General features: G+C 45.9%; 1 protein-coding gene across 2 annotated transcripts; it reads right to left on the bottom strand.

Moving 5' to 3' along the window:
• Window positions 1-21,455: 21,455 nt before the first annotated feature.
• On the bottom strand, window positions 21,456-59,509 carry GABRQ (gamma-aminobutyric acid type A receptor subunit theta). 2 transcript variants are annotated; one of them, XM_036739983.1, is made up of 8 exons: window positions 59,446-59,509; window positions 53,368-53,484; window positions 39,476-39,696; window positions 31,619-31,701; window positions 30,103-30,240; window positions 27,161-27,313; window positions 25,937-26,190; window positions 21,456-25,493 (listed from the first exon to the last, which is right to left on the bottom strand). In XM_036739983.1, exons 1-8 carry the CDS (start codon window positions 59,491-59,493, stop codon window positions 25,128-25,130), a joined length of 1,380 nt encoding a protein of 459 aa, XP_036595878.1. In that variant the 5' UTR covers window positions 59,494-59,509; the 3' UTR covers window positions 21,456-25,127. The 2 variants fall into 2 exon arrangements, with proteins under 2 accessions (XP_036595878.1, XP_036595880.1); XM_036739985.1 differs by lacking the exon at window positions 53,368-53,484.
• Between the last annotated feature and the right edge of the window lie 12,124 nt (window positions 59,510-71,633).

Here is a 71,633-nt window from a genome sequence, read left to right on the forward strand (position 1 = left end):
TCATTTCTCCATTTTTCCTCATCCCTTCTTCTCTTCATTCTGTCCTTCATTCTATTCCTCACTTCCTTCCTATCCATTTCCCATTCCTTCCTTTTCAATCTCTATCCATCCTTCACTTCTTTCCTTTCTCCCTATCCCTCCCTCCCTTCTGTTCTTCCTCTCCATTCCTCCTTTCCTCCCTCTCCATATTTCCTCCCCTCTTTCCCTTCCTTCCATTTTCCTTTGCCCTCAAACCCTTCTTTCTCTTCCTGTCTCATGCCATCTCTTCATTACATTATCCCTCTCTTCCTTCTCTCTCCTCCATTCCTTCCTTTGTCCCTCTTTCAATCCCTTCTTTCCTCTGTCCTTTCCCCATCTTGTCCTTTTCTCTCCCCTCCATTCCTTCCTTCATCTCTCTCCATTTTTTTCCTTTGACCTTACCTCCCACTTCATCCATTCCTTCCTCCAGCTCTCTTTCCATAGCTTCTTCTTTTCTCCAACCCCATCTTTCTTTCCTTTCCTCCCTTCCTCTCTCTGTATCTCTTCTTTCCTTCCTTCCTTGCTCTCTACCTTTCTCTTCATCTTTTCCACCCTCCTCTCTCTATATCCCTCCCTTCTTCTCTACTTTTATGTGAATATACATTTTTATATACATATTATATATAGGCATATATGAATGGGATCTGTGATTTAATCGGTATAGGGCAATCCCAATGCAGGAGGCTCCCTCTACTGGTACAAGCTGGCACTTTCTCTACAATGTATAGTGCTAAAGAGTTGCTTATAAGTATAAAGTAATTTTGGATGGGGAAGAGCAGGAACACCTGAGTAGGGAGCAGAGGAGAAACCCAAAAGTCCTCCTATAGGAGGTGATGCCTCAACTATACTTCCTCTTACCTGGTGCTTGTGATGCTTTAAAAAGATGCGGCATTTAAAAGACATTATATAACCTGAAATGCCATGGAAGTGGATGCTTGGGATGGTGATAAAATTCTACAATGAGAACAGACTGTAGAACTCCAAGTCCTCTCCAATTTGGTGCTGATGATTCTAGAAGTCAAGAACTGCCCAATTCACCTATACATACCTACATATACCCCAGCCAAGTCAATCATCATAACGTGACCATGGCCCAAATTTGCCACCTTGGCTCAGGACTGGAGTTCTCCCTGGAATGCTCTCTGACTCGATCAGTCTCTGCCTGTGAAAAGCCTTCCTGTACTTGAAGGCCCAGTTCAAATGCACACCCTTTAAGAAGCCTTCCTTGTTTACCCTTAGTCAGAAGGGACTTCTCCCTCCTCTGAACTCCCATAACTCTTGTCTCATATGGTAGATATTATGCCCTGCAGCTAGGTGGCACAATGGATAGAATGCTAGGCTTGGAGTTAGAAAGATCTTAGTTCCAATCAGACCTCAGATGCTTACTAGCTGTGCAACCTTCGGCAAGTCACTTAACTGCTTTCTGTCTCAGTTTCCTCAACTTTAAGATGGATATGATAACAATACTTACCTCCCAGGGTTGTTGTGAGAATCAAACGAGATAATATTTGTAAAGCATTTAGTGCCTGGCACATAGTAGGTGTTTAATGAATATGTGTTTCCTGCTTGCCTTATAATGTAGTTATCTGTGCATATATATTATCCTCCCTTCTAGATTGTAAGCTGTTTAGGGGCATGGATCTGTGCCCTGGTTCTTTCTCTCCTCCAAAGATAGGGCATTTGAGGAGTGCAAAGTATGCTGATTTTAGAGTCAGAGAACCTGAATTTGAATCCTGGCTCTTCTATTTACTACCAGTGTGACCTTGGACAAATCTCTGGCCCTCAGTTTCCTCATTTGAAAAATGGAGGAGCTGGACAAGATGGTCTCTGGGGCCCTTCTAGTTCTAGATCTAGATCCTATAGGGGAAGGAAGGAGAAGGTACTGAGTATTTATATACCCATAGGGTCCTAACTCTATGGTCCTATGAATGTGCAAGGTAGAGAAATTAAAACAGGTCCAATGACTATTCATTTTTGTATTCCCTGTAGGCCAATTGAAGGCCACTTCTCTTGGTCTAAGAAACTCAGAGCCTAGGCAATTCTGTCTACTGCACTGGGTAGGCACCTCTTTCAAATCAGGCTTCCCTTGACATTAAAAGGAGAGAGTTATAGTCCATTGGGGCAGGCCTTTGTTGTGGACCCTGGGGAAACTGGATATTGGAACAGAGCAGCTGACTTCAGGCCAACTCAGAAGTTACCACCTCTAGATTATGCATTTACCCTCATGGTTGAGGATAGCTGGCTCTGTCCATGGTACTGTACTGCTCAACGATTTCATCAATGAGTTGCAAGAAAGCTTAGTTGGCATGCTTGCTTAATTTGCAAATCATATGAATCTGGGAGGGATAGCTAACATATTGGATGACAGACTCAGGATCCCAAAAGATCTTACCAGGCCAATTCTAACAAGATGAAGTTGAATTGGGATAAATATAAAGTCTTACATTTGGGTTAAAAAAGTAACCGTCTAAATACAGATTGGGAAAGACACAAGCTCTTAGACGTAGAACTAGAAGGTCCCTTAGAGTTATGGTTAGACAATAGCTTGTGTAAACCAGCCAGGGGATTTAAGAGGTTGCAAGCATAATAAGAGTACTATGTAGCAGCAAAAAAGTTCACTCATGTTGCATTAATAGATATATAGTTCTGTTGTCCTGTGCACTGATCAAACCCCATGTGATGTATCATGTTCAGTTCTGGGTTCTGCATTCCCCATGGAATATGGAAAACATCATGTTGAGGAAACTGAGGCAGTCAAAACATGAATCCAGGCCATGGTCAACACTTTGCACACAACACAGTGATGGCACAGGGTATCAGGGTGGCCACTCTTTTTTGGGGAGGATTTAACATTTTATTTTCCCCAATTATATGTAAAACAATTTTAACATTTGTTTTTTAAACTTTTAAGTTTCAAATTCTTTCCTTTCCTCTCGTACTTCCTCATTGAGAAAGCAAGAGATTTGATACAGGTTATGCATGTGCAGTCATGAAAAACATATTTTCATATTAGTCATGTTGTGAAAGAAAACACAGACCAAAAAACTCAAGAAAAATATGGTAAAAAAGTATGTTTCAATCTGCTTTCAGAATTGGTTCTTTCTCTGGAGGTAGATAACATTTTTCATCATAAGTCCTTCAGAATTGTCTTGGATCATTGTTTTGCTGAGAATAGCTAAGTCATTCACAGTTAATTATCATACAGTATTGCTGTTACTGTGTATGCTGTTCTCCTGGTTCTGCTCACTTCACTTTGCATCAGTTCATGTAAGTTTCCAGGTTTTTCTGAGATCATCCTGCTCATCATTTCTTATAGCACAGTAGTATTCCATCACATTCACATACCACAACTTGTTCAGCCATTCCCCAAATGATGGGCATCCCCTTGATCTCTAATTTTTTGAGGATGGCAACTCTCCACCACCACAGATGGGAGGTTGTGATACATTTATAACTCAGTGGGGAAGTAGTTATTAGGGAGTTGCTTAACTCAAGGATAGCTAAGGCAAAATGCCACATCCCCAATGTCTCCTGTCACTTCCTCAAATACAGTAATCTCAGCTCATAAGCACTGTTCACCATGACTGCAATGTCTGCTGCCTTTTTTGACACTGTGCTCCCTCTAGGCCAAGCTTTCTGACTCCCAAATAATTTCTGGTCTCTGCTTCCACCACTACTAAGATCCTTTCCTACTTCTTGTCTCTCCTAGATGCTCCTATGGAGAGGCTAGCAAATCAACTACTCCTTCAGTGGTGAGGTTGTACCCAGTACCCCTCTGATCCCCAGCCCTATGGTGCCTCAGTCTTTTGACACTGAGCAAGCTGCTGTTCTGAGGTGTAGGTTGATGATAATAATGTAGCCGGATACATTTGGATCTGTGATTGAATAGAGTAGGGGGCATAGTGTTGTGGGATTCCTCCATTTTCCCTTTCTTGGGATGAGTAATGCCCTTTTAGAATGTCTCCATGTCAGCATAAATGAGCAGTCTTATCCTACATAATGTCTTCCTTTACTTTAGTTCTTATCCAAGGACAACTGAAAGCCCCAAAGAGTGGCAGTATGGCTAGGACTAGACTTGGAGCCAGGAATGCATGGATACAAATACTTCCTTAGACACTTACTAGCTGTGTGACCCTCAGCAAGTCATATAACTGCTTTGTGCCTTAGTTTTCTTATCTGTTAAATGTGAGGGTTGGACTTGAAGGTTTCTAAGGTCTTTCCAGTTTTAAAATCTGTGGTCAATGGTTGAGAGTCTTCCTCGCCTCAGACCCTTGGGGCTGACAGCAATTTAGTAGAATGGAAAATATCTTCCTCTTCTTCTGATACAAAGCTAATGGTTCCAAAGCCAATGACTGACTGATTGTAAAGCTAGATCACTATGTATTTCCTGTATACCATAAGAACCTGTAGGAAATGGCTCAGGTTCAGAAGCCTGCTTGCCCTATGAAGACACTTCTCTATATGGTAATTGATGCTTTCCTCTGTCTTGGGTTGTAACTATGAACCAGAGTAGTCTTTCATTGACTTCTGTTCTAAATTGTAAATAATGGGCTTTCTTTCCTGACCATGATTTCATTGGAGAGATGTGAAGGAGTGCCAAAAGCTCTTCCAAAATGTTCCTTCCACAGGCCTGTCCCAGGACTTGAAATTCTCACCATTTGAGTTCATTTGAGTGAGGGTGTTTTGCCTCCACAACCTAGTTCCTGGCTAAAATGCAAATATGTTATATGGGAGGGATAAAAGCAGCTATTCATCTGTATCCACTAAACATGAGAACAGAGAATGGCTTATCAGATTAGCTACCTGTCACTCAGAAGAGAGCGGTGTGGGTGACAACTTGGAACTCTTCCTTGCCTGGGTATAAAAGCAGGAGGTGGAGATTCACCAAAAGAGGTGGATCCTAAGAGACAGAGGTATACAAGGAGGAGGGTCCCTGCAGGGCTATACCTTGCAGGTGGTGGCCCAGTCTGGTGTGTTTGTGTGTGTGTGTGTGTGTGTGTGTGTGTGTGTGTGTGTGTGTGTGCGCGCGTGCACACGCATGTGTATGACAAAGTTATACACTGGTAAGACATGAATGGATGTTGTAAGGAATCTTGTCCAACTGCAATTATATTCCAGGGGGGTAGTGAGTGGAGGTGGGTGGGCTAACACATGACTCTCATGATGACCAGGGCATCAGGAAGCACATTTCCACATTTTCACATTTCCACATATTCTTTGCTTTTACTTTTTCCTTTCTTCACTCTTTTCTGAACTATAACAAGAAATTGGTGCAAAAAGTTCAGAATACTCTTCTGAGGACTGCGGTGACCAGCAACATGGACTATTAGTACCTGAAAGATCTCTTTTGCTGACTCATCTTTACAAATGAGAATTCTCTAAGGAGAAGGAGGAGGAGGAGGAGGAGGAGGAGGAGAAGGAGGAGGGTGTATCCTGAGAGAGCAGGCTGATTTTCTGTGAATAGCACAGCACATGTACACCAAGACTATATCCTGTCTTTTCCCAGTGGAGGTCAGGCAGATGCTTTCAGCCACATGGCAAGGCTGCTCTGCCTTAGGGCTGTCCAGCCTGCCCACACCCAGGGTCATCATTCATCTACACTCTAGAGGTCAGGTGATCCGTGCTGCTGTGGCTCCCAACCTCCTTACAAAGGGACAATGGTTTGTTGGTTTTGCAAAGAACTGTTGGGGAGGCAAGGTCAGCACCTTGGACAGAGCACCTCAGTAGCTGATGGCCAGGGCTCAGAAATCCTATGACTCTCCAAAACTCAAAAATAAAACACTCCCCTGTCTTCCCCAAACTCCAGCACTCCTTATCTTCAGTCATTCATCTCCACTGGCCTCTTAGACACCTCAAAGTGGATGTTCCATGGGTATCTCAAACTCAACATGTCCAAAACAGATTTCATGAACTTTTTCCCTAAATTCTCCTCTCCTAACTCCACATTGTGTAGGGCACCATCCTTCTCTCACTCAGGTTTGCAGTCATCCTGGACTTCTTATTCTCCATCATCTTATTTTTTATCATCTCCCTCTCCCACTTATCTAATCAGCTGCCCAATCTTGTTGTTTCTATCTCCTCAACTATCTTTTGCATCGGTCCACTTATCACTACTCACATAGCCCCCACCTTAGCTCAGGCCCTCATCATTACTCCTGGATTATTGCAATAGCCTTCCAATTGGTCTCTTTGCCTCCAGTATCTACCCACTCCATATGTCCTCTACTCAGCTGCCAAAGTGACTTTCGTAAAGCGCAGGGCTAAACATGTTACTCCACTACTCAATAAACTGCACTGGCTCCCTATTATCTCCAGGATCCAATATAAAGGCCTCTGTTTGGCTTCTAAAACCCTCCTACTTTTCTAATCTGAGACATTCTTCTCCTTCTCACCCTCCATAGTCCAGCTAAACAGAGCTTGTTGCTGTTTCTCACACAAGACACTCCATCCCTTTTCTTCATACCTTTGCATTGATTGTCTCACATGTCTGGAATGTGCTCCCTTCTCACCTCTACCTCTTCAAATCCCTTATTTCCTTCATACAATTACTCAAATGCCATTTTCTATACAAAGCCTTTGCTGACCTTTTCAGCTGCTATGTCCTCTCCACCAAAGATTTATATTATTTTTACTTCACACATTACTTATCATGTATATGTTGTCTCCCAGACAGCATGTAAGCTCCTTGAGGGTGTGGACTATTTCATTTCTGTCTTTGTATCCCAATCATGTAGCATGGTGCTTGGTGAATATATGGTAGGCACTTAAGAAATACTTATTGGTTGATGAGGCCAGAGCTGGATGGATGATTAGAGGACATCTGACAATTTGGTAGGGGTAGAAAGAGAACTGGATTTGGATTTAGGGGACTTGGGTTCAAATCCTCACTTTGCCACTCACTGTGTGACCTTGGGCAAGTCACTTCCCCCCTCTCTGGACCTGAGGCTCCTCGTCTATAAAATAAGGGGCTGAAGCTGATGATCCCTAAGGTTTCTTCCAGCTCCTGATGCTATGATCTGGTCTGACCCCTTCATCACTGGCACAGCTGAAAAGCTTGGGACTTGGAACTAGGGCAGACATGGCTTCTGACCTGCACCCTGACACTGATTAGTTGTGTGGCCAAGGGAATTTCACTGCTCTAAGCCTTAGATTCTTCATTAGCCCCCACCTCACAGGGTAATGAGGAGCTGAAGAGATGTTTGCAAAGTGCTTCACCATCTTTAAAGTGATTTTGAAATATCAGCTATTATTATCATACAGGGGGATAAAAGTGAGGCCCAGATAGGTCATACAAGTTAAGGCAGAACCAGGATTAGAAGCCAGGTCTGTTCTGCAATCTAAGGCCACCCCCTCTGCAGATTCTCTCTTCCACCCCCCAAGCTTTTGTCACTCTCTAAGCCCTACCACTGTCACCATCACTTACCTCAGTAAAATGAATCCTTTGATTAAATACTTTAGAGGAAAAGCCATGTCCAACCAGGTAATGCATTTCCCAGAGGCTTTGTTGCTAGCAAGTGCAAACTGAATCAATTACATTAGCTGGCTACCCATTCATCTCCATTAGAGGCTAGCAGCAGCCTAATGGATTGTTGGGGATCCCAATGTCAGAGTGTGTTTGCTGAGGCTCTCTCAACTAGAAGCCTAGTTCCTTCTGGGACATGGGGCTCTCAGTTGAAGTCCCTAGGGGGTCTTCTCTGGTCTCTGAGGAGGCCATTGGATTTGGCCAACACCCTTTGGGAAGCCAAGACTGGCCTGAAGTCTCCCTCACTGGCCTGGCTTGGTGAGTAGCACCCCTGCTGCTTCTGTTTCCCCCAAAGTCTTCCTGCTCAGCCAGTGTTCATTGGATAGCATACACTCTTGGGTAGGACTCTCAGGGTGCATGGGGGCTATGGTTTGGCATTTATTCCCTCCTTTCTTCTAACTCTCCAGTCATACAAGCTACAGAATGGGACAAAGCCTCTCAGTTGAATCTAGGGAGAAGAGAACATGATGAACTTACACCCTGCAGGAGCATAGAATCTAGAGCTGAAAGGAACCTTCTATACCAACCTTCTCATTTTACTGATGGGATAATTGAGGCACAGAGAAGGAACATGACTTGGCCAAAGTCACATAGGCACTAGGTGGCAGAACTGGGATTTGTACTTGGGATATTCATTCCCCCATATGGCTGCCAAACTGAGATTCCCAAGTTACTCCCCTCCTTCAGAAGCTTTAGTGATGCCCCATTGTCCCTAGGATAAAAAACAAACAAACTCAAAGCTCCTATGTTTGGCATTCAAAGCCTTTCACAATATGGCTCCAACCAGTGTTTTCAGGCTGATCACACATTCATCCCCCTCATGCACTCTACATTCTCACCAAACTGTCCCATTTGATATTCCCTATACATGACATTCCACATCCCACCTTTGCATAGGCTGTCACCTATGCCTGGAAGGCTCTCTCATCACCTCTGCCTCTTGGACTTCCTAGCTCCCTTCAAGCCTCAGCTTGAGTGCCCTGCCCCTTCCTAAGAGTTCTGTCTAGATTCTCCTGGTTGTTAGTCAGAGCTGTACTGGAGCCAGCTCATACAGACTCTCCTGATCTTAACATTTTCAGTGTGGGTATTTAATCTTGGGAAATCAGTAAATGCTACAAATCAGGGCTTGATTTATTGTTCTCTTGGTTGTCTAGGCTTAAGAAAGTGATGGAGAAAATGTTAATAATGCAGGTTAAACTTAAAAGTATGTCTAGAATAGATTTATTTCCTTCCTTCCTTCCCTCCCTCCTTCCCTCCTTCCTCGCCCTCTTTCCCCCAACTCCCTTCTCTCTCTCTCTCTCTCTCTCTCTCTCTCTCTCTCTCTCTCTCTCTCTCTCTCTCCTCTCTCCCTCCGTCCCTCCCTCGTTGTTAAGTGTTTGCCAGAACACCCTTGTTTACTACTCCCCCATCTCCACCCCTCAGAAAATGAGTTTGTATACATTTTGGATTGATGTATTATACACATGGTTCTCTCTCCCTGTCTCCCCCAAAGCGAATTCTCCAAGGGCAGGAACTCTTTTATTTTTGCTTTATCCCCCTGCATCTAGCATGATGCCTGGTACTTAGTGGGCACTGACTTCATTAATGTGGTCTAATTGAATCCAGTTCCTCTCACTCTGCCTGAGGGGAGTGGAGGGTGTTGTGTAGGATCAAGTCAGGGAAGGCTGGAAGGGATACTGAGAGGCTACTTAGAGGGGAAGGATATGGAAGGAAATGTAGGCTATGTATAACAAAAACATTTCAATAAAATCTATTAAAAATAAAAGACCCTAAGAGAGGTATCCACTGAAATATGGGTCCCCTTATCCCAACCTACTAAACTAGCTTTATTTTAAATTTTAATTTATTTTTCAATTAGCAAGCATTTGTTTCTCTCCCTCTCACCCTTTCCTTTAATTTGAAAGGAAAATGAAGAAAACTCTTGTAATGGAGATGTGTAGTCAAGCAAAACAAATTCCCGCACTGGTCGTGTCCAAAAAAGGATGTCTCAATAATCACCTCTCTGATAGGAAATGCACAGGCTGTTTCATTGTGGATCTTCTGGTGTTCTGGTTGGTCATTGCTTTGATGAGAGTCCTTAAGTCTTTCCAAGTTATTTGTCAATGTTACAATGTTGTTATTGTGTAAATTGTTCTTCTGGTTCTCTGTTCACTTCACTCTGCATCAAGTCATACGAGTCGTCCCAGGTTTCTCTGAACCCATCTCTTTTGCTCCAATTCATTTAGAGCCCTGGGTTGGAATCAGGTGATCTGTGTTCAGGGCCCAGGACTCTCTCCACCTATAACTTCAGGCAAGTCACTTCCCTTCTCTGGGCTTCAGTTTCCTCTTTTGAAAAAGGGGAGGACAACCCCCACCCTTGCCAACCTCCCAGGGATTTTTTCCATGGGCAAATACAAGGCTTTGAAAAGTAGACTGAGGTAAGGAACTATTTTTCATATGACAGTCAAAAGGAAGGCTTTTTGATTTTCCATTAAAGAAATTAATTTGAAAAAACAACAGCTGGTCTGTTTTGGCTTCATTGAGCTAGACAGAAGACCTTGGGCATGCCTTCTCTTTTTCCAGTGCTCAACATTATCTCTTCTCTCCTTGGCCTTTCCCTCTGAGCCTAGAGACTAATCTCTTTTCATGGAGGGGGAGGAGGAGGGTGGTGCTCCTAGGGGCTCTCCCCTCCCTCCCTAGAGACTTGCCAGGGATCCCTTTCCCAGCATTTCTCAGCCTTCCTTCCCCCCACCATGGGTCTCTGGTGGTCCTGGCCAGAGAGGGACATCACAGGTTAATTTGGGAAACCAGGATGGGATTCAGCACATAGCAGCTGGTGTTGTTGGCATCGACTCTGAGAGGGAAAGAAAATGCTGCCCGAGTGATTTATGAGTGTTCAAGGAGAGCCCAGTCAAGGCTGATGCCAAGCAGGAGGCTTGGAGAAAGGTCTCCTCCTCAGTTAGTCAGTCAGTCAATAGGCATTGATTAAGCACCTACTGTGTGCCTGGCACTGTGCCAAGCACTGGAGATACACAGATAGGCAAAATAACAGTTCTTGCTCTCAAGGAGCCCAGCGTCTAATGGGGGAGAGAACTTACAGACAATTAGGTACAAATAAACAATAAACAGGATAAATGGCAAATAATCCAGAGAGGAAGGGCACATGAGTGCTGGGACAGGGGGTCTGTGCTGGGGCCACAGCTGGCCTGGTCTTTGGGCTGTTTCCCATGGGGATTGAGGGCATGAATGAATTCTGTCACCCCTCTGCCTGGGCACCTCACACTTAACCTTGGCTCCAGCCTTCCCTTGACCCTCATCTCTTTTGTCTTCTTTGTGGCTACAGCCTTGGGACCCTTCCTCTGTCCTGCATTCTCAAGCCCTACTGTGACTCAAACACTCATCACTCTGGCATCAGACTAGTGATGTATTCCTAAGTAAGATGATGGAGAATAAGTTTATTCCTGATACTCTGCTCAAAGCCTTTCCAGCTTGCTAGGACCTGACAGGGTAGCCCTTGAGAACCCAGGATCAAAACCACTTGTCAGGACTCACTGAAGAGGAATTTTATGGTGCTAATGGCTAATAATGAATTAAAATATGTTCCCACCCTCAGGTAGAATTTACATGTAACCAAGACCTTTAATGAGACCTTCAGCTAAAGAAATTAATTTCTAATGATTTAAGTTTGGGGTTATATTTAATACGAATTTAGAAAGTGGCAACAGAATTGCCTTGCTTGTTTGCATCCCCTTCTGAACTTCCTTCTGCTCCTTTCTGCATAGTTTTTATTTTTAAATTGATGCTTTTCTTTCCTTTCTTTTTCCACATCACTATCATTACTCGCCAGCTCCTTTCCCTCCTCCCCGAATAGAAGCCTTCCCTTATACCCAACAAATATAATCAAACACATCAATACCTCCGGCCTGCCACCTCTACAATAAAATGGCATGTTTCCTCTTCAGTCCTCTGAAGTCTCTGAAGACCAGTGACTGGTTATTGCATTGATCAGCATTCTGAAGTCTCTCAAAATTGTTCTCCCTTACATCATTGTGGTCATCTCATCACTTGCTCCTGGTTCTGCTCACTTCACTTTGCATTAGTTCAGATAAGTTTTCCCTTGTTTCTCTGCGCTGTAGTGCATCTCTTGGAGCTTTTAAGTTTATTCACTTCTTTTAATCTGGCATTCCCACATAGGCCAGGAGAGGTTGTAGCATTAATGCTCAGTCTGTCAAAGAATATTTATTAAGTGCCTACTGTGTGCTAAGTTCTGAGGATACAAAGAAATGCAAAAAGCCCATATCCTCCCCCATGATTTCCTGGGGGATTGGAGGAGAACTGGTGGGTGGGATGCTTCTCCTTGGGCCAGGGAAGAAAGGGTACATTTCCTTCCACATGCCACTAGATCAGCTTTGTTCCCTTTCCAAGCCTGCTGTCCCCATATAGTGATGGTGAGCCAGGGCCTGGCACAGGGGCATCTCTGCTCCCCAGGCCTTTACTGCAGTGCCTACAGAAAGAAGCTGAGCAGCAGGACTGGCCTCCACCAGCTCTTCTAGCGAGCTGGCTTCCCTGTCAGCATCTTACCAAGCAGGTGAAGGACAAGGAAGCCCTGCTCAGGGTCTGGTGGAGCTGGGATATGGGGAGGGGAGCATTTAGCACTTCTCAAAGTATGAATCCTAGGAAACAGACACTATCAGAGCTAGAAAGGGCCTGAGAGAAGGCTACTCCAACTCTCTTCCATTCTTTAGAGGGAGAAACTGAGGCCCCAAGAATTGGGACTCAGGGAGCCATTGGTGGAGCCACCACTAGAACTTTCTAGTCTTTTCTCCCAGGCTGGGACTCTTTTCATGCCTCTTCTCTGTTTCTCTCCACAACGTTACTGAATTTTGACTCTGATCCTCACTTTGGTGGGATGGCAGAGTATAAGAACCTTGAAAAGAGAGGACTTCAGCATTTGGGGCAACGTCACCCGGTCCATCCTTGGCTAGACCTGTCCACCAAGGACACAGTCAAAGCCACATGGAACAGCTGTCCTCTGGCCTTGAAAGAGCTCCCCACATCCTGCCAGGTAGACCATCGGCTACTACCCTTTGGTTGATCAGGGCCTGGTATTGATGATGGTGGTACTAACTTGAGCTCTCTCACCTGCTTGGCTATGGGGGAAGCAGTGGATGGGGGTGTGTGGTGAAATGCCACGTGGAGGATCTGGTGCTGGAACTTGTCAAAGGCTAGTCTGTGTACCCTGGACATGGCCTGAATGAGGGATTCCTTATGATGAACTGAAAAATAGCTACGTGATGGGATGGTGTAGTGAACTGGGTGTCAAGGACCTGGATTTGAATCCTGACTGCGACTCATTTGCAGTGTGATTGAGACTTGCCTCGATGAGCCTCAGTTTTCTCATTGGTCTAGTGAGGGTGTCACTGACCTCTCTACTTTGGCCAACCCTCCTCCCTGGGATTGTAATGAGGATCATATAGGTAAATATGGGGAAGGATTCCTTTGCTATACTAGAAAGATTTCTTCCCATCTGCCCATGCCCCCCTTCCTCCATTCCTTATCCCTGAGACCCGAGTAAGGCTCCATAGCCCAGTTGGCTTTTTTCTTTTTATTTTGGAGGGGGGAAGGCAGGGCAATTGGGGTTAAGTGACTTGCCCAAGGTCACACTAGTGAGTGTGTCAAGTGTCTGAGGCCTGATTTGAACTCAGGTCCTCCTGATTCCAGGGCCAGTGCTCTACTCACTGTGCCACCTAGCTGCCCCCCCCCCCCGCCCAGTTGGCTTTTCTAACTGACCAAAGGGGATTATGGGGGGGGGAGGAGAAGCAGAGCTGTCACTAGGCAGAGCAACTGAGCCTGTGTCCCGGGGCCTGAGTCACTTCACTCCTCTGGGCCTCATCATCCTCATTTGTAAAGTGAGGGTCATACTATTTACACAAGGTACTTAACACAATTGTTGAGAGGAAAGTGCTTTGCAAAACCTTAAAATGCATTAGTGAGTTACTGTTACAGTTTCACAGCTGACACCTTGCTCTGGGTTAGTAGGATACCAGTAAAGGTGAGCAGATGGCCGAGCAATTGAAGGAATTCAACTCTTCTGTGTCTCTGGGGACTATGGCAGAGGGGTTGGGATGTAAAGTAGACAGGACACTGGGCTTGGAGTCAGGAAGGCCTGGTTTCAAATCCTGCCTTACACGCTGACTAGCCTGTGACTCTGGGCAAGTCACTTCACCTTGTTTGCCTCAGTTTCCTCATCTGTAAAATGAGTGAAGAAGGAAATGGCAAGCTACTCCAGTGTCTTTGCCAAGAAAACCCCAAATGGGGTCATGAAGAGTCAGACACAGCTGAAATGACTCAACAACCAAAAGAGGGGGTTGGATTCAATGACATCTAAGATCCCTTCTAGCTCTAAATTTGTGATCTATAACTCCAGCAGGGCCATGAGTGTATTGTAGAAGCTATAGCCTGAATGTGGCAGCTGGGTGGTACAGTGGATAGAGGGCTGGACTTGGAGTGAGGAAGAGCCGAGTTCAAATCCTGGCTTAGGTACTTATTGGCTCTGTGGCTCTGGGGAAGTGACCTCTGTGCCTCAGTTCCCTCATTTAGTTAACAGAATTTGGAGGATCAAATGAAATACATATAGAAAGAAGCATGATTTTTCAATCTTTCTCTTTCTTTTCTTTTTCTTTCTCTTTCTTTTTTTCTACCTCTTGAGAGGTAGCCTAGCATAATGGCAGAAATACCTGGATTTAAGTCCCATCTCTGACTGGTGTGAGTTGTGCAACCGTTGACAAGTCATTCAACCATTCAAGCCTCCAGGTAACTCTTTACAACTATAAATGTCACTCCCATTTCTCAGAGGGTGTTTTGGTAACACCATAGATCCAATCACAATCTGCCAAAATTCTTTATTGTGTTTTGGAGTCCAGGGAAAACTGGCACTCCCATCTCCTTTCTCCTTGTCATTCATTTAGACTGAGGTTAAGCATTCCTTCCTTCTCTGGTTCTTTGCATTTCAGGTGGCCTGTATGTATATTATAGGAATGTTGACCATCAAAGCTGATAGAATCAAGGGTTTTCACCTATGGGTACAGTAGGGGGAACTGTGAGCAGAGGGAGCCCGGAGTCACCTCTCTCATGAGTGTCAGAGACTACTATAACAGGGATGGAAAGATACAGGACAAAAGAAGAAGGAAAGAGGTGGTCAGGGAGATAAGGCACCATGAGGATCACATGGCCAGGGATAATATGGAAGCTGCCATCTTGGCTAGGATTCAAAAAATTGGACCTAGATGTAACTAGGAATTAGAAGATGCTGTGGTTTTTCTTGTCGAATCCTTCTATAATTTTCCTATATTAAAGGGTTCTAAAAATGACCAGCTTTGGGGGATAAAGATGGGAAGTCACAGTAAGGTGAAAGGGAAAAAAAGGCAGTAGCATAAAGTGCTCTTCGAACTCTTGCTGGAAAGTGAAGGGAAGTCATCCTCTGCTGGCTCATTTCAAGTTGTGGCAGTGCTGACAGTAGGGTAGAAACCAGGAGAGGAGGGTTGCACTCAGTGTAGGGCCTTGGACCACAGGAAGTAAGGCCCACAGGAAGTGGAGCCACTGGACTTGTGAGGGCCACTCATGGGACACAGAGGGAGTGTATGTTTGGTTTTGTGTGTGTGTGTGTGTGTGTGTGTGTGTGTGTATGTGTGTAATTGGGAGGCAAAGTCCTATTGATCCAGTTTTCTGAAACCTAACAAACTGGAATCAAGTCACACAGGTCTCCTTTCAAAGACACTGTTTCTAAAGTATAATTTGCCAGTTTGGGTAAGAAAAAAAAATCACCAAAAACACACAAAGAAAGACTCCAGGCCAATGAATAATTTGCAACATTCACATACATTTATAGCCATATAACATACAAGTTGCTTAAAACAACAATAACAATATGATTTTTTTTGTATTTTTATACCCCCATTTTTTTTCAAAACAAAAAGAAATAAACGTAAAGGTTACATTGTTTTGGTATGTGTTTTTAGAAAAAACTTTTTGTTTTATTTTGTATTGTTTTGTACAAAACTGTAAACTTTTTCAAGTTTAATTTTGCTAGTCCCTCCTTCCCTAACTCAGGGTGGCTTTGACCTTGGCCCCCTCCCCCCCCCACGAAGGGCGGTCAATTGAAAGGCAGCAAGGCAAGCGTGAGCATCACGTGGGCTGGCCGTAGAAGCAGCTGTATCCTACCGAGTGGAGGATTCTTAAGGCCAAGTGTGGCCAGGGCCAAGCTGGGGCCCGCTGCGACTTGGAAGCCTATCTCCTTTCCCTACACTAAACACCCACCCACTGAATTCCCACCCCCCACCCAACAGGAGATGGCAAGGCTAGCCGGCTCACAGGAGAGTAAACAAAATGGCTCCAAAGGCCACTTGTGGGCTTTCTGAATTTTTTTTTGTCGTTTTGTTTCTTTTTACAAAATGGTATATATGTTGGATGACTTTGCTAGAAATGTTGTGTCCTGTCTCATCTTTTACACTTGTTAAGCTTGTGAAAAAGATGAGCAAGGTCTTATTTCATGCAAAGATGCAAACTAAAGATTCCTTTTTATGTCTTAAAAAAAAAGAAAAGAAAAGAAGGCTGTGTTGGTTCCTTGTTGCTGTAGTTGTCTTTTGGTAACACTGTACACAATGCAATGCAGCCTCTCCTGTCACCTGGCTGGGGGCAGACCAAGTGACTCCTTTCTCTCCTCTCCATACCTTTGCTCTCTCTTACAGGCTGCTTTGCTCCTTCAGGCTAGTCAATCTGGATCTGGACTATGGAGTCCAGTGCTGGCATTGGCCCAAATGGGATGGCATGCCCTGGCATTGCAACTTTTACCCACTCATTTCCTCTTGCCAGTCTTTACAGTTTGCTCAGGCAAGATAGAACATATGGTTTGACCCCTCCAGGGCCACTTGAGGCCCAAACTGCCCCAGGACAGGCAGTTTAGGCAGATGTTTCCAGTCACTTTCTCTAAGAATGAGTGGAAGATAATGACCAGACCAATCTGGGTTGTGCACGTGGCATTCTCAGATTTGAACCCATCACTGTGCCATGTCCCATAATCACCCACTGTCCTCCTGCACTAGAGATCACACTGGATGACCCTGATCTCAGAGGCATCCCAGACAAGGGCTCATTTCATAGCAGCCTATAGGACATGTCACCCATTTTCCAAAAGGCAAATGCCATCTCCACCACCAGGTTACCAGTGCAGGTGGGTAGCTCAGAGACAGCTTGTCTTGAATACCCTAGCACATAAGTTCTTTTATGTACAGAACAAGGAAATGTCATTGGAAAAGGCCATTCTCTCAGCAATTCTCAGCCTGGAACATGCAGAGGCAACATTGCTTTGTGATTAGCAAGAGGATTGAATAGATTTGACAGATACATTTGACGAGTTCAATTCTAACCCAGAAGATCAGCTGCTCTCACAGCTGGGGGTAGGGGGAGTGGGTAGGTGGGTGTGGGTAGGTGGAGAGAAGATGAGTGTAGCCACAGCTACACTAGAGAGAAGAGGCCCTGGGAGAGAAATACAGGAAAGGCAAGAGGATGAGGAGGAGGAGGAGAAGAGGGGGAAGAGGAGGAAGAGGAAGAAGAAGTAAAGGTATTCCTCTCTGACTGCTTTTCAATCTCATATACTGTATTTTTGCACACCAGTTAGTGCAAGAGTTGTTAAGACCAGTTTCCTTTGCCAGGGATAGCCCAGATTTGCCCTGAACTCTGACTGTCTGGCTGTGGTCACTAATCAGGGAGGTCTAGCCTGGCTTCAGGACCAGTGCAGCTGTGGAGGTCCAGAAGGCAGCCCCATAATGGCACGGAGTGGACAAGGTGGGCTGCTAGCCGGCTCAGTGGTTTATAGAGTCCATTCAGAGAAATAACAGTAGGACTGCATCTAGGGTCCAACAGGCATTGACAAAGACCACCTTGGCTACGTGAAAGGAAGGGGAGATTTGGTCCCTCTCAGGTTCCTTTGATCGGGTTGACTTAGATCTTAGGACACAAGCATCTGCCCCGGGGCGGGGCTGTCTGTGCAGTCAATGCCAAATCTCCCTTTCATTTGGGTAGTCTGTGGCTCAGTGGGTCTGTACGATACATTTAGGGCATAAAGTTCCTCAATTACCACGTCACACTATTGTCCAAAATTATCTGTCATCTCTCCATTCATTCTAAATCCCATTCAAGTAATTTTCCTAAAACAACATTTTGATCACATTTCCCTTCCTCTATAAAACTCAACTTTTGATGGCTCCCCACTGCCTAAGGATCAAATCCCACTTCCTCTGCCTGGCAGTTGGAGTCCTCCATAATCTGGCCCCAATTTACTTCTCCTGCCTATTCTGATCCCCCTTTACTATCTCTCTGTGCTCCTAATGGAAATGTTCCCTAAGGACAACTTGTTCTTTTTTTTTTCTCTCCCAGACCTTCCAAAGCTAAGCTTTCCTTGACCACTCCATTCTGGAGAGATTTCTGTCTCTTTCAAGGTTCCTCAAAGCCCTGGTCTCTGTTGGAGTCATGGGGCACTGACCTTGGTGTGCCCTGAGTTTGGAATGCTTGTAACATGTGTGTTTGCCTTAGCTCACCTACTGGAGTGGGAGCTTCTCTGATGGTGGGGTTTGAATCTTCTTTAGCTGTATTTTCTCCCTGGCACAGCATTAGTGCTCAAGAAAAGGTGGCTTCGGATTAGGCATTTTTCCTATCTTGATGAATTTCTTGCCTTTGAGGTCAAAGAATGCTTCATCTTGCTCATGTCGCTAGACCCTACTTAGGGCCAACATACTTATCAACATGTGCTCATGAATAAAGCTCACCACAATTAAATGGGCACTAGGTACAAGACCTGAAAACTCAACCACTTTCTAAAACAACCTGAGGCTCCTTCTTTCTTCCAACTTGAGCCCTGTTCCTCAACCTCAGGAAGGTGGGGTGAGGGACTCAGCAACCAGTAGGCCAGGGCTCCAAAGAACCATCCTTTGTTACCCCCAAAATGGTGACTAGATACAGTATCTCTGGAGTGGCCAATATGGCAAATCCTTTTTGATCTTAAAGGTGCCTTAATGGACTGACTTTGAGCAGCCAGTCCTGGGCTTCCTGCCCTCCTCACATCCTTATCGGATGGGGCCCAGCAGGTTGTGCCACTTAAACAGGTTTCTCTTGATGCTTTTGAGTGTTTTACAGATTTTTAGCTGCCTTAGACTGGCTTGTGGCTAGGTCTTGGTATGAAAGGGGCATCTACTGTGCTATGCATGTGTGTAAGCCAGTGAGTGAGCAAGCAAGGGAGAATGTGTGTGTGCAGATTTTTGGGGTGTGTGTGTGATAGACAAAGAGAGTGACAGAGACACAGACAGAGACAGAGCGCTTCATGAGCCAGCCAGTTTCCTGGTGTACTTGAACCGCTTCTCACCTCCATTTCTGCCCTTGGTCCTTTAGCCACATCTTTCTCAATGTTTCCACAGGTGTGAAGGTGAACACATAGCACACCATGCAGCACAATGGCTAAAAAAAGCAGACCGAAAGGCCACCAGGCCTGGCTGGTGAAAGCAGGCCCCAGAAATGTCATTCTGTGCTACCATGTCCTAATTTCATGTTGGGGGAGACAATGGTCATCCATCCTCTAGGGCTCATGAGTCAGGTGACCTAAGGTCCCTTTCATTTTAGTATGTTACTCAGCTTGGGGCTGCTCCACCAACCTTAACACACAACATCAACAAGAAAACAAAAATAAGATACTCATTTAAGGGGACTATATACACACCCCCTTCTCTAGGGCTCTGCCCACCTCCTCCCCATGCTTTTTACTAGGCCTTTTCAGTAGACCTTTAATGTTCTCTCCCCTTCCTACTCTCTTTCTCTAAGTGTCTTCTGACCACCCAGTCTAGTCACTGTCTGTCCCTGGCTTCCATGCCTTTTGGTCTTCTGAGGTCACCATCTGGGGCTCAGCAAGACCCAAGTGATCATCCTTGTTTAGAGAGGCCCTGGTCCTGTGTCTCCTTCTTCTAGACTTGGTGGCTCCCTTGTGGGATACACAAGAGCAAATCTGTCTCAATCCATCAGTGGGTGGGGAGATCCAGCCCACGCACCTCAGCAGAGGGGTATCAATCTCTGACCCCCAAACCTATCCCATCCACTGACCATAGACTTCCTGTCCAGCACTGTGACTGAAGCCTTAGAAACGTCTGACGATGACATGTCCCTGTTCTCCATGTTTCTCCAGTTCCACCTTCCAGTTGCTTCCCTGGGACATCAACCATCTCCATTTCAGACACATCACAGATTCTAGCTTCTCTTCCTCATCATTTTGACTTCCTGCCTCTCTCAGTCAGAGAGCCCAAACTCAGGCCTGAGAACCCTGGTCAATGCCCAAGGTGCAGACTACCTTGTCAGGGAAAGAGACCTTGGTTATTGGGAATGGCCCCACTGTTGGCCCCAGGGGTCCCTTCTGCGGGGACAAGATGGGAGTTGCTCTAGGATGAAAAGGGGTCAAGCAGTGACGAGAAGTCCTGCTTGCTTGAAAGACTGGAGCTGTTGGTGCTGTCATTTCTGCTGTCCATATATGTGCACATATAGCAAGGAAGCTACATACCACCTACAGTCAGGCTCAGCTCATTTTCAGCCCAAGTTGAAAACCCCTACGAGTATGAGACAATCTGAAAACAGTGCCTGCTTATCCTGGGAAGTCTGCTCAGCTACCCCAGCTGTCAGTCTGTCGGGAATACCAATGGCAGCTGCACCTGTTCCTGGTTGGATGCCAGGAGACCAAAAGCCCACCGGCTTGAGTCATCACTGCTTCAATCAAGTCTCTTCCTCTAGTTCTTTCTCAGTCCCATCCTTATGAAGACCAATCACTTTCTAGCCCTGGGCAGCTTGGGGTTTCTACATGGGCTCCTCAAGCCAGAGGACAAGGAGCAAGTGACCTGGGCTTGAATCCTGAGCTAGGCACATGCAGGGTGAGGAACTTCAGACACACCCTCTTAAAGAGACAGCTAGTGCACCAGAAGAGATTTGCAAAAAATATGACAGAGATTTCTGTCGATTTTGGGGGAGATGTGTGTGGTTCCTAGTCCGAGAACCACTGATGAGGGACACATGATCTCAGGCATGCTAGTTCTCATAACTATTCTAGCAAACACCCACAGACAGCAGATAAATACAGGCACACGGACTCAGTGATGCGATCCCACATTTATCACACCATTCCTAAGTGTATGCACACACTCTTTCTCACATGCCAGACCTAGACAGGCACTCCAGCACTCTCTCTTACACACACAGACACACACATCTTCTCTTTCACTAAAAGATCCAGACACATGACAAGAGAGCTGTTTGACTTTCTGGCATGTCTCTGTCTTGAGTGAGAGAGATACACATAGACACACTCTCTCTCTTACACATGCACACTCACACATACTCTCTCACATGCACACTCACACACTCTTTCTCATACACACTCACACAGACTCTCACACACACACTTTCTCTCACACACATACATAAAGGTGCATGGCAGATAGATACACTCTCATGCACACACTTTCTCATACACACACAAAGAAGCATGGCAGATAGACATATTTTCTTTCTCTGTCTCATACACACACACACACACACACACAAAGATAAAGGTGCATGGCAGATATAGACACACGCACTATCACACACAAAGGTAAATGTGCGTGGCAAATAGACAGTCTCTCACACATACATAGACACTCAAAAATCCTGACTCAAGGACATAGGCTCATACTACACAGTCACACTAGTACATGCAAACCTCACTGGTGACATACGCACATGGCAGAGGAGTGGGGGTGAACTCGGACCACACAGTGATAAAATCAAGTAGATCTTTACATACACCTGTACATGTAAGAAATTGAACCAAACATGGGGTGGGGGAGGAGGGTAAAGTAGGGGCGGAGAGGGAGGAAAGCAACATAGAGGGTTGTTGGTTAGATAGCTGAGGAAGTGCACAGCATGGTAAGGGAGAGCCTAGTGAGTGGCTGAGCGGACAGGGAGATGGGAGCAAATGGTTTCTGGGCAAGAAGCCTGGGGAGCCAGTAGACTTGGTAAGGCCCCCAAGCCATTGTGAGTAGCACATTCACTTTTGCCCCTGAAGCCAAGAAGCACAGTTTTAGAGTAGTTTGAATGGAAAATCTTACCAAATGCTCTCAGGCGGAGCTTTGTGAGTAGATCCTGTCATTTTGCTATTATTGTGGCTAATCCAGGTCAAGGTTCCCGCCATGGTCATTAGTCTGAGTGCCTAGATGTTGCTTGTACACTTGGTTTTTTGAACCCCTAGAATTTCTATCCTGTCACCCTTGGATTCCTGCTGGTTTTGAGCTCACCTGGCACCCCCCAGAGCTCACCTCTAACTCAGATAACAACCCACTCTACTCAGGGATTCCTAGAGGCCACCTCACAGTTATTCTGGAGGTCAGAGAACTTTGGGTTTGTTGCAGCTGCTGCTGCTCACTGGTGGCAGCAGAGATTATGAAGTCAGCCCTAGGCTGGGAGTCACAAGTTCTAACTGGGTTCTGCTATTGGCTCTGCTTTTAACTTCCTGTGTGATTTCAGGTGAGTCACTTTTCCACTCTGGCCTCAAAATTTTGTAATGTTTAAAATGTGGATTATGATCACAAGGTTGATTAAATACAATCAAGCATATAAAAAACACTTTGACAAATAGAAAGCACGATACACAGTGGGGAAGGGGTTATTCTCTCCTCTTAAGGGTTTGGTCCCTGCCTCAGGAGTAGAGGCCCACGCAGGGTTTATCACCTCTGCTTAAAAATAGAAATAAGGGGGCCACAGAGAAGAGCTCAAAGATGATCCACCCCCAAAGAGTGCTAGAATACAAAAAGAAACCCCTATATATAATGCACTCAAGTTGAGAGGGGGGTGGAAGAAGCACCTTGTAATTTGCCTTATGCCGAGATGCCCATATGGCCGGGGGGGAGGGAGGCCTTGGTTCTCATCTCAGCTCCTATAGGGCAGCAGGATCTCTGACTGCCCTTAGGATGCCCCTTAGCAAAAGCCCCGGACTTTTTTTCTGCGGGGAAGGAGCTGGCACTATAAAATGTCTCTTCTTGTGTGGCAGAGGGACCATAGGGAGTAAAAATTGATAGGAGAAGAGGAGAGAGAGAGAGAGGGAAAAGCAAAATGCAGAGGCCATCTCGAATTACGAGCAGTCACCACCTGGCTTATGGCCTTTGCCAGGCAGGGTTTAGAACATAAGACAATGGTTACTCTCAAAAAGGTACTTGCTTAAGGAATTCTGCTTTAAAATATTAGTACTTCGGGAAAGTTCTCTTATGAGGAGTTGACTAGAATTTGACAAGTGAAAGCCACATTAAGTACTATGTATTGAACAGAGTTGCCCACCTCTGAATTGCTTTTTTTCTAATTGAATTTGGGGTGCTACTTAAGACACTTTTTTTAGTTATACCAGGGCACTGGGTTGAAACAGATTGTGCAGTAATGCCAAAAAGGGAAAGTGCCAAAGGCATACATGATAAAATCTTGAGAAACCCTGAGAAATGGAGAAGGGAGGAAAAGACAAGAAAGAAGATGGAAAGAGAGAAAAGTAGAAGGGAAAGTTTTTAGAATCTTTCACCTTTTTTGTTGCAAATCAATATTCATGAGGTCTGTTTGGGAGTGTGGGAGATGAACTCTCTGATGCTGGGGAAAAGAAAACTGTTCCATTAAATGGGACAGTCCCAATTTCCACAGCCAGCAGGAAGAGAACACAAAGCTAGCCTTATCTCAAAGAAATAGATGAGTTTTTGTCTGCTTTTATCCCCTTGGTCCTCTCATTTTGGTTTCTACGAGGCTGAGTGAGGGTCAGCTAGATGGCTGTCATAGCTTCCCTCTTAACTCAAGCCTCCTGTCAAACTTGCCGCCTGCAGAGGAGGCCCACGCCACTCTGGGAGCTGAGAGGGGCAGGCTAGGGGCCCCTCTCTACTCTCATTGTGACTTGGGTTGTGGGGCAGTAGGAGGAGGGGACAACATCGTTGGCTACTCCGTTAAATTCTACCATCAGACCACTTTCCAGCTCTTTGTTACTCTCCCAAAGCACCAGACAAATCAGCCTTCAAACTACCCCCTCCCTTCTCCGAACTCAAATCTTCTCTCTACAAACCTTTAGGTCAAATCTCCACCCAAGTCTCACACTCTGTTCTTCACCAACGAGTGTTGTCCCCACTTCCTGACTGTTTAGGAGACAGATGCTCATCAACTTCCCTGCCGAAAAATCAGAGAGTGCAGCTGGGCAACTAGATAGGAACCAGATGAAGAAAAGATGGAAGAAGTGGAAAACGAGCTTATTTTTGAGGCCCATGAATTTTTCTTCACCTGAATGTGCTGGAAAAGTCAGAACTTCCCTCACCCTGGTCCTCAGAGTTGATCTTTGAAACATTCATTCATTTAACAAATGCCTACTATATGTAAGGTACCATAGCAGGGATCAACTCAGCGAATGCCAGGAGAAGCCAAATCCTGACTAAAACAATGGCCAACAAAAGGTGGTGCCACCCAGCTTTCCATCTGCTAACAGTTTAAGAGGATGGGTGTCCCACATCCCTTTCTGAGTTCTGTAGGGCTGGGTAGCCATGGATGGATGAGATGGATGGAGTCCCTAACCCTGAGTATCCACAGACACAACAGACCCTACTCTTCCCCAACAGAGAATGCCAAGCAAGCACCACACATAACCTTCCCTTAGATTTCCCCTAGGTTCCCCAGCACCTCCCCCAACCCCTGAAGAGCTCCCTCTAATGCCTTCCTCTTTGATTCTTGCTACAAAGCCATGTTCTTGAACACACATACACACAATCAAAAAACAACCTGAATGCCTAAAGGTGGAAAAGGTCCTTCCAATTTGTGTCTGTTTGGCTGCATGCCCTCCATTGGCTCCAATTTTCCCACCCATTCCTCCAAGTTTCTAATACATGGCAAGCATTAACACTACTCACCTCAGCCTTCCCCAGCTCAGCCAGTAAGATTTTCATTGTCCATGTCACTTAATTCACCAAAATTCTGAGCCAGGAGAAGGGGGAAGGAGCAAGAGCCAAACGCTCACAAAATAGGATACGCTTCCTTATCTCAGGGGTAGGGAGTCCATCCTAGACTCTGTGAGAAATGAGATGGAACTGAAATGGACAGTGTCGAAAAAGAACGAAAAGAAATCAGGAGTGATTATGAGTGGTGAATGGGGGCTAGGGCCCAACACAATCAGCCCCTCCCATCCTTTACACTTACTCTACCACTCAAACTAGAACTGGTGCTCTGTAATGAGCAAATTTGGGGGCTTTTTTGTGCTTGTCGGCTTGGTTCTGGCATTTTTTAAAAGGTGAAAGACTTTCAGCACAAACCAAATAGAGGCACTAGTCTCTTCCATCTCCACATGCCCTTTTTTCCTCCTCTCCCTATCCTGACACACTTGGTATTTGCAATGTGCTGAAAAGAGTAGAGAAATCTAGAACTAAAGTAATGAACCAAATAATGGAAGAAGGGACCAAAAGGAAAAGCAAAGTGAAAAGGACCACAGTGCCCGGGTCATACTGCCTAATTATCTTTCCCGAAAGGCCATGGGGACTTAATTGACATAGTATAGCCAGTAAAAGAGGTTGAAGAAGGCAAAGGTGACCGGAAAGACAAGCCGAGACCACTTATCGACCACGCTGACATCATTCAGGGTGGGCATTCTGAGCTTCAGTTTGGGGGAGCGGCGGCGGAGGCGTCCACCACGGTGGCGGCCCCCAGAGCTGCGGCGGCGGCGGCGACCCCCGATAGGGCTGATGGCTGGCTCCATTGGCTGGTTAAGGGCAGCCCGGGAAGTTGCTCCCCTGCGTAGCTGAAGCCCAGAGATGTCGAAGGATGCTCCAGAACTGCCAGCTTCGGATTCCTCCATCTCATTGGTTATTTCCAGAACACTCAAGGCAATGTTTCCATGGGCATCCACCTGGGATGGGGACAAAAGCGCAACAAGGTCGTTAGCCTCAGAGAGGGAACCTGAGCAGGCAGACTGGGTGACTTCTTGGCAGGTGATCAATGAGTGACAGTGTAGAAGTTCAGACCAGGAGTTCTCCACACAGGGTCTGGGGAAAGATCTGGAGTAGTGGCTCCTTATGTTTGATGGCCTTTTGGGAGGACCCAGAGGGCCAAGTGTCCTTCGGCTGTGTTAGAGCTTCCCTGGACCCAATTCAGAGGTGCCATCATCCCCAGATGATTTCTAGAGCTTGAGTAGACCTGCCATCCTAACCCCAAAGGATATTGTGGAGACTTACTTCTCACCCCTAGGTTAGGACACCTTTTCAGGCTCAGTCTGGGGAAGCTCTAGAAGTGTGAAAACCCTGAGAGAGGGGTTCTGGATCTCATTAGTTAGTGTGGAAGAGGATGACCAACCTGAGGTCCTCTGCGTCCTTTGCCTCGCTTTCCCTGGGACTGAGAACGCTTGCCAGCCTGGGCCTGCCTGCTCTGCTCACTGGGACCACGTCCAAAGAAGATGTAGTTAACAAAGGCATATTCCAGAAGAGCCAGGAACACAAAGACAAAGCATCCCATGAGATAGATGTCGATTGCCTTCACGTATGGGATCTTGGGAAGGGTCTCCCGCAGGTGAGTGTTGATGGTGGTCATGGTGAGCACTGTAGTTACACCTGCAAACAATATAGCATTAAATCTGTCACAGGGCTTGAAGCTGGAGAGAACTCAGGTGTTTGGGCCCCTCTGTGGCTAAGACCACAGACTGCTACATCTGCAGCAGATTCGAGTCTAGCAGGCACTGCAGGAGAAGCAGGGGAGGCCTAGCCATGCACTGGGTTGGTGCCTATGCTCAACTGCTTCTCTTAGTTAAAGAGAGAGGTCAATTCCAAGGTGAGGGCAATATTGTCTTTCTAAAGTTCGCTTCTGCTCACATCCAATGTTTTAAACTGCCTGGGCAGTAGGATACTGGCATGAGGGTGGAGTCAGGGAGTGTTAAGGCCTCCGTTGGCTCTCAGGCCTATTGCAAAGGAGACCAAGTCTGTCTTCAGTATCCCTCCATCCCCATTCAGCACCTTCCCCAGGCCTACCTTGGGCCAGGTTGCAGGTCTTTCAGAAGGCTTCATGGATTATTCTTTCCAGGAGGTAGTTTTATTTTAACGAGAGCCTTCAGATCACAGCATCATAGGTCTGGAGTTTGAAGGGACCTTGGAAGGTACCTAGTCTAACCCCTTCATTTTACAAAAGAGGCAACCAAAGCCCAGAAAGAGGGAGGGACTTGTCTAAGGTAAGGCACAGAGCTGGGATTTGAACCCATGTGCTCCAACTCCAGACCCAGGATTCTTGACTCTCCACTCCTACTGAATAGCATGGGATGGGTGGGGCCTGTTGTCTTCATGAGCTCTGTCCACATTACCCACATTGGTGCCATGTACCCCAGTGCCCTAGGGATCCCAGTTCTGCCTTCATGTTCAGACTAGCTCCTCATAGGCTGTGCCAGGGCAAGTTTCTAGAGATCTTTTCCTTGGAGGGGGTATGTGGGGAGGGTGGTGAGAAGTGTAATCATCTCAAAGGCCATCTCTCCTTTTCTGTATTCTTGAAAAATGGCTGCAATCCAGGGTGATTACTCCAGAGGCAGAGACTTACCTAGTGCCACTCTGGCAGCAGAAGCATCATAATTGATCCAGAAGGAGACCCAGGACAGGATGGTGATGAGCACAGAGGGCATGTAAGTCTGGAGGATGAAGTAGCCGATGTTTCTCTTGATCCGGAAGCTCAGTGACAAACGCAGGTATGAACCTAAGGAGGAGACACCCCAGCCGGCCATTCCTGTTATCTGACAGTTGATACCAATGCTACTAAAATAATGGGAATGGGGAGCACTCTGATGATGCCCTACTGCATCTAGGCTCAAATACGAATGTCTCTCTTTGGCATTTAAAGCTTATCACAATCGTGTTTCCAATCTATCTTCTCAGCCTTGTTAACTATATTACTCCCCTTCACACACTCTGTGTTCCTCTGTTCCTGGGCTCTTTCATATGCTATCCTCTATGGCATCCTGCCTTTGAAGGACCCCCTCACCCCCAGATTCCCTCAAGGGTCAGCTTAAGTGCCCCTTCCTATGTGAGACCTGCCCTGATCTCCTCAGTTGTGCCCTGCCAAATTCTGTGATGATTAATTTATTTGTGTATATGCCACCTCATTCCCCACCCCTCCAGTGGAATGTAAGCTCTTTGATGACAGGGGCTGTTTCATTTTTGAATTTGTATACCTAGGGCCTAGCATAGTGCCTGGCACAGAGCAGGCTCTTTAATAAATTGAGTTGAATTATTGAATGGAATCAAATCTGTAGGGAGGAGTATAAAGAGGCAGGCATATAAGGGAGTGACTGTGAGTGCTAATGCCTTGGGAGGATGTTCTTTAGTTACCTGCCCATTTATCAGCAAACTAGGTCTTGCTGGGGGCATCGACAATGCCAAGCCACTACCACCTGGCTCACTATAATCTGATGGCTGCTACATGGGCTATACATTGGGGTCACCAAGCCAGGTCCCCAGCAGGCAGGAGCTCAACTGGCTTTGTCACACTGGTTGATAATGAACTGAACTGTTGGTACAGTGGTCTGTCCAATAGCCTGTTAGGCTCCTTCAAACAGAGGGGAGGGAAGGCCAACGGGAGAAACACATGATTGGCCTGTGGGACAGGAGAGGGCACCATGGTAATAAAAGTCCATTTTCACCAACAACTCATGTTTTTGGAGAATGTGAAGGTTTACAGTGATTTATTCATGATAATCCTTGGAGGTATGGTTATTCCCCGCCCCCCCCTTTATAGGAGGAAAAACCGAGGTTCCAGGGGAGTGAGGTGTCCAGGGACATATAGCTAGGAAGTGACTGAGCTGGAATTTGAGGCCTGATGTCTTCTGTTGCTTTCTGTGCTGTAAAGCCTCTCTGAGTTTACCAGTAGACCTTTCTACCCTGTTAGAGTTCCCTTAAATATTCCTAGGGATCAGAGTATGGACAGGAGAGAGACCATTTCACCAAGATTGGTGAGGAGCTTGGTCATTCTCAAGTCTTTAGCTTTGACTTGGTCCTGGCATGGAGTTGGACGTTATTCCTTGGCTCATCAGCTTGAAGGTAAGACTGGGCCAGGACCCCCAGAAACTCAGACTCACCCAAATGGTAGCTACTAGCCCCTCTGAGCAGCTAGCTTGCTTCTTAGAAATTATGAAATTCTGCGATAAAAGGAAAAACTAGTAGCATGCTCCTAGAAAAGCAGAGGGAAGCCCAATGGAAGTCTAGGCTGTTGGGCACAGGGCCAGCTGCTTCCAGGGCTGGGAGCTGGTGGGGAGGGGGATTCCATGTGACTGAAAATGAGACGCATAGGCAGGCACCAACTGAGGGAGCCCTGCATCGTGGGCCAGGTTTTTTTACAACTAACTAGAGGATTCTGGGCTGGAAGGGTCCCAGGGCTATCAGGTCTAACTCTCTTATTTTATACATGATGAAACTGAGGCCTAGCATGGGGAGGTGACCTACCCAAGGTCACAAAAGTATACTTCTTAGTGCTCTGAATTGGGCAGAATTAATCTTTTCCATGGTCTGTATGTCAACCTAGCTAGGGGCTGTGACCCAAGAAGAGAGGGACTGGACTAGGTGACCACTAAGGTAGATTCCCTTGCAATCTGGCAGCCAGTCTGGACTTGGAATCTGTCTCCCTGGGTGTGGAGCTGTCACTTCAGCATTAAATTCCCTAACTCAGAAGACTGTCTGGTTTGTCTTGTTTCTCTTGCTTGACTTCTGAGGACCATCTAAAGGTGGTCCTATCCTTCAGTCAGGACACGGGCAGTTAAGTTTCCCCCAAGCCCCTGTTACAGAACAGAGTATGCCAGGCAGATGGGTGAGGTTTGGTTCTTTGAAGAGCAGCTGACCTCTCTGGGCTGAGCTCCCTCTAAGGCCCTGGTGCATATTGATTCTGTGAGGTAGGGGTGAGGGTGCAAAGAAGGGAGGGAGAGAAGGCTCCTCCTTGGGACCACCCTCCTAGGAGCACTTAGGCTGGGGCAAGGGGAAGAGAAAATCAAGAGACGCACAGACAAGGGAGACAGAGGAGAGGGGGCAGGAGAGAAATGGAGCCTGTACTGACTGAATGAAAATGCGTTTATTAAGCGCTCATGATGTATCAAGCACTGCGCTAAGCACTAGGGAGACAGAGGAAAAAAGCAAAGGCGGTCCAGAGCAGGTAAGGGGATGGGGAGAGGGGAATAGAGAGAGAGGAGGAAGGGGTGATAAAGAAGTAGAAAGAGAGAGGTATAGGGAGAGGTTGAGTCAGAGTCAGACACACACAGACAGAGAGGGACAGAGAGACAGAGAAAGAGAAGGAGAGAGAAAAAGAGATAGAGAGGATGAGAGAGAAAGAGACAGAAATAGTAGCACAGAGACACATGTAGAGGCAGAGGGCAAGGCAGAAAGAGACAGGGAAAGAGATAGACATAGCGAGAGAGAGGCCAAGACAGAAACAGAGGCAGAGATAAGAAAGGGTAGGAGAAGGGTAGTTAGTGGTTTGGCATGTGGGTTTCCGGGGCCCACCTGTGGTAAACACCACTTCTCGGGTAACCAGTCTTTGTTCCATGATGGTAAACTGAGGCAGCTCCAACGTATCCATCCCAGTCACAGCCGAGTCATTCCCTTGCCAGTAGAACACAATGTCATCAACGGTGTAGCCATCTGGAAGGAGGAGGTGGAAGAGAAGCAGGGTAATGGGTCAGTTTCAAAACAGACCTGCAAGAGTCAAGTGTACTCCTTTCTTAGCCAGTATCCCCTGGGGGCAGGAGCCTGAGAAGGGGTTCTGCTTTCCTCCAGGTCCTCAGCCACCAGCTGGGATGCCACAGCTCAGGACAGACAAAGGTGCTCAGCAGCCCTTCCAGAGGGCCACCAGGGGGAGCTTCCTATGGGCCATGAGGACAAAGGGCCAACTAGAGAGGTTCTGAGCTAAGGAGGAGGCAATGGCCCCCCATCCTGTCACACACACATCTGTGGGGGCTTTGGATTTAATTTCTCAATGGGTTTTCAGCTGCCCATGTAAGTCTTCCTATTAGCACAGTGGGCAATGCAACCCTTATCCCTAATTCTTCCCTTCAACCGAGCCCTTGCTGCTTTTCCAGTGAGGCAACCCCCATGTTGTACACATACATAGGGATACGCATTGGTGTACAGGCTAATGTGTTGTCAACTGTCTGTGCCTGAGTCTTTAGCTGATATTTGTACTCAGGATGAATGAAAAAGCATTGAAAAGGATGAAGCCTTTGTTTTAAGGCTCCCAAAGGTCACTGGCCTCCCTTCCCTCAGGTGACTTCTGTCAACAGGGACCCTTTTGGAGTCAAAGAAGCCAGCTCGAGAGATCAGAGTTAATTTAAAATTCTCTAAGTGGCAAAAGACAAAAATGGTAAGGATGTAAATTTTGCTTCCCACATTCTGAGTGATGGAGAACCAAAAGAAAAACAGGCTTTAACAGTAGCAGATTTCCCTAGAGTGTCTCATTAGAAACAAAATCACAGTGTGGGGAATTGTGTCTAATTCTCATTCCACTGTTTTCTTGGTCATAAACTATTCTCAAAATACCAAGAGGTACCAAGTATGACATCAGTCATTAGTGCCTTCAGGAGCTCATTTACATTCCATTACCAGTCATGCCGAGCACGACAATTTACTGTTCACCCTAACCTTTCAAGAACATAACTAGGACTTTCTTGGACGCACATTCACAAATAGAGCATCAAGTTTTTGGACAATGCCTGTGGTAGAATTCAGTTGTCTTACATTCATTTGAATGGGAGGCAAAAAGGTAATATATTTGGAGAATGGTTGAAATTAAAAAAGGCTTCTGATTGCATTTCATCAATCACCAAGAAGGAAGGATCAAGGGTCTCTCTGGCAGCTGGAGACTCAAAATCACGTGGACTGGCATGCATCTAGAGGCAGGGGCTTTGGAAAAAAGCAAAGAGGAAGCACAAGCTGCCTCTAAGCCCCACCATTGCTCCTTCCTTCTTCTGACCCACAGAAGCTGGAGCAGAGGGAAGAGAAGGGACCAAGGAGGTATACGTACAGCTCTCAATTTCGAGGGTGCAATTCTGCTGGTCCAGGGGGTATCTGCGCAGATCCATCATGCAGGCGGCAGTAGTGGTGATTCTGGGCAGGGGAAAGAACATAAAAGCAGACATGAGAGCTAGGTGGTGGTAGGGGCTGCTGTTTCCATGGCAACCAGGGAGATTTGGGGAGGGGGCTGGCAGAAGGGGAAGGGAGGACGATGCATCCTCCATGGCATACAGTTCCAATATTGTGAGAAATTTCAATCTGGACGAGCTTATTCATGGAGTTGTTGATTTCTCAGGATAGCAGAGGTGGAAGAAACCTTTTGAGATCATCTGGCCTACTCCTCTCATTTTAGAGAGGGGGAAACTGAGGTTGGCCTGGGAAGATGTCAAATGAAACACCCAAGATTATACAGCTAGTAAATGGTAGACCAGAGAACCGGAACCCTTGTCCTTTTCCTTCAAACCTGGCACTGCTTCCATTAAAGGTAGAAGGAATCTTAGACATATTCTAGTCTCCCCCCTCATTTTATTGTCTTTCTTTTTGCTTAATATGCTTAATTTTATGTTTTGTACCAATTTTCTGAGATAGTGGCTTGGTTAAGAGTTTAGAGGATTTAGAGCTGAAGGGACTACCTAGTGTACTCCACTCACTTTAGATGGAGAAACTGAGGCCCATGGAAGGGAAATGACATATCTAAGGTTTCATATCTAGTGACAGCTAGAACTTGAACGCAAGTCTTCTGACTCTAAGTCCAGGGGTCTTGCCACTAGGCCACTGTCTCTGTTTCCCTCTGTCTCTCTCATCTCTCTCTCTCTCTCTCTCTCTCTCTCTCTCTCTCTCTGCCTACCTATGCATCCATCCATCCATCCATCCATCCATCCATCTGTCTCTCTGTCTTTCAATCTCTCTATCTATCTGGTAAGAATATTAACTAGCTGAAGATGTGGAGGGGAAAGAAAGAGTATTGTGTGTGCAACAAAGGAACCTAGAAATATACCAAGATTAAAAACAGAAAAACTGATCCTCTGGGAAGGGCTGAGAGACATTTGTCTTTGGGAAGGTGGGACCAAAGTCATCAAAACCAAGATGCTTGCTGCAAATTCCTAGGCTCCTCAGCAGAACTGGTGGGAACCTGGGAGATGATCTAGTCCAATGCCCTGATTTTACTCATGGGGGAAGTGAAGTACAGAGAAGTTAGAGGACTCCCCCAAGGTTACACAGCTCCCTGAAGCTCCCTCTTGGGCCACGCAGCTGCCAGTGTCTGAGGTCATGAGAATGGAGGTGACATGTGGTGTTCTGGTGTGTGTAGATAGGCCCATATGATTACACACAGCTATTTGGTAGCTTAGGGAATACACCTGGAGCTACCGGCATGCATGTGCAGCAGAGAAAGGGCGAAGGTTTATGCATAGGTGGACATGAAGGGCAGCTGGGCCAGAAATTCTAGGCTATGTCCTAAGTGGGGGTGGGATGTAGCTGAGGTGGAGGTCCTGGGAGGAAAAGAGAGAAGATTGGGGGAGAGGCAAGGAGTGAAGGGGATAAAAAGGCCCAATCATGTCTTATGTGATCATTCCCATTATTCCCCTGTGTCAGTCTGCATTGTCCTCTTCATCCCAATCCTCTTCAAAGCTCCATTTTCTCTTTCCAGCCTCACTGAGTTCAATTTCCATTTCGTATAGTGTGTGCACGTGTGTGTGTGTCTGTTCACCTCCCCCCTTTAATTAGCAATCCCCAAAGCATTCATCAACTGGCATACTTGTTTATGGAGCGGGGAAAAGCAGTGAACTGTTCACTGGGAGCTGAGCTGAGCCCTGTGGCCTGAGAGATGGGTCCAGGATAAAGCAGGAGGGGGCAGGGGAACAAAAGGACAAAAAACCAAGGCCTAAGAGTAAAAAAGGAAGCCAAGAGAACCCCCAGAGAAAGGGTGGCCCAAGGTGGGGAGGCAGCAGGCAGTGAGTCAGAAGAAGAGATGAGGGGAAGGGCACAGAAAGCAGCAGTGGTTGCTTCACTGTCTCTTTAAGAAATCCTGTGTGCTAAATTTATCTCTTGGCTGTCTGGGAAGACTGTTTGTGGGAGATGAAGCCTTGAGGAGACTCTTTGCCATTGCCTTCTGTGCTATAAATAGATCTGGAGAGACTAAGGGAGCACACACATGTCTCACACACATACATGTGCATATACACATACACATTCCTTATACACACACACATATGAACACGCACACCTCCATCCTCCCTGCCTCTGGCTCCAACATTACAAACCACCCTTTAAGGGGGAGGGGAAGGAGAGGGGCTTCCACTGGAGCCTGGCTGATGAAAGGAGGCACAGAGAGGGGAACCAAGTCACCCATGATGAAATTGTGATGAATGGAGTCCATGAGTCCATGTAGTTTGGTTTCCCAGTCAGGGAGATCAGGCAGTGTCTTGGTCACCATTGCTTCTGAAGTAATGTCAGACAGGGAGGATGGGGGAGACATTCCACCATGGGATCCCCCTTCTCTTCCAGATTAGCCAGGGCAGAGGGTCCTCATGGCCCCCACCTGTGAGAAAGAGCATCTCTAGAAGGGGGTTCACTTCCTTTCTCTCAAGGTGTGGGTTGGACAAAGGAAAAGAACAAACATTGTTCTAGGCAATTTGCTGGATCTCGTGGGCTGAAAGTGGCCACCAGCATTCTTCTCAGGGGAATGCTCTTTCTTGTCTTCCAGCTTCCCAGAGAAAAGGTCTCAAGAACTCCCCTAGGGTTAGCCTTGCTTCCTGTGTCTTGTCTTCTTGTCTTGCTGGTGCAGTGGTGCTGGTAGCTACTGGGATTTGGAGGACATTAATGTTGACATTTGTCTATAATGTAGTAGTAGTTCAGTCATGTCAAACTCTTTGTGACCCCATTTGGGGTTTTCTTGGCAAGGATACTGGAGTGATTTACCATTTCCTTCTTCAGCTCATTTTGCAGATGAGGAAACTGAAGTAAACAGGGTAAAGTGACTTGCCCAGGGTCACACAGCTAGTAAGTGTCTGAGGCTAGATTTGAACTCAGGAAGATGAGTCTTCCTGACTCCAGGTCCAGCACTCTATCCACTGTGCCACCTAGCTGGTCTGGCTATAACATACTCAGCTCTTTACTTAAGGTCTCAGAGGTCTGGAGGAAGTGTGGCTGGTTGGGGCTCAAGCCAGGTATGCCAGAAGTGAGCTGATGACAGAAAAAAGGACTTTGACTAATTAGCAAGGAATGCATTTCCACTCCTTGGTGGGGACTGAGGCTCACAGGGAGAAATCAGACCACTGAATACAAGAGAGGGATACTGTTGTTCCTGTCTGCCTTGTCCTCCCCCCCCAGGCTGTTGGTAGACAAATGTCTTTATCAGGATGCCAGAATGGCATGGTGCTAGATGAGAAGGGCACAGAGGGTGGACAGAATGATGGTAGCAATCCATCTCTTTCAGATCTGGGACAGTAGTACCCTATCATCTTCAGGAGAATGAAGGGCAGCCACATGGCAGGAGGACTGGCTCTGGCATCACTTGAGAGGTATGAACTTCATTAGTGGCCTCACCCAGATCTCAAAGGGTCCATTGTTCTTCAAAACTCATGGCTATCCTTGCAAGAAGGAAGTTTCTTTTCTTTTGTAAAAGCCTCTTCTTCGTGGTAAAAGCTACTGCTTGTTGAAAAGAGATGCTATTCCAGTAGCACTTGGAAGGAAGGCTTCTCCTTGCTCTTCAGTCTTAGCGAATAGCAAGACAAAATGGCAGCCTGGATATTTACAGCACCTCTTTTCATTGTGGCAAATGACTGGAAACTGAGAGGTTTCCCATCATCCGCGAAATGGCTGAACAAGCTATGGTACACGAAGGTGATGGGACACTATTATGCTATGAGAAATGAATGATAAAGGAGATGGTTTCAGAACACCCGAGAACCCTCATATGGACTGATGCAGAGTGAAGGGAACAGAACCAGGAGAACAATTTCTACATTGGCAAAGACAGGGAAAAGAAAAACAACACTGAGAGGCATAGGGACTCTGATCAACGCAATGATTAACCACAAATCCAAAGGACTCATGGGGAAACATGCTACCCACCTCTAGAGAGCGAGCTGATGGACTCAGTTCAGATTGAAGCATATTTTCTTTGCTTTCTTTTTCTTTTGTTTGGTTGGGGGACATGACTAATGTGGGAATTTGTTTTGCATGACTATACATATTTGTAGCAGGTTTTGTTTTTCTTGCCTTCTTGTTGGGAGGGGGAGGGGGAAGTTCAAGGGAGACATTTCAGAACTGAAAACAAAATAAAACTGAATAAAACCCCCAAAATAGCAGCCTGCGGCTCCCAACCATCTCTACTGCCAGTGTGGACCCAGCTAACTGGCTCAGGATGCTACCTGAAGAGAAGTGTCAGGCCAACCTGCTGGCTTGACACCACAACATAGTGGTTTCCATCTTGGAATGTAGGTCCAGGCCAATCCACCCCAGTGGGGATTTCCTCATTCAAGTCATATGTTTTACCTCCTACAATGCAGCTTCCATAACCCTTTTAAACAACATTTTTCATGCCAGGTCCAAGAGAGAAGATCTCCATTTTCCTAATTGGAATTTGCCAAAGATTTAAAGTTGAGGGACACCCAAAGACTCTGGTGATCATGAGAATGCTGCCAGGTATCACCAGTGAAGAATTGCCCAGGAGAAGCTGCATCAAGGATTTCATCAAAGAGGTACATGCCCAGAAAAGGAGGTGGCCAGGTCATATAGTATAAGCTGGGGATGCCAGATGGACAGCTCACTGTGGCTTCATTGGCATCCACACCATGTTAAGAGGTCTAGAGGAAGGCTCCTATGGAGAATATGGATGAAAATCACACAGGATGAGAAGGGATGGATAGGTTGTGATTTGTAAGTGTTTAGTAAGAGCCTAATGTTCCAAAGGGAAGCTCAGACTAAATCCTTGCTCAGATAGCCAGGCTCTGCCCTGCACCATTTGGACTTGGAAAACTTAATGCCTTAGATGCAGCTCTGGCGGTAATGTTCCCTTTCCAGGATGTGGTTTGTTCTTTGCTATCTCTGATGGTGACTGAGGTTGATGAGTGGACAGAGGGAAGTTGAAGGCCAGAGCCTGAATCCTGGCTCCAATTCACCTTCTTCTGTCCCCAGTGGCTGCTGCTGGTCTACAAGAGATTCAAGCCCCCTTGAAGACTTAGAAAGACAGAAACTGAATTCTCCTGGGAGTTCTCAAGGGTCCTTCACTAGAGGGAGCTTGGATCCTCATACCCATGGCAAGGAAGACATCTTGTTTCTAAGTGGAGAGAGAGACTGAGAGCCAGCCAGAGCCTACAACAAGGCAGGGCAATGGGAAAGTGGAGTGGGGGCCAAGGAAAGCTTGGCCGGTCCTTGGACACCTAGCTTTACAACGTCTGGAAAGGTGGGGAGGATTTTCACCCAGGCTGCAGATGGCCATAGCTACGATCAGAGGAGCCTATATCCTGGTCCTCTGTGACGGGGGCTCCTCCCTCTCCCTCTTGAAAAGGAGAAGGGGTTTGACTGGTCTCCAGGCTTCACTCTGTTCCAGAAATCCCAATACAGCAGATTCCAAAGCTTCCCTGTGATCTTGGGAAACCTCTGGGCTCATGGCTTGGTTGCTCTGTTTCAGGGAAGAGTCTGCCTGGTAGATATTTCAGGGACTTCCACCTTTTTCCTTCAGGGCCATGTCTGGGTTCTTGGGATACACCAACTCTAGGCCAGCTGAATACACTGATCCTAGGTGACACTGGCTTGGGCACCAAGGTCTTCCTTTCCTATGGCTTCTGGGGGCAACAAGCCCTTTGGCAGAAGAGCCAAATGACCTTAGGTCCTCCTTCCTTCTGGCCATTCTGTATTCATTGGGATGGTTGAGGCTAGGGGCTGAATTGGGCTGTAGGTATTAGAAGGAGGCTCAGAACTCAGAGTACATCAAAGGGGAGCCAAGTTGGCCTTCCAGAAGCCCACCTGCTACAGAGCAAGGTTGTCCAGAAACATAATATATAAAATGATTATTATATCATTATTAAAATAAGCATGATCATGCATTTGTGGCTGGAAAGGACCTTAGAGGTCAAATCCCCATAATTATACAGATGAAGAAACTTTGGGCCTGGAGAGATTAAGTGACTTGGCTAAGGCCATAAATAGCAGAGGTATGGGATTTGAACTCGAGTCCTTGGATTCCAAATCCACCATTCTTTCTACTATACCACATGGCTGCTAACAACATGGCAACTTACAGTTTGCCAGGTGCTTCATGTCCATTTTCTCATTTGAGGCTTACAACTGTTTGGTGAAGTGGATACTATTATCTCTATTTACCCTTGGGGAAACTGAGCTTATAGAGGAAACAACTTGTCCATGGTCACACAGCTAGTAAGTGCCAGCACTCTGGACTCAGTCTTTCTAGATTAGTTGATCAGATCAGTTGGCTGTCTCCTAGGAGGGAGTGAGATTTGAAATATTGGCCAGGTCAGGAAATTCTGCCTGGGAAGGGCTAAGGCCACAGTATGAGAGCGCTGCTGCTGTTGTTGGGGAGCAGGATCAAGGTGGTGCGCAAGAAGCATTGCAAAGGTTCTGGGCCCCTGAAGTGGGAGGTGACCACTGAGAGGGGCAGATGCCAAACTGCCCTTTGCAGAGATCCTCCAGTGTGGCAGAAAGGATGCTGGGAGTAGGAGCAGGGGGGATCTGGAGCCAAAAGAGGGTCAAGGACCCCAGGCTCAGACAGGCAGAAGCCGAATTGCCCCCTGCTGCCTCAGCTCCTTCCCTGAAGCCTGGCTTCCTCACCTGCCAATTTCACAGCAAAGCCCTAATCCCAAGCTTGTGACAGTGCTGTGGGCATGATAGAGATGTCACCAGGGAAGCAGCCAGACACGCTGGTCATGTGGCAGGGGAAGGGGAGGCCTGGAGGCAGAGGAGGGCTAGCTCTCCCCACCTCAGCCTGGGGAATTTGTGAAAAGGCTTAGACAGGAACTGCAGTGGAAACCTGATTTTTTTCAATGAAAAGATTATATTCTGAGGATTTGGGCTGACTGAATCTTATACTTTGGTGGTGGCGGGGAAGGTCTGAGGAGCAGAAGTCAGAAGAGGAACCAGGCAGTAGTGGAGGTCTAGGCATCCCAAGTATTTTCCCCATGTGGGTATGTGAGTGTGTATGCACGCAGGCTGCAGGTCCCCCTTTGGGGGACAGAATTGGGAGCATGAGCAATTGTGATTGTGAGTCTGATGTGGACATAGCACTTATTTCTGGGGGAAGCAGCAGGGGTGACCTGCATCTCAGGTTCAGCAGAGAGCTGTGTGTCTGATTGTGTTGGCTGAGCCCCCTCCCATGGTTGGGCACCAAGAGAGAACACTCCTGCCTTTACCAGTCTCTCTCTGTCTCTGTCTCTATGTGTCTCTCTGTCTCTATCTCTGTGTGCCTCTGTCTCTCTCTGTGTTTCTGTCTCTGTGTGTGTGTCTGTCTCTGTGTGTCTCTTTGTCTTTGTGTGCCTCTGTCTCTGTGTGTCTCTGTCTTTGTGTGTCTCTGTCTCTGTGTGCCTCTGTCTCTCTCTGTGTTTCTGTCTCTCTCTGTGTGTCTCTGTCTCTCTCTTTCACTTGCTATTTGTGTTCTTCAGACATTTTATTTTTTCCCCTCTCTGACTAGATGAGAATCTTCTTGAGGACAGCAACTCTACCTTATGTTTCTTTGACTCACTCCTCTCTTCCTGCCCCACCTGGATAATGAGAATTTTAAAAGAGTATCCACCCAGTGTGTTGCTGAATGCCAATGCAAGTTCTTTTTGCAGTGCCCAGTGAGTGGGAGGTGGGTCTCCAGGCTCTCTGCCTAATTGATGGTGAGTTCTAGACTCCTAGAGGGAATTACCTGAGGCCATACAGGACCGTTCCATCGGGATGGAGACGGATCATGCGGTTCTTCACAGTCACTCCATGCAGGAAGGATTTCTTGTCATTCAGAAAGTAGGTGTCAGGGAGCCACAGCTGATCGGCCACACGGTTGTCCAAAGTCAGGTTGAAATCAAAATCACTGTATGCCAGGCGCTTGTCCCTCCAGCTCTGCTGGAAATACATGGTGATGGTGTAGTCCTGTGGAAGCATAAAGGAGAGCCAATAGGTTGAAGGTAACTTTGTGTGCGTGTGCGTGTGCGTGTGCGTGTGCGTGCGTGCGTGCGTGCGTGTGTGTGTGTGTGTATGTGTACAAAGATTGGGAGTTAGGGCTCTGTCTAGGCAGTTGTGGCTAAAGGCATCCCTATAAGGCATGGAAACAAGAAGATGCCATTGTTCCCCGTCCTTCTGGGCAGTCCATCAAGTCTTCCTCCACTAGTAAGGCTGGAGAAGAGGAGGGAGATGGCCCAATCTGGGGACTGAGGGGTGACCCCCCTGCTCTAGTCCTCTAGGGAGGTAGAGGAGGGGGCATGTCCAAGATTTAACAACACTGAAGGGACAGCAAGGACCAGTGTCCAAGAGGTCAAACTCTCTTATTTCCAGCCAAGCCATATGCCTTCCTCTGGCAGTGCTCAGAAAGACAAGTTCCTGTTAAGTGGAAGCAGGCCAGGTAGGAATTTCCCTAGTGGGATCCAATCTTACAGCCCTCTGGTCCCACATCTTAAAGTCAATACTTTGTTTGGAGAGGGGAGGCCCAGGAACACAGCATGGCTGACAGTCCAGAGAGGGAGACTCAAGACCTTTCTTGGTTCTATTGTACCTGTGCAATGGAAAGAATATGGGTCTGGGAGGCAAGAGGCCCAGGTTCTACTCTTGTTTGGATAGGGATAGGGACTGGGCCTGGGATTTGATCAGCATAGGGAATTCCTAGGTGCAGAAGCTGCCTCTGCCAATGCAGGTAGGAACCACTGCAACTCACAGTCTTAGAGAGGCACCTAGGGAACTGCAGAGTTAAGTGAATTGCCCAAGGTCATACAACTTTACAGTCACACAATGTCTAAAGTAGGATTTGAATTCAGGGCTTCCTAGTTGGGTACCAGATGTATAACCTTGGGCCCTCTGAGGCTCAGTCTTCTCATCTGTAAAATGAGCATCATTATCCCTGTCTGGCCTCTCTCTTAGGGCTGCTGAGATTAAACTAATGTGCGGATGCTTCCACACCTATGTGTAGTATTGGGATCATGCCTGGTGTGCAGCATTTCAGGGCAAGCTTCACACTCGGGTTCCATCCTAGGCTCTGTCTGAGGGGGAAACTCATATAGGATGTGCACATTTCCTTGGTGACTAAGCTAAATCAGCCTCTGCATAAGTGGCTCCCTTCTTTTCCCTCCCCAGCCGAAGTACAGGCCACTCACTGGAAGGGGGACTGAATAAGATACAAGAGTGGGGTCAGTCCACTTGTGGTCTCTGTAGTACAAATAGAGATCCCACCTGAAACTTCCATTCCCCTGTGGATACAGCAATGAGGAAGGCACCGTCCTTTTTCACAAACTACTTCCATTGAGCTGCAACGGGTGTTTTTCACAGTTACACATCAGAAGTCACAATCTTCCCTGCTCAATTCAGCATTATCAACCAGTGAGTTAGGAAGGGAACCCATCCTTAGTGTAGCTCATGCCTTGAGCTTCTTAGTTGAGCTCTCCAAGGTCCTCACACCATTAGTTGCATTTCCTTCCTTCTTTTTCAAGATAGAGTATGAACCAGTAGCCTAGTGATTGCTGGACACTGAAGCCTTTCCCCAAAGCCCAACTGACCCCTCCCCTCCCCACCACAAACATGCACACACACAGTGCCGTGGCTCAGCCATCTAGCTATTTTTCAGCTTTGGGTCATGCAGAGTTAGGGGAGCAATGCAAGAGCATGGCTGAGCAGGCTGTGTTAGTTGCTTTGAAGCCAGGTAGCTGAGCAAGGACAAAGAGATCTAGTTCTTAATAAAGAATCTCAGATTACAGGGAAGTGTGAAGGGTAAGAGGCAAAGAATTATCTCCGTACTGATTTCTGGAATATAGCAGGCAAGAGGAGTCAATGGCTGTAGCTGCTCCAATAACTGCCCAAGGGCTTTTGCTGCCAAACTTTTAAGCTGGGATTGATCTAGGGTCCCTGCTTAGTGCCCTCCTGCCATTATCTGGCCAGTTCCTAAGCCCTCTGGGCAGTCAGATTCTCCTCTAGTCTCCTTTGTCCATCCTATATCACAAGAAAACATTAACAGTGAAGACCATCACAGCCTCAGAGTTGGAAGGGACCTCATTAGCCGTCTAGTTCAACTCATACATGAACAAGGATCTCCTCTATAATACACCTATGAAGTACTCATCCAGTCTCTGCTTGAAGACCTTCAATAAGGAGGACTGGGCACTTAGCAGAATCAGTTTCTCCTTAAGGGGGCACAGGCTGCTGTGCCAAGGGCACTGGGCCTGGAAGTGATGGAAAGAACCATGTACATGTCTAGGATACTTGGGTTCCTACTATGAGTCTGGGGGCAAGTCACTTCATCTATCTGAGCCTTGGCTTCCTGACCCATGAAATGGGGACACTTTGCAGGGTTGTTGGGAGGAAGGCACTTTATAATCCTTGAAGTGTTGTAGATATTCAAGCTACTCTAATTATTCCCTGGCTTGGCCTGTGTTTGTGTCTATATCTGCCCATGGCTGCTTGGAACTTTCCAGAGGAAAAGGGCTATGCAGAGTGGTGACGTCACAGTTAACCACATGATTTTAAAATGAAGGTTTTTTTCCCATTGAGGAGGAAACACAGTAGCCTAGGCTGCTGCCCTCACTGCCGGCTACCAGCTGGCTAGAGAAAGTAACCTCCTCTCTCTCTCTCTCTCTCTCTCTCTCTCTCTCTCTCTCTCTCTCTCTCTCGGTTAGGGGAGATCTTAGGGAGTCCCCCTCCTACCCATCCATGCAGACAGCTATGTGAGGTGTGGATGGTATGCCTACAAAGCACTTGGGCCCATGTAGGTCCACTGAAGGCTCCTGCTGCTCTCCTCTCATCAGCATCCACAACCTTCTACCTTCCATTAGTGGCCTAGGAAAAGACTCTCCAACTGTCTGCTTGCCATCCACTGGGGTATTCTACCTACATCTTGAACCCAACACATCCACAGTGGAACTCTAATGGCACCACTATCCTAGAGTCACAAGGTCTGAAGCCACAATCATTTTGACTCTTCCCTCTCCTTTCCTTGCCACCTCTCTATCCCTTCAGTTAGTTACCAGGTTTTACTGATTCTCCCTCTACTCCATCTCAGATCCTGGTCCTGTAACCACTCTGGATCACCATTTTGGCTTTCGACTATTGTAGCATCTACCTAAATGGTTTGCCAGCTTCCCCTCTCTAATCTACATTCCCTATTCCTGCCAGCATATTCTTCTTAAATTACAACTCTGATTCCATCACTCTTCTACTGAAAAGCCTGGAGTGGCTCCCTAGTATTTAGTTACCAACTCCTTATTTTGCTGTTCAGGGCCTTTCAGTCTGGTTCCAACCCACATTCCCAGGCTGACTTTACACTACTTTCCCTTCACACATTTTATAAGCAAATCCATGAAGCCTCCCTTGATGTCACCAGCTAGACATGACCCCTTTTTCCTCAGTTTTCTCATGCTTCTCTCTTCGATCTCTCCTATGCAATGATTATATTCTAAATGGCAAGGTACAGAATACTCCCCCTAATGTCATTCACTGGTTCTGTGAAAATATAACTCTAGGTGAAACATACTTATGGGGGGCAGTTAGTTCCATAGCAACAGTGTTATAAATGGAAGAGCTCTTCCTGGGCAGCCTAAATCTAGACCAAAAAAAGCTTACAAAGTGTCTTTAGAGAGACCTGCAATTATAGCAGGGCTACTTGGATATGCCAGAAGACCCAAGGTGTGCTGATAAAGTGCACTAAATCTTTGCATGGATCCTTGAGGAAGAATGGTGGGGTTTAGGTAGGAAGGGGATGGGGAGATGACTGGCTTAAGAATAAGCAGCCAAAAAGCCAGATGTTAATCTAGGTGGAGGATGGAAATCATCTGATCTGTAGTTTAAGATTTCATTAAAGATGACAATTCTCAAATGAGTCTGGGCATTGTTTCTTTAAAAACAATCTCTTGTGCTCAGCTTGGTAGGGACAATACATCACCCCCAGAGGCACAAGGCATTCATAAAAGCACACTGAGCTCTAGCATAAACTGCAGAAAGCTGGGCTGGGGGGGAGGTGTCACTGATTTCATTTGGAAGCTAAGACCTGAGGGGTTAAATCCTCCTGATCTGAGTCCAGCTTCTTCAAGTAACTCAAGGAAGCTCAGCCACCACTGGAGCAGTGACTGTGACCTTGCAGGGACTGGGCTAAAGGTCTGAAAAAAGTTCAGGCTTTATTTCTCTTTTCCTGGTATCTTTCCTTTTGTCTTCCAGGAGCATCTAGGTGGAACTACTAACTCAATGCCTCTTTGTCACGAATGGGGCTGCTGCTCACTGCTGCTAAGGACAAACTATATCAAATGTTTAACAAGCTATTTAATATCTCACATTTCTATTTCTTTCAGATGCACAAAACACTTTCTTCCCAACAACCCTACTAGATAAGGAGAAGAAGTGAATATATTAAGTGAGGAATAAAGAACCAGGGACCCAACTTTCAGGTGAGGATTGGATACAGTGGATTATAAATCTAATTATGAAGTGATGTTGAATGGGGAACTCTTTAAATGATGTGTGTGTGTGTGTGTTCACACCCCCCACTCTAAGCAATTTGAGGGAGGGTCTATGTTATGTCTAGTTTCACAGATTCACAGCATATCAGAGTTGGAAGGGTCTTCAGGGAAAAGCTTGTCAATACCATAACAGGTGTCCTCTTAATAACATATGTACCAAATAATTGGTTATCCAACCTTTGCTTGAAGACCTTAGAGATCGAGAACTCACTACCTCCCAAGGCAGTCCATTCCACTTTGGATCAGCTCTAACTGTTACTAAGCTTTTCTTTCCATTGAATCTAAATTGGTCTCTATATCATCTTTCTATACCTGGTGCCTTGGATAGTGCCCTGCATACACGGTCAATACATTAATAACATGGATATATCAAGAACATTATTAGTGAGGGGACTCCCTCCACTAATATGGATAGCAGCCCATTTAGTTCATTCTCTTAGAGCAGTTGCCAGAATCTCAGAGAAGTTAAGCAATGTGTTCAAGGTCTCATGGGTAGTAAAGGTAGAACCAGGATTTGACCTGAGGTTCCTCTGACTCTCCATTGAGCTCTCTTTCCACTGCCCCATGCTGCCTAAAGGGCTTGGGGCTTGAGAGAAGGATAGTGTCTAGGTCATAGCTTTGGAGCTCATCAGCATGACCTTGGCAGTTCCTTCAAAGCTGTCTACTGGTTGCTCTACTGCTAATTGTTGGGGGCTGTTGTGGTCAAACATCCAGAACATCCAGAAACGGGTTTTTAAAAATCACTCACCAGCTTGGTAATCTACAACAACTCTTAGTAAATTTCAGTTAGGTCAGATTCCTGGTCCCAGGAGAGGTGATTGACACATTCAGTCCATCTCATTTGACTTAACTATAAATGGGATGGAGAGAACAGAGGTCCTAGGGACAGATCTTCCTCAGAACCATAGAATCCCAGAGTTGGGACGGATCTCTGAGACCATCTGCTTGAAGTCCCTCATTTTTACACAAGGAAAAACTGGCTCATGTCTCAATCCTCTCATCTGCTGTTATTGTTATTGGCCAAATGAGGGATAATATAATATAGGCAAGATAATATGACATTTCACCCAATTCTGAGATTTTATGGTTAGGAGAATACAACCTTTTTATTATGTCTCCCTTCTCCTGCTTGTCCTACCTCTCTCCTTTTGCAGTGAGTGAAACCAATACCTATACCTCATCAGAGAAGGAAGCTTTTGGAATGGAAACTGGTGAGAAAAACACCTCTGCTAATTTTTTCCAGCCAAACCCCACGGAGGGGGAAAAGCCTACAGTGAGAAGCCAGGGGATGGCATCCCTGGACTTCCTGGTTCAGCTGCTGAGATCAGCAGGAGGAAGGCTGCTTGTTTTTTTTCTGTCTCCATCCCTTTACCCTGTGACTAACAGATGCTTCTGTAAAAAAGATTGGGGCTTTTCAAGAACTGTTGAACCGAAGCATCAGGCCCTGTTGGACTGCTACAGAATGTATGCCAGTCACTAGAGACTGATGGACCTGTACCAGGGAGGCACCCACCAGAAGCCCTAAGCATAGTCGAGTGGAGGCTGGCATTTTTAGGACTCCCATTTCCAGGGAGAATCCCATTTGCCAGTAAGAACTCTGTGTGTGGGTGATTGTGTCCTCCAGGTTAGAAAGCATGAAGGGGGAACTTCCCCAAATGTCTCCTCATAAGGTACAGTCCAAGCCAAAATGGCAAGAGCACCTATGTTGTTGATAAAGGCTAGGATGAAGTTTCTTCCTCTCTAGGCACCAACATTTTCAGGCTGATGGAGAAGAGGGGGAGGCATGAGGTAGTTAATATTCTGAGTCAGTGATAAGTTGCTAGGCAACAGAGAAGTATACATGTTTAAGGCAAATGATTAGGAAGAAAGAAGAGTGATACTGGGATGTTGGAGGTCAGCCTCAAGCTTTGGATGGTTGGAAAGAGGTTCTGCAAAACCCAATTGAGAGCTAAGAGTTCAACCAGAGCACATGGAGAAGTACCAGGTGGAAGAGGAACACTGAACTTTGGGCTATTACTGTTTCATCAATAGCAAGATGGAAGAGGAAAGCACGTTGGAGTATTTAGGTCCAATCTCAAGGTTGACTGTTTCCTCTACAATTCAGGGCCTGTTTTCTTGGGTAGATCTAGAACCCTGAACTAATCCAGAGCTTCTCAGGCTGTGGAGAGACAGGTTCACACAACCAAAACCCACATGAGACTAATGTAGAATTTTAAGAGCCAGCCTGCTCATTTACAATGAACTTACATAATGTACCCTAGACAATAGTGAAATTAAGGGTTGAATGCCTGGACACAAGGAATAGTTATTAACGGCTCAGCATCAGCTTGGAAGGAGTTTGCCATTGGGTTGCCCAAGGGATTTGTGCTTTGCCTTATGTTGTTTAATGTGTTTATTGATAACTTGTATAAAGGCATAGATGATGGGCTTATCATGTTTGTGGATGACACAAGGGCTAGTAAGGTTAGCTTAAGTTTTGTATGACTAACTCAGGCTCCAAAAAGACCTGGGCAGTTTAGAATATTAGACTGAATTGAACGAAATGATGTTGAATGGGGATAAATGAAACTTTATGGTCTTTCACTCAGGTCCAAGAAAGCAACTTCACAAGTATAAAATGGGAGAGGTTTGACTAAATAGCCAGTCATTCATCTGAAAACTCTGGGGGTTTTAGTGAACTGTAAGCTTGGCATGAGTCAACAGTGTGATATGGCTGAGAAAAAACTAATGAGAACTTAGGCTGTGTGAAGATAGGTACAGTACCCAGGACTTGGGAGGTGAGAGTCTTACTGTACTCTACCCTAGTCAGATTGCATCTAGAGTGCTGAGTTCAGTTCTGGGACAGACAGTTTAGGAAAGACAGTGGTAATCTAGAGAAAATCCAGAGGAGGGGGAGCAGGTTGGTGAAGGGGAGTTTCTCATAGCAGTGAAATCACAGGGTGAGCCCTTTTACTGGGTGGGGAAATGAGGTCCAATTGTACTCAACAGTCCTGGCTGATTACATCCATTGTAGCACACAGTGTGCTTGGTGGGCTCTGGTCCCAGTTATCCCAAGTCAATTGGTTTCTCTCCATTGCTACATAGATCACATTTAGGGAGAATGACCACACTAGTCAGTCTTTATTTTCATCTGTGGAGGTCACTCCCATATTTCCTAACTCCTCTCCAGTGGGTTATCCTAGAGAACCCTAAATCACTTTCTATACCTACTTAGGCATAGATCACCAATGTATTACACAGGAGGAATGATTTCAGATGCTTGATGGCTGAAACAGGGCAATGTCCAATTGAGATTGGACATGTAAGACCCAAGGAGTTATCCTGGGTGCCTCATCATCATGACCATCGCATATATCCATAAATGATGATTCATAATTCACTCAAACAGTCACTATTCTGGATTCATCTTGGAGTCCTGACTCTGTCTCTTGCTGCCTGTGTGACTTTGGACAAGTCACATGACCCCTCTGAGTCTTAGTTTTCTTATCCTTAAAATAGGGATAATTACTATATTAACTCTTATTTGATCCTCACAATTGCCTTGGGAGCTAATGTTTATAAAGTTGTTGGCAAATATTAATGTGCCACTGAAATGACCATTCTTCTTCTTCTTTTTAAAACTATTATTAAATACAGATGGTGGGTCAGATATGGACCTTCCCTGAAGGCTTAAGGAGTTCTTAACCTGGTGTTCCAAGACTCCACCCATGGGACAATGAATTTGGATGGAAAATTGCATATTTATTTTCACTCTCCTCTAATTTAAATTGAGCATTTACTTCAATCATTTAAAATATTATTTTGAGAAGGGGTCCATAAGCTTCATCAGACTACCCAAGGATACCCCAAAAGGTTAAAAACTCATGGTCCAATGGGAGAACCAAGAGAGGTACATCTGTAGTCATCACAAACATATACATGTTAGTACCTACATGAATAACTGAGCTGTTTCTAGTTGGCACTCTCTAATTGCTAAGAGGCCACTCATCTGGCTCATATGCTGAGAAACATTTAGAACCATTTTCAACCCACTGGGATGTGGACAAGCTTGAAAAAAATTCAATTGGGATGCAGAAGTGGAGTTGTCTTTCCTTGGGATAAGCATAGCAAACAAAAAAATGTGAAACCTACTAGAAGATATTTGTGAGCCAGTCAGGCATTGATGAATTAGAAAGATTGAGAAAGCCAGCAGAACCAGATCTCATTTGGAAAGAATGTCCTTCATTCTTTATCTTCACTGTGCATGGCTGGCTGTTTAACAAATGTTTCTTGGAAAAATAAATGAAAGTCAAAGGTAAAAGTCCTACGAGGTTAGAATGGCTCAAGGCCAATTGGCTGCCTATCTGCATTTGGGCCAGTTTTCAGGTACAACTCATAACATTTATAAAGTATGAAACAGACATCAATGGAGGCATCCACGCTTGATGGGGATGAGGGGAAGCAATTTATGCATTTGGCATGGCTGGTGAGGGTTTTCTGGGAAGATGTGAAATTTCAGTGGCATTAAGAAGGAAGGGAAAGATATGATGCAAGGGATTTTGATGGGAGGAGCAAAGTTGCATCTTTACGGATGGCCTGAGTCCCAGCAAAGATGGAGAGCTGTAGGCTAAGCAATAATAAAGTTAGGCAGATTTGCAATTGACTGAAAGGCAGAATTGGAAGAGTAGTTATTAATGGTTCAATTTCAACTTGGAAGGAGAATTTTATTGGAGTTTTTCTGTGATACACACTTGGCCTTGTGCTATTTAGCATTTTTATTAATGACTTGGATAAAGGCATAGACGACATACTTATTGAATTTGCCAATGACATGGAGATGGGAAGGTTAGCTAACATGCTGTATGACAGAGTCAGGATTAAAAAAAAACTAGACAAGTGATGACATTGACCAAGTCTAATAAAATGAAATTTAATAGGGACTTATAAATGTAAAGTCTTATACTTTGGGGTCAAAAAAATCACCAAGTACGAGATGAGGGGGAGTTGTGGCTAGATAGTGACTTGTCTGAAAAATGATCAGGAGTTTTTCAGTTGCTGGAAGCTCAATATGAGCCAGCCATGAAAGCTAAAGCAAATGTAGGCTTCATCATGAGAGGTGGACTGTGTTGGACTGGCAGATGATCGATAGTATGATCACATCTGGGCTGTTCTATTCAGTCCTGGGTGCCCCACTTTAGGAAGGACATTCACAAGCTAGAGTGCATCCAGGAAATGATGTCCTACAAGAATCAACAGAAGGAGCTGAGTTACTTAGCCTGGAGAAGAAGAGACTCAGGGCAGAATGTGAGAAATCTGTTCACTTTTTTGAAGGGCTGTCTTGGCTCTAGGGGGAAGAACTAGGAGCAGTGGATGGAAGATGTACAGATTTCTGCTCAATATAAGGAACAGCTTCTCGACTAACAGAGCTGTCTAAAGGTAGAATGAGCTTTTTTTGAGTCAATCGGGGTTAAGTGACTTGCCCAGGTCACACAGCTAGTAAGTGTATGAGGTTGGATATGAACTCAGGTCCCCTCTGACTCCAGATCCAGAGATCTCTCCGCTGTGTCACTTAGTTGCCCCAGAATGGGCTGTCTTGGGTGAAAGTGAACTCCCCTTCACTGGAAGGCTTCAGACTGGATGACCACTTGTCAAGGACTTTGTATTAGAGATTCCTGTTGAGGTATGAATTAGACTAGATGGCTTCTGAGGTCCCTTCCATCTCTCAGATTATGTAATGGATTTTTAAAAATAAGAATTGTCTCTTCCTTTTGGAGCCACACCTAGCCAGAAATGTATCGGGGCTAGTTAGCTCCTGATTTTCCCAGCTTCCACCAGCCAGCTAACACCCTCTCCTTATTCCTGGCTGGGCAGTACAAATGGCAGTTGGCGTGGGGCTGCAGCTCTGCCTCACCTCCTCAAGGAGCTGAGGCTGTTTCTACAGTAATTAGATTGGAAAAATGAAACCAGTTATGATTATAGTCAGTAGCCAGCAGTCATGAAGGATGCAACCACAGAATATTTAAGATGGAAAGGATCTTGGATGGAAAGGATGGAAAGAGTCATTTAGACTACCAACCTCCCCCACCCCACCCTATTTTGCAAAATGGGGAAGAGAACCCCTGAGGTCACATAGCCAGCAAATGGCAGGGCAAGACTAGAATCCAGGTCCCCTGACTCCCAGAGCCCATGGCTCTTTCTTTCTTTCTTAGTTTCTTTCTTTCTTTCTTTCTTAGTTTCTTTCTTAGTTTAATTCTTTTTCTTTCCTTTCTTCCTTCCCTCCTTCCTTCGTTATTTCCTTCCTTCCTTCCTTCCTTCCTTCCTTCCTTCCTTCCTTCCTTTCTTGCTTCCTTCCTTCTTTCCTTCCTTCCTTCCTTTTAGAAATAGTTTTTAATGAGTAGTGAAGGAGGTATATTTGTGTATGTTGTGCAGGATGGGGCAGTTTGGAGGGGTCTTCCATGGGGGGCTGTCAGTGGGCTAAGAGGCATATGGCCTTCTGGGAGGTGTAGTTGTCCATGAGGTTTTTTTTGGGGGGGAAGGGGATATTTAGGGTGGGAGGCAGCTCATTGCCTTGGGAAAATAGGCTTGAAATTGATGCTAGCTAAAACCAATAGAGAAGAGCAGGAATCATCAGATTCTTCCTCTACCTCTGTTCCTTGGAGATAGCAGAGAGGAGCAAGAGGATGAGGTCTCCTTGAGGAGTGGCCTTCAAGGCATCAAGCATTCCTCCTTACAAAACGCCAAGACCCTGTAACCCCTCAGACTAGGGCTCTGCTTCTGTGGAATTCATGACTGGCCACATGGACAGTTTCTCTCTCCCACAAATAGTAGTAACCTCTCCTTCTCTAGTGGCAGGCAGCTGACCTTTCTGATCATTTCTGGATTGCTGGATGGAGTAAATGAACATCTGCCCTTCCAAGTGAGATGCCAAAGGGCTGGGGCCAGTCATAGGAGCTTTCTGTGACATCGAGTGCACTGGAAGTCATTTGGAGACATTATTTGGGAACACAGCTGTGCTGTGGCATGGCCCACCATTCCCAACCCCACAGGAAGCTGGCCTGGGCCTTCAGGGAGCTGCTCAAGGAGCCCTCTCATTTTACAGGAAGAAACCAGAGCCTCCAATCAGGTATTTTTCTAGGCATTTTGTACCTATGGCCATTTTTATGTATTTGTCTCTGCATGTAGTCTCCCTCATTAGAATGTAAGTTCCTTGAGGGCAAGGATGGTTTCATTGTGGTTTTTGTAACTCCACTTCGGAGAACATCAGAAAAGCTTAGTACAATGCTTGTTGAATGAGTAAATGAGTGGAACTCTTTAACCAAAGCATCACAGAGATTTCGTGACAGAGCAGGCCCAGAGCTGAGGCTCTCCTGACATTGGAATCAGTTCTTTTTGCCCTAGAACTTGGCTGCCTCTCTCTGACCTCCAGCACGGAGACTCACTTGTCTTCTTTGCTATCAATCCATTACTCAGAACCAGAGACTACTTGCTTCTAGTCCTATATAGCCATTTTTCTCTGAAGGCTGAGGCTGAGCTAGTATCCTGGAGGTGAAAGGTAAAGAGCAGCTGGTCTCTTCTAGTCTCTGGCTAATTCTGCCTCTGGCCATCTCCTTCTGTGGGGGGCAGATCAGTCAATCTCCTGCCACTTCTGTCATCTACAGGGAGGACACTGCAGCTCTAGACTTAAGAGAAAGTCTCAGAGCCACACAGCATGGAGGATTCTTATTGTCTATCCCAGCACCACAGATTCATGCAAAATGAGCTTTGGTATTTGAAAGCCATCTAAAACATGGGCAGTTTGGAGTCTGAGTTCTCTCCAGCCATTGGCTCTGATATCTGAGCCCAGGGTCTTTCGTTACTTGAGCACCATATGTATTTTCCAGCATGCCAAATGCTATGCTGGAAGGTTTACTTGTTACCAAAAAGTTGGGCTCCTTTGTATTTGCGCTATTCCTTGCAGAATAGTATGTCCAGTTGTCCAGGATTACCTTACTATCTGTCAAAATATTCTATTAAAGTGCCCAGCTTTATTTTCTGAAAGCTCATCTAATTGGAGAAACATGGGGCTGCAGAGAGATGTGGCCAGGAAAGCTGCCTGCCCACCCACCTGCAGTTACTCTCTCGGGTCACTGTCCCCAACGTTCACCAACGGAGGCAAGGTGAGGACAGAACAGGACAGAATGGTATAGGAGAGGCCTCCACTTGTCACTAGAATGCTGCCACTCTCTGCCCCCTGCCCACTTCTTACTCAAGGCCTAGCCTACTTCCCCCCAGTTGCTAATGGCTTGCCTACAAAATGAATTAGTATTTACTTGGCATATGCTTTATAATTACCTAGATGTGTACAGTGAAAGCTTTTTGAGGTCAGGGATTGATTTGTTTTTGTCTTTGTAGCCCCTGCACAGGGCCTAGAACATTGTTCAACTGGTCATTCAACAAGCATTTTTTAAGCATGTACTGTCTAGATCAGAGATTCTTAACTTGGGATCTGTCAACCTGTTTTTAAAAAAACATTTTGATAACTGTATTTCACTATAATTTGTTTTCTTCATAATATAATGTGTTTCATTTTATGCACTTTAAAAAACATTATTCTGAGAAGGAGTCCATAGGTATCATCACACTTCCAAAGGGGTCTAGGTCATAAGAAGGTTAAGACTCCTTGCTCTAGAGATTCCACATGCCTCCAATGACTCCCCAAGGTTCCTACCATTCTTCCTTTCTTCTTGGATCCATAGTCAGTGTCTTATGGTGAATTGTACTCTGGGCTTGGAATCAGGAGACCTGGGTTCAAATCCTAACTCAGAAGATACTTATTGACTGTGTAATCATAGGGTTAGTCCCATCACCTCTTTGATTCTCAGTTTCCTTAGCTGTAAGATGGGGACAGTCATGCTTCCATCTGTTTCACAGAGTTATTATGAGGGAAGCATTCTATAAACCTTAGAGTGCTATAGATATCTGAGTTAATATTGTTATCACTCTCTTCTTGCTCTCCAAGTCTAGAGAGAAGGTGAGCCAGAGGACGCAGTCATTTTTCTACTGCTACCAATTTGTTGTCTTAGCTATGTGACCAAAGGACTTTGCTTTTCTGTGAGACAGACTACAACATCAGAACAGCCATTGCCCCTCCTACCTCTTGGAGGGGAAGGCCAATGGACATGAGCTTCATTGCCATGCAGGAACACAGGCTTTCTCTACTGGGGACAGACACCAAAGAGCTGGGCTTCCATTGGAACGAGCAGGACAGAGGCTAGGCAAAAGGAAGAAAGAGCTGAAATGGACCACCAAAGAATGTGTCTATGAAGCATTACAGCATCTCAGGGCTGAGCAGGACCTCTGAGACTTTCTCATTCAACCTGTACTTGAACAGGAATCCCTTCTGTAACATCTTCATCGAGCCTTCACCTGAAGACTTTGGGAGAGGGAAAAACCGCTACCTCCCAAGGCAGCCCATTCCATTTTGGGAAAGCTTGAATGACCAGGAAGGTTTTCCAGACAAAATTTGCTTCTCTGTAACTTTCACTGGTCCCCACTCTTTTCCTTGGAACGTTCATTCAATCAACAAAACTCTTCTGAGCACCTATACCTGAAGTAGGCTGGGCTATGGGGCCCAAGAGGATGAAGAAGGCAGAGTATCTGTCCTCTGTCTTGGAAATCTTTGTCTCTTTGGAAGACATAACTATAACCCAAGACAGAATGTGAGTGGGCAATAAGCGAAGGCTAACATGTTGTTCATCGCAGATTTCTGTGGAGTTGGCCTGGAGGCAGGAGGATGGACTAGATTCCTGGCTCCTTACAGGCTACTGCTTCTGTGACTGAGAATGGCTGCCACCAGCATCAGTAGGACCTTACTTAACACCAACTTCCCTAGATTCTGCATGGGGACATGGAATAGCACACTTTCTAGCACGAGTATAAAGGAAGGACTGTTAGTGTGCAAGAAAGATTCTGAAAGGACAGAGAGCCAGCTGTGTCTTCATTATTTAGTCAGAATTTCCTTTTTTAGAGACTGACGTTCCTCTTAGGTCCACTTCATTGACTATCATGAACTCTAAGATGACATGGTCACTTTCTTTCAAAGTTCCCGTATCACCAACCACTCCATCCTTGTTGGTCAGAATTAGGCACAGAGTACCATTGACTTTGTTGCTTACTCCTCTTCCTGAGATACAATCATCAGGGAGGCACTGGAGGCCGTAAGTATTGTTCTTGACTCCTTTCCCTGCTGTTGAGAATGCCTGGGCACCTCCTTCAAGATTGGGCTCCTTTTTGTTGACATCCTGGTTATCTTTCTAAGCATCTGGTTTTGAAGTTTTATCTGAGTGTTTTTTCCCTTCTTTCTTCAATTTCAGTTCAATGCCCTCTTGATCAGATCAGTGATTCTTCTGCCAAATACATTCATCCTAGTTCCCATAAGTTGTTCTCTGTCCCTTGCCCATTATTCTGGTATCTTGAGTCATGGTCCAGAAAAATCAAATTCCATTATTAGATAGCATTTACTTGGCTAGATGTTTACTTCCCATATCCTCCCTTCTCTTTCAAAGTAATACATACCTTTCAAGTGGAGAAAAGTGATGAAAACATCATGCGTGTGTGTGTGTGTATGTGTCCCACCTCCTCCAAGCCCTTTAGTTTCCTATTGTGAACTTCTCTAGAGATCCATCCCAGGTTTCTTCTGGTGGCATCATTCTTACCCATGTGAATCAGCAGAAGTGGGCTGGAGACTTGGCAGCTTCTCTGTCTCATCTTGGCTCTGCACCCCAGGAAGGCAGCACACCTCCCACGTGGCCACGTGAGGTCCACATATCACCTCCTTTCTGCCCTCAGCAGGGAGGATCTAGCCATCACTCCCCATTTCTTCTTCCTGAGACTGGTCCCAGCATTCCTTGAACCTGAGTCCTCCTTATTGTCTGTGAAGCACAGGGTGATCCTTCTTCCCCAGAAAATTCATCTGTCCTCTGGCAGAAGAGCTGTCATCTGTTGTCTAGTTCCAGTGGGGGTAGTCCCTTCTTCTCTTTCTTCTCTTAGTCATGTTCTTCCACTTAACGACCTCTTGCCATCTCTTTGAAGATAACTCCTAAACCTATGTCTGGTCCCAACCTGTCACTCAAGCTTGATGTCCACATTGTCTATAACCTATTGGACAGCTCATAGAATTATAACAGGTCTAGAGCTGGAAGAAAACATCTCATTCTATAAATGGGGAAAGGGAGGCCCAGGGAGGTTAGGTGACTTGCCCAGGGTTACCAAGGTAGCAAGTAATGTCTCCAAATTTCTGACTCCAAAATCAATGCTATACCACTCAGTGTTCTCTCATGTGGATGTCTGGCCTATTATAATTGCCTCCTAATTGGTTTTCCTGCCTCAAGTCTCCCCTTATCCAATTTATCCTCTACATAGTTGCCAAACTACTATTTCTGAAGTACAGATCTGATTATGTCCCTTGCCTACTCGAGAAGCTCTAGGGGCTTCGTGGATAAAAGACAAGCTTTTCTGTTTGGCATTTAAAGCTCTTCCAACCTATCTTTCCAGACTGATCTTCTATATTGTGGCTTTCTTGCTGTTCCCTGCACACAAAATTCTCTCTCCTGCCTCCCCTCTCCTCTCCATCCTTTGCACAGGCAGGCCCTCATGCTTGGAATGCCTTCCCTGTTCACCTCTGTTTTGTGGAATCCATAACTTTATTCATATCACATCCTAGGTGCCACTTCCTATGGAAGGCTTTTCCTAATCTCCCTGTAAAAATTGCTTGCTATTTCCTCTGTATGTATTTTGCGTATATTTGCTTGCTAAGCTTTCCTCACCAGCCTCAGCTCATTCTGAGCTTTAGTGCCCCTGACACTATTCTTGCTGGATGATGCCATGCTTTTGTAGCCATCCTCTATTATCTATCCTTGCTGCCATCTTCTATACATGGCTTTAAAAACAGAAGTTGTTTGGTGAGTTCCCTGTGCATCCACACCAGTCTTTTCATATGATTCCTGTTCTTCCTTTCTTTTCAGGTCTGTGTCCCTTTGTGTCTTCAGATTTCTAAACTTAAGAGTTTCCCATCCTTCTTCTGCTTATCTCTCCTGAAAAATTTTAGTTCCTAAGCTCCTCTTTATCCTTCCTCTGAACACCTTGGAATTTTCTCTCCTAAAATCTAGGGTGCATGTCAGACTATACCTAGCTTTCCTTTCCTTCTCCACTCAACCCCAGCAACCAGTTCTACCCTGGTAAGGATAATTTCATCCTTTGAGGATGGAAGAACCAACAAAGGCAAATTCCATTTGGGATCAAATTCTCTCTAAGATAACTCAAGAAGTTATTAACTGCTCTGCATTTCATCGATAATTGAAGGGCTTCCATCCCTACTATATCATGCCTCTCTACTAGACTTGTAATCTGCTACCTGAACTCATCTATTTCTTCTCTCTGTCCAAGTGGTCTGCTGTCTACTCTGATGACAAACTGCTTCTGCTTCTCCTTCTACTAATCTTCTCCACCTTTCAAGCCATTATTTACACTACTGCCAGACTAATCTTTCAAACATGTTTCCCTACTCATAAGTACTTGTAAATAGCTCCCCATCATCTCTAGCATTAGGTCTACACTTACCTCAACATTCAAGGTCCTGCACAATCTGATCCTGACATGCCTTATCTTTCACTGCTCATTCCCATGAACAATAAATTCCTTCTGGACTGATCTCTTCACTGTTGTTCCAGTTACCCCAAAACATTACCCAATACTCATTTCTATCTCCATGCCTTAGTTTCTACTGTTCCTATGACTGCTTGAAATACTGGCTCTTCCTCCTTTTTCCCTACTCCAATCTTCCCATCCTTCAAGATCCAACTCAGGTACCATCTGCTCCAGGATGCTTTCTTGGACAAGGCCAACCCAAAATGACCTGTAGTTCCTGGAATTTTCTGCACAAATCTGTGCAATTTGCATCTTGTTACACCTACTGTCTTTTCCCTCTACTTATATCTACTGCCCAATTTAGCACCAAAAATCCACCAGGGTATAAAACACAGATCTGCCTCCATTATCCCCTGCTTGTGCAACACTTTAAGGTCTGCAAAGTGTTTTGCAGACATTATCTAATTTGATCTTACAACGACTCCATGAGGGAGATATTGTAGGTTATTATGATTCCCATTTTAGAGATCATGAAGTTGAGGCTCAGTACAGTGAAGTGTCCAAAGTGGGGTTTGAACTTAGGTTTCTTTCGACTCCAAATAATGTGCCGTATCCATTACACTAACTCCGTTTTATAGGTGAGGAAACTGAGGCTCCTGAGAGAACTGGGAGGGAAGCAAAGGAGTGATAATATTTTATTAGGATTCTCTCACCCTGTCGGGTGGTTCTGGACAACTCTAACTATCCCCCCTATTGATAGACCACACCACCCTGATTCAGCTGTGATCTGACAGGAGACAGTAAGATTTTGCTGGGCACCAAGATATGCTAAGCTATTTCCATGGAAACCCAACTCTGCTTAGGTACTTCTCATTTCTTTGTTTTCTGGCCTCTTGCTATTTACACCCACCCCGCCCACCCCATTGAGAAACAATACCTTATTCTCCCTTGTGTCCATGAGCTTGGATTTGAGGGCAAGACTCAAGCTACCAGTGGCAATAATTCCCTTTGTTAGTACATTTTCAATCACCAGTAGCATGCACTAATACTTCTACCTTGACAAACCTTTCTTCAGGGAGCACATGGAGGGCCGATGTTTGCTTTCCATTCTCCTGGCATAGAGTTGCAGGCAAGGTCCAAAGGAAGCACCTACCTTTCTTTTTCCATCTTGCCTAGTTCTCTTTAATTGGTGCTCACAAAGATGGCACCAAGCAGACCTTTTCAATATTTCCCACCCCATGTAATAATATTAGATACAGTCCCTCCTACTCATCCCCAACCTCCAACCCCAGCTTGTTCCTCCTGTTGAATGTCTCCCAGTTGGAGACAGCCCTCTCTCTCCCTCCACCCCATTTGGCCATAGTGTGGCCATCAGCCCATGGGCCAGATTGGTGAGTCTGGTGGGTGCCTGGCCAATTCACGTTGGTCCAGGAATGTCCAACCCCAAAAGGTAGCCGTATAAAGAAATGGCTTCTCCCTGGTGGGGTTTTATAGGATCACAGATCTACAGCTGGAGAAGACATTAGAGGCCATCGAGTGTAATCCCTTATTTTTTACCCATGGGAAGCCTGAGGCTGAGAGGTAAAGTCACTTGCCTAGGGTTCCACATCTAGTAAGTGTTGGAGGTAGGATTTATCCCAGGTTTTCCTGACTCCAAGCCCAGTGTCCTGCCTCTCACCATGTTTTCCTCCTGTTCTCTTGGTCCTGTCCCTCACCCCCAGACTCACCTGATTGTCTGTCTTTGACATAGCTTAAGGAGAAGAGGAAGCTTTTAAAGGAGATCTTAAGTCTGATGTGGCCTTGGAGATGACTCACACTAGCCTCTCTTCTCCTCCTCCCTCCTCTCTTTGGGAGGGGCCAGGGGCAGATTCAGAGAGGTTAGGTTGGGGGTAGGGAATCAGACAGAGTCAGAGAGGTTTCTACTTGATCAAGTGAATTTTCACTCTGATTTACATTGGTGTTTCTTTCCCCTGGTCATTTCTTAGTAAAGCTGTACATTGTTTCAACTCTGTTGTTCCTCAGGGTAGCTTATGATGGGAGGGCTTTTGGTTCTTTGCCATGGCCAGGACACCTGGGGGCCTCTAGGGACCCCAGAGGTCAGGAAGGAGCCAGTAGCCACAAAAATAAAGGTGATGCCACCATGGTTGATTCAGAGAAAAGGAAATCCCTTACAGAGAGAGGTCTGGGGCTCAATGGTGAGTGCTGTCCCCCTTCCCACCAGAGGGGTTTCTTTATACAGCTCCCTTTCCTCCACAGTGTTCTTGAACAGGAAGATGAGTCTCCATTCTTTTTATAGGGATGAAATCTCCCAATGCATGGTGAGAGCTAGGAATCAGGCTTGCCCATTCTTTCTCAGCCACCACCCCAACACCCTGCACTCTCAAGATAGTCCTGAGCCTGTGGAAGCCCCACCTCAGGAAAGCACCCAGCCAGCGGTTTCACATGGCCAGATTTTGCTGGTCAGGAGCAGAAAGAAGTTCTGCTCTTCTGGTGAATTGGTTTTCAAACATAATCAGATTCCTCCCCCCTCCCAGACAAATGGACATTATGTAGGCCTTGGACAAAGTGTCTTTTGTCATGGACTCACCATGTTGACTTCTGAAATCTGGTCAATGCTGGAGATGTGGATGCTCATTCCAACGGTGACAGGGTTTCCTGTGACACAGACGGATGGGTTAGAACGGCAAACACAGGTGGCTGGTGAGTCCCCGATATAGAGAGGAGGGCTTCCTGGCTAACATGGTGAAGTGGAAGAGACATAGGCTGGGTCCAGAGGAGAGCCCTATTCTATTCTCAGATGTGCTTGTAAATAAGGCACACAATCTATCTGGGTTCTGCTCTAGAAGATGGGGATCATGATCCTTGCCTTGCGTGTGGCAGGGTGGGAAGGTGGCTAGATGTGGATGGGTTCCAGCTCCAGGTGTGTTACTCCTCAGATGTTTCTCTGTCCCTGAATGCAACATCCTCCTTCCCACCTCCACGCCCTTGCCTGGAACATTATCTCTCCCATCTCTTGGAATCTGGAGCTCTCTTCAAGGTTTAGCTCAAGTGGTACCATGTATGCAAGGCCTTTTGTCCTCTCCCTAGCTCTTACTGCTTCCCCACTCCATGAAATACATTTTGTGTTTACTTCTCTGCATACATATTATGGGGGAAAGAGAAATCAGAGGACCTGGGTTCAAATAATGACTCTATTACTACTACCTGTGAGATCTTGGGCATAACACTGAAGGTCTCTGGCCTCAGTTTCCTTATCTACAAAATGAGAGGATTTGGACTAAATGGCTTTCCAAGTCTCCTTCTAGCTCTAAATCTGTGATCACATGATCCCATGTTGTCCCTCCTTCCTGCAGAATGGCCGTGGTCAATTTTCATTTTAGTCTTTGTATCTTTAGCAGCCAGCACATGGTAGGTGTTTCGTAAATGTTTAAGGAACTGAACTCAAATAATTTACACTCTCAGAGTCTCCATTCATTATCTCTAAAATGAAAAGATTGGTCTAGATGATCTCTAGAGTCCTCCCAGCTCTGACATTTACTTGAATTTACTTTCCAACAGGATATTGTGATCAAGTGAGATAATATGTGAAAGTATCCTGACAATTGGGAAATTAAAAAGCCTGAGAGAGTTGGAAGGGAGGGCTAGATGTTAGACTTGAATTAAAAGATCAGAGAAAAAGGTCTGGGGGCAATGGGCCCATTTGGAGTGTCATTGTCATCCCATCATAGTGGCTACTACTTCCTTCTATGGAGTCTTTTCTCCACATCTTCTCCCAGCCATGGGAACGTGCCTCTGTTGTAGCCATTGTGTGGAATACTAGAATTCCATAATGGGATTCTGAAAGGGGTTTGAGAGACCATATATTCTAATCCTCTCAATTTACAGGCCCAAAGAGGGGAATGGACTTTGCAGTGGTCACAGAGATATCAAATGAGAGCCAAGATTTGCATCTAGGTCTCTTTTCCATAAAGAGTCTCTTGTTAATGGCCTTTCAAACCTTTATAAAGAAGCTGTTACTGCTAAAATGGCTAAAGGGAAGATATAGCTCCCTCTTTCATAGTATGGGGTCATTGGGGGGACAGATGTTGCCTGTGGACTTAGGGCCCCAAGAGCCCCCAACTTTATCCTCATCGCCCCCTTTTCTGTTCTCAAATGCACCCATACCCACCCTTTCCCTGCTGGGACCTTCATATGTGGACATTTCACTTGTGGCCCCTAACCCTGAATGGGAGATTGCTCTGCCAGTGGGGTCATGGGTTCAGTCCTTCCCTTCTCCTGGCAGTTGGCCATGCTCTATGTGCAGTCTCTCCCTAACCCTGTCTAGATATCTCACAAAGGGGAGCACTGACTCTCATGGGAAGCAGTGAAAAGAATGTGGGGCTTAGTGCCAACTTGGCTCCACTGCTGGAGACCCAACAGTGTGCTGTGGCCTGTCCCTGGAGACCCAACTCATGTCTTGGTAGTTCCTTAATGCAGCAAACAGAGAAATCATAATTGGAAAGTAATTAATACAATCAATAAATAAGGGAAGCACTTTAGCTCCTGTCTCCTTAGCTGTGCACAGCCTAGAACTAGGAAATTCTAGTCTTCTGGAGGCCACCTGGGGAAGTTCGGCTGGGGATGATTTTCAGGACCCTGGAGAGAACCTGGCTCCTCTTAGTGGTCTTTGTGGCAGAAAGTGGAGGAAACAGATAAAGACCCAAAGACACCTCCCCTTCTCCTTTCCTCCCCACTCCCTCACACCCTCCTCCTCCTTAAACCAATACCCTGCCCCACCCAGCAGAGCTAGCCAGTGCTCCAACTCACTCAGAGCCCCCAGGAGGACTGAGCAAAATGATCCAAGCGGAGGGGAAAAAAGCAAGCCAGAACCTGAAAATGAAATGGTGCCTTAATTATGCGTTAATGTGAGCAGGGAAGTGGTGTCATTAGTGCTTATTGGGGACTGGGTGTGCTGTGTTGTCATTGAGACAGACCCTTTGCCAGCCTGCCAGCCAGCCAGTATTCCCTTTCACTGCCACAGGACTAACACTTAATATAGCTTCACCAGGAGTGACAGGAATGAGGATCACCTTTGTAAATCTTAAAGAGATAGTGGCCTGGCTTAGAGACCTTTAGGATGTTTTGTTTCATGGAGGAGGGCTCATCCTGAACACTGGACTCCCTTAAGCAAGTTTTGAGGGCACTAAGGTGAGGCTAGGGAGACTCCAAGACTCTAAGCACCACCAAAGTGATGCTGGGGTCCATTGGCCCATTGACATCTCCCAGGGCTTGAGGGTGGTTGGGAATACTGCTCTGTCCCTATCCCCTCCTCCCATGGAGGTCTGATGCATTTGGACAAAGATATCATGGATTGTGTGTCTGAGGTGGCTGCCTACCTTGCTTGTCCCTGGTTCTGATACTGCTTCCAAAATTATACAGATTCAAATTGTACATGAATAAATACAGAATGAGTCGGGTCCAGGCAGGAAGCTGGAGTGCCTATTTAGAGTGCCTCCATCATAGGAGAAGGACACAGAGGCTGATCAGAGAGCTAGCGCAGCTTTCTAGAGTCACCTGATAAATAACAACATTACACACTTACATTTCTATACAACTGTGATGTTTACAACAACTCATTTCCATTTTGTAGATGAGGAAATCTAGGCTCTGATTTGAATGTGACCTCTAAAGCGTCTTAACTGTGTGACCTTGGGAAAGTCACTTAACTTTGAAATCTCTCCTTCTCCATTTAAAAAAGGAATATAAGAACCCCTGGAGTAGATACCTCAGTGTACTCTGACAGGCTAAAGCAAGCTCAGATCTCACAAGCACGTGCTAGTCCTCCCCCACCTCCTCCTGCCAAGTTGGGCCTCAAGTTGAATGCTTCCCCTCCCCCACTCCCTAGCATGGCTGTGCCTGAGCCTGTCCCATGTGCACTCATGGGCTGTCATTGTTCTTATACCTTTTCCTGTGCACTTCAAACTTGATGCAATTTCTTCCCCATCCCACTTGTCCTGTCACAGTAGGTAAGATGAAAGAGAAAAACGGAAACTGCAAGTGACTGATGTTGACCTAGATACTTGCAGTATTGATCTCCGAGCTTGTGGGAAGGGAGCGACTCATTTCCAAGGAGCGTCTCTTGGGGATGGATGGAGTTTTGGTTGAGGGTGAGGGAGGAATCATGATGGAAGCAACATGAGAGGGAACAGAAGGGGAGTGGAAAGTACCATGGGATGGGCAGCAGGGACTACTCCTATCCCTCTTAATAACTTGCTGTGTGATCTGGGGCCAGCGTCCAAGCTCTCTGGGCTCCACTTTCCCTATATGTGCTGGGTGGTGTTGGTGAAGTCAATGATGCCTGAAGGCCCTTCCAGCTCTGATGTTCTAGAATCTTCCTAAGTGAAAGCAGACTGGACTTGGCAGTCAAAGGGCTCTGATTCTCATCTTAGCTCTGCAACTAACTAGCTTGTAGGGCCTCCGCTAAATCACATCGTCCTTTGTTTTCTCATCAATAAAACAGAAGTAATGATAATACTTGTCCCAGATCTGGGTTTAATTCCTGGCTTTGCCATATACTATTGTGTATCCCTGAGCGATCGATCAAGCATTTATTAAGCACCTCCTGTAGGCACTATGCTACGTACTTGGAATACAAATACAAAGAATGACACTATTCCAGTTTTCAAGGACCTCACATTCTAATGCTAGAAACAAAAAAGACATAGTATACATGCAGAGTGAATATAAAGAGAATGGGTACAAATATTTACAAAGTAGTCACCACTCTGTGCCTCTATTTCTTCTGCTGTAAAGCAAAGGAATTAGTGAGTCAATCAACAAAAATTTATTAAGTACTTACTATGTGCTAAGGCGAAACTGTCCATACCCTCAAGGAGCTTAAATTCTAAAGAGGAAAACAACTGGTAGATAACTAGGTACATGTGAGATCCATACAGCACGGATGGAAGATTGGATCAGAATGAACTCAGAGGTTCCTTCCAGATCTAAAATCATATTCTTTGGTTGTTGTGAAGAAAGTACTTTATGAGCTGGGAAGTGTTAGAGGACAATGTAAAGCTCCTGCCTCTACTGGAAGCCACAGCCTTTCCATTTCTTTAGGGACTTGGCTGTTTTCTCCTTCTATACTTTGGTCGGTGATTATAATCGATGTGCTGGTCCAAAGCAAATAGCACTGGGTACCAGGAGACTCTGCTCCAAAGGGCAATGGTGGGTGGAAGTTGGCTGCAGTGTATCATCAAGGATGACTAGTTCTGGCCAAGTGATGGAAACTACACCTGGTGAGATCATTTTCGATTAGAAGAGGGGGATGGTTTGGTCACAGTCAGAAGGATGACTTTGTGACATCAGCCCTTGGTGATGCACTGCTTCCTGAGCTGAAGAACCAGGGGGAGGACTCCAGGGCCTTTGGGGGAGGATCCTCGTAAGAAGGTATGGACACTAAGGACCCTAGGATGGGTGTGTATGTGCGTGTGCATGTGTACATGCGCACATGCATGTGCGTGTGCACACACACACGCACACACACACTCCCCCCAGTGATAATGCAGATCCAGCTACACTGCTATGCAAATAGGGAGAATACATTTGTATGTCAATTTAAATGGTGTTCACCTGTGAGTTCCTCTTTGGAGGGTGAGAGAAGAGGGACAGCATAGGAAAAACCCCAATGGTTTTTAGGGGGATGAGTCAAAGCCCTTAGGGTTTGACTTTCAGGTTTCCTAGCCTCCTAAAGCACTTAGGAACTCTGGTATCGGCCCTAACAATTCCATCACCTAACAGAATATGCACTGCTTCCCTCTCACTGCTAGGGGTCAGGACCAAATGAGATAATGACTGGCCATGGTGCTTTGGAAGCTGGAAGCCATTGTCCTCATGGAAGGAGGAGCTTATTTTTGGCACTTTGTCAGGGGAATTGGGAGGTGGTGGCTGGGGAAAGTGCCATTGGTGCCCGGGATCTGGGGGAGGAAAGAAGCACTCCCTTGGCACCATAGGGAGTGACAGTGAATACCTTGGTGTTCCCTGGGCCAGTCTAGGTGGCAACCAGCCTACTTGCCCAGGCTATTAGAGATAAGAGGGCAGCTGAGCACCTACCCTGGAAAGGGGGAAGCTGCTGACAACACTGGGGAAGACTGGAGGGGTATTAATGAAGCCACAGCCATTGGTCTGGAGTGGCATGGCTCCCCTATGGAATCTAGGGAGTGGACAGTGGTGAGCTGTCAAAGCACAAGCCCCCAAAGGTGATATGGGAGAAATATTGTTGGTGATGGGAAAAACAGAGTGGCCCCATGGTTAGCTGGGTCCTCATCAGTGCCAAGCACTTTGGGCCTTCACAGGGGTCTCTGGGTACTAAGTAGTTGATGCTCTGGCTGCTTCTGTTGGTCTAACTGTTCATTTTCTAAGGCCATAGAGACCACCTCAAACATGCCTGGGAATGGCTGATTTGCTTTGGGGTCTGGGGCTCCCTTCACCTCTCCACACTCATTCTCCCTCTTCTAGTTACTTACACTTACATTTAGGGGCTGCCAGGGCTGTTTGTTAGCCCTGAGCATCTTATAAAAGGGAACCATCCCAATATGATTGATAAACTGAGAAACAGATGTGGATAACATGGCAAGACAGGGAATTGAGGGGAAGATGTCAATGAGCTGGGTATCAATGGGCCAAGACCTCTCTTACCACTACCGCCATCTTTCTAGATGACCTTTGGCAGGCCACTTTAGCTTCTTGGTACCCAGTGCCACAATTGGTCACTACATTCATCAGAGTTCTAAAGTCTTTTCAGTGTTTTCCTTTAAGTTTTGGGTGTCATGTTATTCTGTATCAGTTCATACCAGTCTTCCTAAGTTTCTCCAAATTCTTCACAGTGTCTTTCTCTATGACACACTCCTGCTATGGCATATTCTTTCTATGAGGAATTTAGGCAAAAGTAGATTTGGGTGCCTGAATTATTTGGATAATTGTGTCTGGGTAGATCTTGCCTCAACAACCCCATTTCTGAAATGAGGTAGTAAAGCCTGTCTTTTTCTAAAGCATTTTGAGAGCCAGTGATGAGAGGCTCTAGCAGAGCCTCATTATTTCATTACCAAATAATGCGAGTATTTTTGGTCCAGGAAATCTGTGGCCTTTCCAAACTCATCAGCCATACAATGGAGAGATAGGTTTCATGCTCCCCCTCCCCAATTCAGAAAGAATAAATCACACTTCCCTACTCATCATTTCCCTAATAAACCCAAATGCTCAAGTGCTAATTTCTAAATGTTGTCTTGATACACATCCAGCAAAAACCGAGCCCAGAAACAATGGCGCATTTGGAGACTTATGAAAGGGCCCATTTTCCTCCAAATATGTAAATAGAGTCTGCCAATAATGCTCTTGTCTCAATGGGTTCCCGTCCTGGATCTGTCCTGCTGTGCGCATGCCTGCCTGCATGTGTATCTAACACACTCATGCTTCCTTCAATCTGTATCCATGCCCTTCTCTTGCTATTGAGATGCTCTGATAGTCACTCCAGCTTCCTGCCTGGACCCAATTCAGTCTAGATTTCTTCATGTATAGTTTCAATCTCTCCTGTTTTGGCAGCAGTACCAGAACTAGGAGCAGGCAAGGTAGGAGCCACCTTGGGAACACAATATACTGTGGGGGCACAGCAAAGCCTGTTTCTTAACATAATTTTGTATAGATCCATATATTTGACAACACCTCCAATTACTATCCTCTCTAGCCAAAAGGGATTGATTTGATGATAAATTGGGTGGGATGGGTGTCAGTGATGGACACTCAGGGGTACAGTTTTTAAAACCTGCCTGAGGCCCATCTCTGTTTACAAAGATTTGCTGTGCTTTCCCCCTTCTGTTTCCTCCATTACGTAATGATTTTCTCAGTGGGTTTCAACAGGGTCTTGGGAGGAACCCTTTGCCATGACATATGGGATGTGACAGAAGATTTAACTTTCTGAAGTTTTATGGCCATTTTATCACCATTGCACCTGGTGAGAAGAACTCTGTTCATTCTGGCTAGCTCTAGAGAAATGTGCCCATCTTCACCCCACTGTCTCCCCGGGAAGAGAATTACAACATGGCAGTCAACCTATGATCAACACAGCCTTTCTTTGGCACAAAGGTCCCTTCTCTGCTCTCCAGTATGAGAGCAAGAGAGTCATCCAGAGCAGCCAATAGCATAGATTTAGAGCTAGAGCAGACTTGAGTGACCACTAAGTCCACCACATTCATTTTTACACATGGGGAAATTGAGGCTAAGAGCTGAAGTGACTTACTCAGAGTCACACAGCTACTAAGTATCTGAGGCAGGATTGGAGCCCAGGTCTTTCTGACTCCAGGTGCTGATAGAGCCCAAAGGGAATATTTTTTATGATAACAGCTCATATTTCTATAGTACTTTAATGGTCACCCAGGATGAAAGGAGTATAAGTATCATTAGCCTCTCCATTTTATGGCTGAGGAAACAGACTTAGAAAGGTGAAATGATTTTTGGCTCCCAAATTCTGTGACTCTATGCTTCCTTCCTAAGATTCTATGAGCTGGGGGTGCCCAAGGAGGGGTACCAGTGGGAGATATGGGCAAAGCTGACATTGATGCCACATCCCTAACTGCAGCCTGATGATTTTGGTAAATGCCACTATTTGACACACCAAGATCCACCCCTCTGTCTCTATGCACATAGACATCTGGCCTCATCTGGTTACCAGTGTAGCCGATGTCATGACTAATAGTGACAGCTCCCCAAAAGAGAGGAGAGCATTGCATCATTCCCAATTCAATGAATCACCCCACAGGCCAGAAAGGACTACCTCCTTTTCTCTCTTGCTGCATCTCTAGGGACGTTATCAGGAAGATTCGAGGTTCTTGGAAATGCCAGACCTTGACTCTTCTCTGCTCTCCTGACCATTGTCAATTCCATGGGAATGGTCTACAGGCCACAGACTCCAGCAGCAAAAACTCAGGTGTGTGACTCTGGGAGGGCCTCTTCATCAGCTAAATGTTGATTATATCTATTTCTGTAGTTGAGTCTTAGTTCTTACCACACAGCTGCTATGGAGATGGATGTGATATCACAAATTCAGGGGTCTTCCCTTCCACTTCCAGGGGGTTTGTGTGAGGAACCAGACAGCATGGAGGACATGTGTTGTTTCAACACACGTACCTTAATCAGCAAATCAAAATGGAAAAGAAGTGTCCGGGAGGGAGATGAGAAGTAAATGGGTTTGTAGAACATTTTAGTTTCAAGTGATTGTGAAGGTGTCTCTTGAAAGGCTATATGGTACCAATGGACACCATAAAATGGCTCTTCTTCTGCCCTTCCATAGTCCTCTTTGCCTTTAGCTGAGAAAGATGGACCCCAGGTTTGGTTCGAGATATACAGGCAGGGAGCTGTAGGCAGAACAGGACAGACAGATCTCTGCCGGGAAATGTGGAAGAACTAGGCACATTGGCACAGGAATCAGCTGAGCATCTCAGCACTTGGTAGAGTCTAGGATCATCCAGGTAGCAGTGGCAGGGCAAGGTTAAGGTTAGGCAGGCTGGTACTGTCATGGGTAGCAAGTAAGTTAGACTGACTAATGGTAATGGAGAAGGCTAAGTGAGTTCAGGGTCAGCGAGATGGAGATCCACAGAATCACTGGTAGACTGGTGGTGAGGGACTTTTGTCCTGGTCAGCTTGGCACTACTTGGCCAGCTCCAAACGCCAGGTCCATCCAGATCTTCTAGCCAGGAGCTCTCAGTGTCCATTGGGGAAGGACCTTTTCTGGCCAGATTTGGAGATCTGTTGAGATGCCCATGATCTCCAGGGCTTATCTTGGGTTAGGAAGCAGAAAGGGAAGTCCATATTTATCAAAGGGGACCTCCCCACTAGGTTAAATGTCCTGATACAAGGACTCCTGGAAGAGACAGATGCCCTGAGCCAGTTTGTTGCAAAAAGTACACGAATGAATGAAAAGGCATTTATTAAGAATATGTGCCAAGCACTGCACATACAAATGCAAAAGCAAAGAGTTTCTGCCCTCAAAGGGCTTACATTCTAATAGGGGAAACAACACATATAGGGGAGTGGGGGCCGGAGAGGGGCACTTTGGACTGGAAAGTTTCAAGGCTGATGAGAGGGGCCATAGGGTAATAATTTGACAAATTGTATCCAGCAACAATGGCAGAGTTGATATAATCCTGGTTCCTGGTTCATGTTTCCAGAGCTGGAGGTGGCTGAAGAGGAGGGAGGGACATGAAGCATGACTGAGGCTTTCCTGAAATGGTGTGGGAAAGACAATCACCAATAAAGAGAACATGGTCCCAGGGTGGAAGTTATTCTAGAGCATGGCCTATTATTGCTACCCATCACATTTCCTGGAGGTAGCCTTCCAATAAATCTTTAGAAGCATAAAGAATGGTTAGAAGAGTCCCATCAATGTTCTGTTCCCCACTGACCCTTGAATGTAGTTTTCACTTTGGGCTCCTTGGGGTTGAGCCTTTCCAATCGTTAGTTCAGAAAACCTTGTTTTGACTGATAAACTCATCAAGCGTGTCCCATGAATCACTGAAGGAGATACTGTTATCTCAATCCAGGAGACAGGGCCATTGAGCCATGGGAGCAAGAAGGCAGAAGCTGTTGTCAAGAGCCTGAAGGAGGGCACTCTGAGCCCGAATGTAAGCAACCTGTCAAAGCTGTCTCTGAGCTGGCGTCTCACTCTGTGACTGCATAGCTGCCCGTGTTGACAGGAAGGAGAGCCAGATGAGAGTTCTGTGCAGCACAAGAGCGTGAGTGTGGCTGCCTGTGTGGCTATTCCTGTTTATGTGCCCTTGTGTTATGTCCCTTAGGAAAGCTGTGCGTTGGGCTGTGCTGCAAGCTGCTTGAGGTCTTAGGCTCAGAGAACATCAAAAGGCTGGGGAGTAATGGCTCAGGTTCAAAAGATGAATTTTGACAGTTGCACTCAATATCCTCGGGATTTCTTCTGTTGTCTTGACTGGGCCTTGGTTAGAGGTCACAGGACCCTAGCAGTCAGTGATCATGGGACTATGACAGATACATGGATGGCAGCAAGCTGCCATTATGATCAAGGCAGCTTTCTAACCATACCACGGATCTGGTCACCTCCAGCCTGAATTCATGACCTCTAGAGAAAAAATTTCAACCAGCTCCAAGTATAGCAGGTGAGAAATCAGCCATTTTCTAACAGTGGGTTCTCACATCTGGCCATAGCCAATGGAAAGAAGCATGGGCCAAGGTAAAGGAAGAAGTCTTGGCTGCAAGGAGAAGCAGCCATGACAACTGCATTCAGAGACCCTCAGGCTCCCTCTGCATGAGAAGCCCACCAGGAAGCATCAGGACAGCTTTGGCGACTGATTGCAAACAGTACGTAACCTCTTTCCCCACAGAGTTCTAACCTTGAAACTAGGCTAATGGGGCCATGGGATTGGCTGTGCTCATGATTCCCTCTGCTGCCTCCCCACAGCAGTGGGTCCAGGGGTGGTGGCTTGTTCCACCTGTGTTTGGGAAGGGTCCACTTTGTGGGGCAGGAGTGCTGGTTTCTAATTTCTATGGCAAGTGGAACTGCCAGGTTTCCATCTTGGTTAAAAAGGTGACTGGTTTGTCTTCTAGTATCAATAAAGTTTGTGAATTCTAGAAAATAGCTTCCTATTTTCTAAGTAAGTTCAAAACCAAGAGGGAAGTCACCCCCACCCCCTGCTTTCACCCCCCCACCCTGCCTCCTCCACTGCAATGTTAATGATTGCCTTTTGTCCTTTGTAGCCAAAGACCTCAGAGTATATATGGGTCAGACCTTCTATAAAGTACTACAGCACTGGTAACAGGACACAGTGAAGGTCCAGAAAGGTTATTCGTAGTATTTCTGTGGTTTCAATGGCACTTCTACTACCTCATGTTCAGTTTTTTCCACTGCATTCCTGAGAAGTTCAAAGTAAACCCCATTCTACCCACTTTACACATTGAAAAAGGGAAGCCAGACAGAGCAGGAAGTGCCCTGTCCAAGGTACCACTCTGAGTGAGTGGCAGTGGTTAGAGCTAGGATCAGAATTCTGATCTCTCACCTCCCAAGATTACTGTTCATTTTTTAAAAAAAGCTTTATGGATACCATTTGTTTTTAAAACCTAATAATTTACAAATATATTCCTGCTTTTACTGTCCAGTGGGTCTTCCCTTGTAACAAAGGAAAAGTTAAACAAAACCACTGCAGTGACTGTGTGTGTGGGCATACAATATTCTCCACCTATAGTTCCTTTATTCCCTCCCTCCTGCCCCCACGCCCAACCTCCCAGGAAACCAGAAACCACCACCTTGCCAATGAAAGAAGGGTGGGCTATTCTCCCAGGATCCGGTTATTCATCAGACTAGTTGCCATGTCTACTACACTTTATGGTTTGCAAATTCAATTTTGGTGCATTCTCTCATTGGAGCCTCACAACACCACTGTGAGGTAAGCAGGCAATACGGTCATTCCCATTTTACAGATGAGAAGACCGAGAGAGGTAAACTGACTTCCCTAGGGTCACACAGCATAGTAAGTGTTTGGGGCAGGATTTAAATCCAAGGCTTTTTGACTCCAAGTCAAGAACTCTAACCTTTATTCTGAGCCTGGAGTTTGTGAACTTATTTTTTCAGTATTTTGATAATTATATTTCCTAATTAGTTTCCTTTTCCTAATTAGTTTCCTGTGTAATTCTATATATTTTATGCATTTAAAGCCATTGTTTAGATGAGGGATTCATAAACTTCACCAAACTGATTGCCCATGGGGTCCATGACTTAAG

Source organism: Trichosurus vulpecula, chromosome X (genome assembly GCF_011100635.1).
Source record: "Trichosurus vulpecula isolate mTriVul1 chromosome X, mTriVul1.pri, whole genome shotgun sequence".
In the NCBI taxonomy this organism is placed as follows: Eukaryota; Metazoa; Chordata; class Mammalia; order Diprotodontia; family Phalangeridae; genus Trichosurus; species Trichosurus vulpecula.

Excerpts from the sequence above, each read along its gene's own strand:
- GABRQ (XM_036739983.1), bottom strand. The coding sequence starts at position 59,493 with ATGAGCATCCACATCTCCAGCATTGACCAGATTTCAGAAGTCAACATG. Across the intron at positions 31,702-39,475 it reads ACGGTCCTGTATGGCCTCAG|AATCACCACTACTGCCGCCT; the intron begins GTAATTCCCTCT and ends TCCCCTGCCCAG. Across the intron at positions 30,241-31,618 it reads CACCCTCGAAATTGAGAGCT|ATGGCTACACCGTTGATGAC; the intron begins GTACGTATACCT and ends TCCTCCTTCCAG.